Source organism: Lactuca serriola, chromosome 3 (assembly GCF_051521515.1).
Source record: "Lactuca serriola cultivar US96UC23 chromosome 3, Lser_US96UC23_V15, whole genome shotgun sequence".
Classification (NCBI taxonomy): domain Eukaryota; kingdom Viridiplantae; phylum Streptophyta; class Magnoliopsida; order Asterales; family Asteraceae; genus Lactuca; species Lactuca serriola.
This window is the reverse complement of record NC_136410.1, coordinates 37,930,844-38,002,932: the sequence shown is the minus strand read 5'-3', so window position 1 is coordinate 38,002,932 and position 72,089 is coordinate 37,930,844. Positions and strand designations below refer to the sequence as shown.

Sequence of the window (72,089 nt, the reverse complement as noted above, 5' to 3'; positions counted from 1 at the left end):
ATTGTGTTACTATTCTGTATTTAGTTTCTGATTTGGGTGTAAAAACCTTTTACTTTGCGTTTATGATTGAATGAAGCTTTGATTATTAGACTAATTGCTATATTGAATTATTTGTTTATGTTTAATTTATCTTGCCAAGCTTGTTAGAAGATCCTTACGTATTAATGATAATTATTTGCTGTTAATTATTAAGTAAATTGAGTTGTATGAACATCTGCTTGATTACTTGTTGCTTATGATTTTGATGACCATCGAGATTATAAGTCTAAGAATAACGAATGTGAAACTAGGATTAACTTGGGAATAAGTAAGTTAATGTGTGAGCCTTGTTTGATGACCATCAACAAGAGGTTAAATTGAATTAGTAATTTGATTAACTATATTTACAAGTCTTGCTTGATACGAACTGAACACTAGGAAGCATGTTAGTTTAATCAACTGATCACTGTTTGAATTGACTTGTTTGCTAAAGGATTAGTTGTAGTGAACGCGAATCTAATCATTTTAGGAATCGGTGAACATAAATAAATGAATTTATGTATGCAATTATCTAAGTTTTTAAGGTGTAATTTATCTAAATCAAAGTACCTGAAGAGATTTGTTTTCCTGTTAGTTTATCGAAAGTTGTTAATTAATTGTTAGTTTGAGATTTATTAAACTATTTCTTTATTCTTTCATGTGACCTGTAACCTATAATCAAATATTTCAATTTAATTCACCACCGTTCCCTATGATCGACACCCGACTTACCTAAGCTATACTGTAATCTGACTAGGTACATTGCCTATAAGTGCATAGTTAGTCTAAGTTTGTTAGGTCATAAATATTAAAATTAGTGGGTACTTTTGTGCACATCACCCACTTTGGTAAACTTCATGATCTGAGTAATAATTGTGTTATAGAAGAAATTCTCCCTGAATTTCCTACTCATGTTGATAACACAGAGTCTCAGACATCATCCGTAGCCGATGAGGAAATTGTTATTGAAAGTCCTGAAGTCTTTTTAGACTTCCCATCCTTGCAGTTTGACCGCAATGTTTCTAACCGCAGTCATGAACTGCAATCCGTCCCATTGCCCAATATCAAATGTCCCATCGAAGTGTCCACCAAGACTTACTCTGCGGTAGTCCAAAGCACTACACCGCTGACCATAGTCAAAAGTTTTGTGACTATTGAACCAATTAATCATGAATTACCAATTGAAAATTTTTAAATTTGGTCAATGTTCTCAAAGTCCTGACTTCTTAAGTTTGGATGAATCGAGTCACTATTTTTCAAAATCCTCAAAAGATTTAAGGAAACTGCAATTAAATGTCACTGATTGCGGTTCTCCTAAGACCGAAGCAAAAAGAGTTTTTAAAGAAGAATTTCGTTCTCGTGGGAAGCAACGGGAAATTTGTTCAAAACAAAAGAAATTTGTGAAATGTCCAAAGTCAAAAAGTCCTGAAAAACTTGTCTTCTCAAATTATCATTTCAAGAAAACTGTTTCCAAGAAAACAAAAAGGAAGGAGTTCACTGTTTCAGACAATACTCAAAAAACATCCAACTCTAAGGATAAGTCTTTTCGATCAAATGGTTTTCAAATATATTCACTCAATGATCCAAAATGGAAAGGTATCCTACTTACTCCAACCCTTCCAATGTCACTTTCAAAATCTCAAAAATGGAAAGGAATTTTGCCAACTCTTGCACTCAAAAGTTCATCTCAAGTTTTTAAGAAATCACATCACAAAAGATCTGCATGTGTCTACACACCTGCAAGACCTGCACAAAACACTTTTTCAAGACACACAAACAAAAGGGTCAAATCTCACAATCCTCGGACTGGATAAAAGCATACTTTCTATTCAAAACCTCAAACTAAGTCAAATGTCAGGGAAAATGACAAAAAGTTCACATGTCAATATCAATGTCAAAAAATTCTCTCTCATGACACATCTCATCTCTCCCAAAAAACTCGTAACTATCCACAATCTCACAAAACTCCAAAGAACTTCAAACACCCAGGACTAGGCTTGAAAGTTGACTTAAAACCTGTCCCTGCCACCTCACATCATGCATCAATTAACACATCGTATGTGACTCCGGGCTCCAAACTCGCTTGGATGCCCAAATCAACCACTTAATTTCTGTAGGCTTTGTGCAAGGAGGATCAAGAAGAAGAATGGTTGATCGACAGTGCCTGCTCCTTGCACATGACCGGAAGGTTAGAATACCTTCAGGATTTCAGGCCTATATGCAATGGTGGAAATGTCACTTTTGGAAACAATGTGAATGGCATCATACGAGGCTATGGTGTACTCACCACGGGGAATTTCTCAATTCAGAAGGTTGCCTATGTAGAAAGCCTTAAACACAATCTCATCAGTTTTGGTCAACTATGTAAGACAGACCATCGAGTGGAGTTTGATGTTCAATTATGTTACATAATGACAAGTGATAGAAGCACTTGCTTAATCAAGTCATGATCCAAAGGCACCATGTATCCTCTGGATGTCTCTCTCATCATTGGTAAACCACAACTGTGCTTCCTCTCTAAAGCCGTATCCGAAGTTAGTTGGTTATGGCACCACAAGCTCTCTCATCTCAACTTCAAATACATCAATACCTTAGTCACTGAACAATTGGTCAGAGGCCTACCCATTCTCAAGTTCAGCAATGACACTCTATGTCCTGCTTGTGAATGTGGTAAGCAGTCAAAAGCAAGTCACCCTATGGTAATTGACTCCTCCATATCCGAACCACTCGAACTTCTTCACATTGATCTCTGCGGTCCATCAACCGTATCCAGTCTTCATCATAAAAAATATATAGTGGTTGTAGTAGATGAGTTTACTCGCTTCACTTGGGTATTCTTTCTCAGACTCAAATCAGAAACACTGCAGATTCTAATAAACTTCATCAAAGAAATAGAACTTCAGATCAAGCTTCCTGTAAGACGCATCCGCAGTGACAATGGTACTGAATTCACCAATCATCCACTCAACAACTTCTTGGTGTCAACAGGTATTTCACATAACTTTTCAGCTCCGTATACACCTCAACAAAATGGTGTTTTGAGCTAAGAAACCGCACCCTTGTTGAAGCGGCCAGATCCATGCTCAACTTCGCCCATCTTCCTCTTTACTTCTGGGCTGAAGCTGTAGCCACTGCATGCTTTGTTCAAAACCGAAGCATCGTATGAAAACGCCTCAACAAGACACCATATGAGGGCATCAACAATCGAAAGTCAAATGTTCGTTTCTTTCACATCTTTGGGTGTAGATGTTTTGTGATCAACAACCGAGATCAACTTAACAAATTTGCACCGAAGTCTGATGAAGGTATCTTTCTTGGTTACTCCACAAATAAGGTTGCGTATCGGGTTCTCATCAGACGTACATGGTTAATCATTGAAAGTTTTGACGTAAAATTCGATGACTCTTACATCCGCAACACCCCTCCATCTAAGGAAACCACTGCCATTATGGAGAGCGATATTCCTATTTCTTTAGGACCTCTAAACCTGGTTGAAGTAAATTATGATGATCTTTTCGACCCTATTGAAATGATGATCTTTTAGACCCTGTTGAAACAACAAAACTATCTGAAGTTTTGGTATCTCCAACTGCTCAACAACAACACGCTGATGTTTCTGGTCCCTCTCTATCCGAAGTAGCACCTCTCAATACTTTCACCTCTCCTGTTGAGGGGGAAAGCTCTACTCCGGTTCATACTACAACCATCGAGGTTCCAGTACTTGATGATGCTCAAGCTTCCACTCTCAGAAAATCAATTTCATTAAATTTATCTTCGTATTCAGATGAACACCCTTCAGTAATCCAGGAGTAACCTCTCCAAACTAAAGAAAATGCCTCTCTCGCTCCAACAAGTCAAGATGATTCAACAGGCTGTTCACAAATCTAGGGGGAAATTCCTTCCCCATCCGAAGCAACCTCTGATATTGAAAACATTCCTTCAACCGCAGTTGCTGATCATCTGATGCCTCGTCTACATGTATGGACGAAGGATCACCCACCAGGCCAAATTATTGGCAACCCATCCGCAGGTATCCAAACTCGATCCGCCAAAGATTTATTTGATCATTGTCACTATGCAACATTTATGTCCGCAGTCGAGCCTCGATCTATCAATGAAGCATTATTGGAACCAGATTGGATTTCTGCAACGCAAGAAGAACTGGAAGAATTTGAAAGAAACAAAGTATGACAACTTGTTCCCATTCCACAAGGCCATACTATTGTTGGTACAAGATGGGTATTCAAGAACAAGCTAGATGAATCTGATGCGGTTATCAGAAATAAGGCAAGACTAATTGCTAAAGGCTATAGTCAACTGGAAGGTGTTGACTACGATGAAACATACGCTCCAGTGGCTAGAATGGAAGCAATCCGAATCTTCTTAGCATATGCTTCTCACAAAAACATCAAAGTACACCAAATGGACGTTAAGAGTGCTTTTCTCAATGGGGAATTGAAAGAAGAGGTTTATCTTCAACAACCTCCCAGATTTGAAAGTATCGAGTTCCCTCATCACTGCTACAAGCTTCAGAAAGCTGTCTACGGTCTGAAGCAAGCCCCTAGAGCTTGGTATGAGACTCTTTCTGAATTCTTAGTCTCTCCAGACTACAAAAGAGGAGTGATTGATCCCACACTATTTAGAAAAGTGAACGGGTCTCACCTTATGCTTGTACAAATATATGTGGATGATATCATCTTCGGATCGTCTGATCAAGGAATGGTGGATGAATTTGCTAAGCTCATGACAAACAAATTTCAAATGAGCATGAATAGAGAGATTAACTTCTTTCTAGGCCTTCAAGTCAAACAAATTCAGCAAGGGATATTCAGTCATCATGAGAAATACACCAGTGAACTTCTGAAGAAATACTCTATGGACAACTGTTCTTCGGCTAAGGTTCCTATGGCCTTCGGATATAAGATCTCTGCTGATCCCTCTGGCGAATCTGTGGATCACAAGACTTATAGAGGTATCATTGGCTCTTTAATGTATCTTACCGTAAGCCGACCGGACATTGTCTTTGCAACTGGTGTGTGTGCAAGGTATCAGGCTGACCCAAAAGTGTCACACATGACCGCAGCCAAACAAATTCTTCGGTACCTAAAAGGAAGCAAATCTCTTGGTCTATGGTACCCCGCAGGCAATGACTTCAGTCTTCAAGCGTTTACTGATGCGGATCATGTCGGATGCAAACTTGATCGAAAAAGTACATCTGGTGGATGTCAATTTTTAGGAGGTAGACTTGTCAGCTGGTCCTCAAGAAAACAAAGTTGTGTTTCTTTATCTACTGTTGGAATAGTGTCTAAGGCTGTAACTATATTAGACAAGTATTTGATCCGGTTGTGCATGATCATTTTGGGTTGCCTTCACCATAGCAACTTGATAGGATGATTTAATAAGAGAGAGTAAATATTATTAATATATTATGGGAATAATATAATGAATAATATATTGTTATTTGATTAATATAAGTCATAGAATTAATTAGAATTAATTTGGTGACTTAAAGAAGTTAATTAAATAAAGGGGTATAAACTGTCAATTGTTTGATAGTTAAACTTTAGACTGAAAATCCATTGGGATATGCTTTGGACGAATTCTAAGAGATATAGGATAGCTAAAATCGTCCATATGAGTTATCTAGGAATGGATTTGGATAGCCTTAAGAGAAGATTATCCAATTAGGGTTTAGGTTGTAACCCTTAAGGAGTCTACAAGTATAAATAGACCCTATGACTGATGGAATTAAAAACTTCACCTAAAGTAAGGAACCTCTGGTCGAAATTCCTCTCCTCTCTCTTAAATCATCCTTCTTGCTTTGGTGTTTGTAAGCCATTAGAGGAGTGACATTTGTGACTCTAGAAGCTCCAAGACAACAAGGTCAACAAGGAATTCAAAGGTATGATTCTAGATCTGTTTCAATGTTGTTATTTATCCTAAATAGTTATTAGAAGTCTTGGATTTAAAGCATGTTTAATTAGAAAACCTAGATCCGAGCATTAGGGTTTTGCATGCGCACATAGGAAAGTTCTTATGGCTAAAACCCATCAGTGGTATCAGAGCCTAACTTGGTTTTCTTTAAATTGTTGCTTGATTAACTGAAACAAACCTGCAAAATTCGATTTTTGGTTTCTGAGTCATGGACTCGGCGAGTCTCAAAGTGGACTCGACGAGTAGGCCTGACTCGGCGAGTCCCTTTGTGCACTCGGCGAGTCCAGGCGTCAGGAATGACCAGATTCGAGATTTCTTTGTAATTATCTTATGGAAACTTACCTTAATCATAATAGATCAACATAAATCCGATTTTTTGATAAATATAACAATTATCTTGATCTATTTAAAGGTAATTATCAACTAATTAAATATTTAATTTCCTTATATGATAATTAATTAATTATTTTGATTATTTTGGTAATTATCTTAAAAGAAATCTTGAATAAATCAAATATAGATAATTAGGATATTAATTGTTAATTGGAATTATTTGTTTTTTGATCCTCCATGTTTTAAATGTTTAAAACTTGCCCTCAAGTTTTGAAATTTATATTTATGATTAAAAGTTTTAATTTAGACAACTTAAATTTCAAAACCCTAGATTTTAAAAGGTTTAAAATACAACCCTATACTAATATGATATTACTAGTATAATATATATATGTATAACTAAATGCTAGTCTTACCGTTAGTAGGCCTCATTCACGAAGCCGATCTATAAGGTGGGTATAAGGTTGCGGCCTATAAAATGGCGCTTAATGGGTGTACACTCACACCCACCGCTTGCTTGATTGGTGGAGGGTCGTTAGCCAAACGGGTAGGATAGGGCAACCTCATCCTCTCATTAAAAGTATAATAAGAAATATAAAGTAACTACACATATTTTAATATTCCCAATCTTAGTTACTTTAGGAAAAGTGAATTGATGCAATCCCATGAAATTACACTTTGCACCTTGCTAAGAAGTTAGTGGAGCGTGTGTGGTTTACCGGCACACTAATTGGTTCTAAGAGAAGGTGGCAAAGGGTGATTCATTGTTTATCATAGTTCGATGGAGCGTGTGTGGTTTACCGGCACATCGAATAGGTGATCGTTACAATGAAGGCACCATGTGAATTTGCATGGTAATTCACACCCGCTTTGTGATCCTCGGTATCCCAGTCACAAACAAGAGGGGCATATCGAGATTTAAACATGCCATTGAATAGTTTCAATGAATCTCATCTGAACCTAGGAATTCTCAAAAACACTTAGGACTAATAGTTTAGGTTTTTGTGATGGAGAATTAGTGAATCGTCATTCACTTACCTTCAATTTATTTGCATGTTAGATTACGGCATCCCTTTTCTCATATGTAAATGTCATTGTTGGATCCTAGCCCTAATTTTTCTTATTGGGTGATAATTAGGGATTCATATTCTAATCTATCTTTGTCCTTTTCTAATTATAGATGTCGAACGCAAACAACGCTGCTGCTAGTTCTTTCACGTTGATGAGCCTTTGCCAAAAGGTCACTTTCGATGGAACGAACTTTAGCGAATGGATAAGATACATTCGCACCATTGCTCGCTATAAGGACAATGAGAATGTCCTTGATGAGAAGCTCGAGAAAATCAACACCGAAATCGCTACTCCGGCCGAAATCACTGCTTTTGAAACTCATGAGCGAGATGCAACGAAGGTACATTGCATCATGATTGCTACCATGAACTCCGAATTCCAAAAGTCCTACGAGGACATGTACCCGTACGAGATGCACCAAGACTTATTGGAGAGGTACCACCAAAACGCGAGACAAGAGCGGTATGAGATTTTCACTAACATGATTTCCGCGAAGATGGGTCATGGAGAATCTCTTACCGTGCACTTGCAAAAGATGCAAAGGTATGTCGACCGCCTTCGCAAGTTAAATGTTGACTTCGGGGAAGACTTGGAGATCGACATGGTGCTTCACTCTTTGCCTCCGATGTACAACCAGTTCAGGATGACCTACCACATGAACAAAGAGGAGGTCACCCTAAGCAAGCTCCAAGGTCTCTTGAGGGTTGCTGAGAGCAACTTCAAAGACAAGTCTGCTGCACCGACTCCCAATCCACCTGCTGCTCCTGTCTTGGCTATTGGTCAAGGAAAGGGAAAGAAGAGGAAGACTTCATCGAAGAACTATCGCAAGGTCAAAGCCCGAGATGGTGCCTCTTCTAGTGGGACCAAAGTTGATCCCGCTAAGCCCTGTCCTAACCCGAAGGAGGCAGAGTGCCACCACTGCCACAAGATAGGACATTGGAAGAGAAGCTGCCCAGAGTACCTGCAAGCAATCAAAGAAGGAAAGATCAAGCCATCTTTCGCAGGTATATACGCAATTAAATCTAACGATTCTAATCATGCTATTTCTTGGGTCCTTGATACCGGTTGTGGTTATCACATTTGTTCTAATGTGCAGGGACTAAGAAGAAGTAGGGATGTGGAGCAAGGAAGGATCAATCTAATCATGGGGAACAGAAGATCGTCGCCTGTAACTAAGATTGGAGTGTATTCTTTAGTGCTTAGGAATAGTTTGGTTTTAGATTTGAACAATTGTTGCTATTCGCCAGAAATGGCAAGAAACATCATTTCATTTCATGGTTTATATAGACAAGGATTTAAATTTTCTTTTAATAATGAGAATGGTTCTATTTTGGCTTATCTAAATGGTGTCTTTTACTTTGAAGCTATACCATGTAATGGAATATATGAAACTGTTATGATTGTTGATAACTTAGGAAATGATGTTTTGAATATTGATTCTTCCACTAGTATGGATAAAGCATCCTTGTGGCATTGTCGTCTTGGACATGTCAACAAGAAACGCATAGCCCAACTCCAAAAGGATGGAGTGTTGGAGTCATTCGACCTTAGGGAAGATGACACATGCGAATCTTGTTTACTTGGAAAGATGACTAAATCACCCTTCACAAGTACATGTGAAAGAGGTGAAGGTCTATTGGACCTAATACATACCGATGTATGTGGACCATTTAGATCAACCACGAAGGATGGGAACCGCTTCTATGTGACTTTTACAGATGACTATAGTAGATATGGGTATATCTACTTAATCAAGCAAAAGTCAGAAACCTTTGAAAAGTTCAAAGAATTCAAGAATGAAGTGGAGAATCAATTGGGCAGGAAAATCAAGATACTTCGATCCGATCGTGGAGGAGAGTACCTAAGTCTTGAATTCCACGATTATCTCAAGGAGTGTGGAATAGTTTCGCAATTGACGCCTCCTAGGACACCGCAGTTGAATGGTGTGGCAGAAAGGCGTAATCGAACCTTATTGGATATGGTTCGCTCTATGATGAGTCGTGCTTCACTACCTATCTCTTTTTGGGGGTATGCCTTAGAGACTGCCGCCCATATCCTTAACCGAGTCCCTACCAAGAAGGTTGCCAAAACACCTCACGAGATGTGGACAGGGAAAGCTCCCTCGTTGGCACATATCAAGGTTTGAGGTTGCGAGGCTTTCGTAAGACGAGATACTCACGACAAGCTTGAACCTCGAAGTGAGAAATGTATTTTCATCGGCTACCCGCAGACATCCTTTGGATATCTCTTCTATAGACCGAAGGACAATGTTGTCTTCGTTGCGAGGAGAGGAGTTTTCCGAGAGCGAGAACTCATAAGCCAAGGAGACAGTGGGAGGCAAATCGAACTTGAAGAGATTCAAGAATCGATAGATGAAGGAACCTCTACCGCTGGCACTCAACCCGAGGAGGAAACTCCGATTGAACCAATTGACAAATCCTTACCTCTTAGACGTTCCGATAGAGTTAGAGTTCATCCCCAGTTTTATGGCCTTCATATTACTACCGAAGGGGACACGTATATTAGTGATAGTACACTAATAAATCTTGATGAACCTAATAGCTATAAGGAAGCCATGGTAGGCCTGGAGTCTGCGAAATGGAAAGAGGCAATGGATAGTGAGATCCAATCCATGTATGATAACCAAGTTTGGAATTTGGTTGACTATGTGCCCGGACGTAAGACCGTTGGGTGCAAATGGATCTTCAAGAAGAAGACCGACGTGGATGGAAACGTGCACACATATAAAGCGCGATTGGTTGCGAAGGGCTTTACTCAAACTCCTGGAGTTGACTATGATGAGACCTTCTCACCAGTTGCGAAGATTAAATCTATTAGAGTGATGCTAGCTATTGCCGCATTTCATGATTATGAGATTTGGCAAATGGATGTCAAGACCGCTTTCCTTAACGGGAAGTTGGCTGAGGATGTTTACATGGCTCAGCCCGAGGGGTTTGTGGATCCGAAGCATCCGAATAAAGTGTGTAAGCTTGAGAAGTCCATTTATGGACTTAAGCAAGCATCTCGTAGATGGAATCTTTGCTTCGATGAGAAAGTCAAAGAGTTTGGATTTGTACGAAGCGAAGACGAGTCTTGTGTACATGTCAAAGCCAGTGGGAGTATAGTAAGCTTCCTCGTTCTATATGTCGATGACATATTACTCATTGGAAACGACATCCCGACTCTGCAGGAAGTTAAGTCCTGGCTCGGGAAGTGCTTCGCTATGAAGGACCTCGGAGAGGCTTCTTACATTTTGGGAATAAGGATAGTGAGATAAAGAAGTAAGAGACTAATTGGACTTAGTCAGAACAATTACTTGGAGAAGGTACTAAAACGTTTTAGTATGGAAAACTCAAAGAAGGGAGAATTACCAATACAAAGTAATGCCAAGTTGAGTAAGACTCAAAGCCCGAGTACCGAAGCTGAGATAGCAGAAATGAGCCGAGTACCATACGCTTCCGCAGTTGGCTCAATCATGTACGCTATGACTTGTACTCGCCCTGATGTAGCTTTCGCTTTGAGCATGGTTAGCAGATATCAAGGGAATCCTGGCAAAGCACATTGGATTTCGGTGAAGAATATCCTTAAGTACCTTCGGAGGACGAAGGAATGGTTATTAGTCCTCGGAGGGAGTGATGACTTGAAGGTGCGAGGGTATAGTGACGCCGGTTTTCAGACCGACAGGGACAATTACCGTTCGCAGTCGGGTTGGGTCTTTACCCTAAATGGAGGAGCAGTGACATGGAAGAGTTCCAAGCAGGAGACCATAGCTGATTCAACGTGTGAATCAGAGTACATTGCAGCGAGCGAAGCGTCGAAGGAGGCAATATGGATAAAGAACTTCATCGGTGATCTTGGAGTCGTACCTGCCATAGAGGAGCCCATGGAGATTTTCTGTGATAACGAAGGAGCGGTTGCCTTAACCAAGGAACCGAGGGATCATGGTAGATCAAGAAATATCGACAAAAAATATCACTTCATTAGACATCGTGTAGAAGAAGGACAACTCGTAGTGAAGAGGATATCATCAGAAGATAACCCAGCAGATCCGCTTACGAAGGGACTGAGTAGGGTTAAGCACTTACAGCATGCTAGGAGTATTGGGCTGAAGGATGATATTAGCATAGATTAGATAGTATTAGAAATGTGTAATAGATAAATGTAATTAACATTTGATGATTAAATAAAGGAGTTTTATTTATGAGTAATGTTACTGTCTTATGTTAATTGTTTAACTATTGTTTCACTTTGCATGTTTTGACTTCCAGAATAATTGAAATTATTAGGAATAATAGAATTGTTCAAATTGTCCACAATCGTTCATATGTTGGAAGTAGATATGAATGAAGATTGTCATGAATTGGTGTGTAGATTGTCTAAATGGTGTTAGACATAGCAAAGGGTTGCTGCAACGTTCATGAGTGCTTATGAACTAGTTTTGAGCATTGGAACAAACCCGCGCTTGCTGGAATCACCTTATGGAATAAGATATAAAAGGGTGATCGCAAGACGATAATATCATATAGTCTTAAAACCTAGATATATGGTTTGTTATTTGTTAATTGGTTGTACATTGATAATGCGAAAACGCATCAGTAACTCGGTGTTATAAAACACATTGTTGTGTATAGCTGGTTAATGAATAAGTAAATGCATATAAGTCGAAGTTTATCTGTAACTTTTATCTAAGAAGGTAAAAGCGATATCTCGACCGCTCGATGATTTGATTTGACTTATGTGCCGGGCCCGGTCAGAACTGAATTGATGTGTTCGATTAAGTTCTATGTCAAATAAATCAGAGATCGAGAAACCTAAATGCTTGACTAACCATTACATAGGATTGTCAGCATGATATCTAACAGAGGACTGTACGATCCCTTATCTAAAGGACAAGATTGATTAGATCAGAGTTTGACAGCGTCTTTGAGAGCTACGATTGCAAACCGAATTGTACTTGTATAGTTACTAGACTTATCCAAGTGGGAGACTGTTGGAATAGTGTCTAAGGCTGTAACTATATTAGACAAGTATTTGATCCGGTTGTGCATGGTCCTTTTGGGTTGCCTTCACCATAGCAACTTGATAGGATGATTTAATAAGAGAGAGTAAATATTATTAATATATTATGGGAATAATATAATGAATAATATATTGTTATTTGATTAATATAAGTCATAGAATTAATTAGAATTAATTTGGTGACTTAAAGAAGTTAATTAAATAAAGGGGTATAAACTGTCAATTGTTTGATAGTTAAACTTTAGACTGAAAATCCATTGGGATATGCTTTGGACGAATTCTAAGAGATATAGGATAGCTAAAATCGTCCATATGAGTTATCTAGGAATGGATTTGGATAGCCTTAAGAGAAGATTATCCAATTAGGGTTTAGGTTGTAACCCTTAAGGAGTCTACAAGTATAAATAGACCCTATGACTGATGGAATTAAAAACTTCACCTAAAGTAAGGAACCTCTGGTCGAAATTCCTCTCCTCTCTCTTAAATCATCCTTCTTGCTTTGGTGTTTGTAAGCCATTAGAGGAGTGACATTTGTGACTCTAGAAGCTCCAAGACAACAAGGTCAACAAGGAATTCAAAGGTATGATTCTAGATCTGTTTCAATGTTGTTATTTATCCTAAATAGTTATTAGAAGTCTTGGATTTAAAGCATGTTTAATTAGAAAGCCTAGATCCGAGCATTAGGGTTTTGCATGCGCACATAGGAAAGTTCTTATGGCTAAAACCCATCATCTACCGCAGAAGCAGAATACGTGGCCGCAGCCAGTTGCTGTTCCCAAGTCCTTTGGATGAAGACACAACTGTTAGACTACGGATATAGGATGCTGCGGATACCAATTTATTGTGACTCTGAAAGTGCCATAGCGATTTCTCATAATCCTATTCAGCACTCCAAGACTAAACATATTGAACTACGGTATCACTTCATCAAAGACCACATTCTAAAAGGTAATATTGAACTCATCTTTGTTCCTACTCATGAAGAGATTGCTGATGTTTTTACAAAAGCACTTGACTCTACAAAACTCAATGTGTTCCTACAAATGTTGGGAATGATGAATCCGGACCCTAAATTATTCTTGAATTAACAAGCACCGCAGACCTTCCTGGTCTCCATTGCGGCTCTTAGTGAAAGTTATTGATAATAGATGGTTTTGGAACATACCCTGTACTACAGTCAATGTACCGCAACCATATATTATATCTATCTTTCATGGGTCCTTCTTCTTTGTGATTACTAACTTTTGTACAAGTGCTCTTCTCAGTTTCTTTCACTGCAGTCATCCGCAATATCAAAGAAATCATCCGCAATGATATGTTCATCCGCAGTCACATTAATTACCTTCCAGACGGTTCATTCTTTTTGAAAAACAACAAAAAACATAGTGTGCTATTTAATGATCCTTCATTAAATAAAACATTAAATAAAAACATTCCTTTGAGAAACTGTCACATTCTTCTCTCCCAAAACCTTATGTCAGACCTATTTTAGGGATAATGACAAAAGGAACGTGTTTCCATAAACCCATCCTTAATCTGTCTTGTCCTCTCCCCAGAACGTCCCATCCGTTACAACTTCCTCTCCCTTCACCCCCACGATCACCTGACGTATTGAAGTGCGTCTGACTTTTCATTAAATGCAAACCCGTTTTAGTAAATCTCCAAAATCTTTTTTTTTTCTGAGATTTAATCCCAAATTCAAAGATTCCCCAAATCCAAATGACGTTTTACCCTATCCTTACCATTTACCTAGGGTTAAACACTTTTCACCCCCCCCTTTATAAACCCATCTTCTTCCCCAAATTCACTTTACGCTTTCTGAATATCGATCATTCCCTCTCAAAAACCTTCAAGATATCCGTGTTCTACTTCTTCTCTAAATTTCTTCTAACTTCAACAATGGTTAAATCAGGTGCATCAAAGAAGCAATCCAAGGCTTCAGGCTCAGTGAATCCAGCAGGTTCAGATTCTCCAACAATCGCATCAAGCAATTTCAGAGCAGTGTTTGAAGATCATCCTTCATATAATGCTTCCATCAAGCTTGTGATCAAGTTTCTCAAGAACCATCCTCTGTTTGGTCCATTCGATGCATTTACAGATGTTGTTCCAGTCTCTACTCTCTTCAAATGTGCTTTTTCTACTTATCGCCCACTGGAAAACCCCCAAGAAGTTCACCTCAACCTGATTAACGATTCTTTGGTCATCTTGTCCAAAGAAAAGTTCCTTTCAGCCATTAACCTTCTGGTTCATCCCTCCATCAAAATCTTCTCACCATTAATGGCTGACGTCACATCAGCCCTCTACCAGATGGGGTATCAAAAACCAATTCGAGGGATTGGTGAGTTCAAGAAGAACCAACTGCCTGCAGTTTGGCAGTTCGTGTGTCACTTTGTCATCCGCTGCCTATTTGGCAAAACCGGAGGCATTGACAACATGGGACTAAAACTTTTGGAATTAGTAGGGAGCATTTTCACCGGACACGACGTCAACTATGGGCAGATCCTATGGGACGATTTCCTTCAGTACATTCCTAAGGAGCACCTGAAGGAGAACCCAATCGAGCTCACATTTGCAAGATTCTGGTCTCTCTGTATATCAGACCTACATGCGGACGCTGGAATAGACATGGGTAGTGACATCAATTTTTTCGTCACTAAGGATCTTAAAAGGTACCACCCTTCTTCTGATCAAACTATTTTTGGACCGTTCTGCAGACTCCCTTCTCATCTTCTTTCTTCTCTTGGTCTTGAGACTGTTGATGTATCAGACCACATTGAGGCTACGGAGGGTATTGCCCCATACCCTTCTACCCTGCCTCTTCCATCTGCAGCTATTAACCCTGAGGGTACCGCAGTCCCTTCTTCTATTATACTATCCAATCTTTCTCAAAAAAGAAAGAAGTTGGCATCCAAGAAGAAACAAAGAACACCCAAGAAGGATGCTCCCAAACAAACTGCACCCACCAAGAAACGCAAAACAAAACCTCCCTCAACCGTATCTAGCAATGATTCAGATGAGGATAGGAAACCGATTTCTATCCTCAAGAAAAGGAAAACAACCGATACCACTATTCGTATGCGTGACCAGACCGATGCTGAAGCCTCTCAAAAGGCTCCAGTAGTCCTTGGGGTAGGCGCAAACCCATTCATCACCACCATCATTTTCCAGTCAGACTCATAAAGTGAGTCTGATTCATAACTTCGTGGAGACTCCCCCCAATTCACTGCCACGAGGATGATATTGGTGCTCGCCCTAAGGTCTCCAGGGCTTCCCGACTGCATTTCTTTTCTCCTGAGGAGTTGCGCTCAATCCTTTCGAACGTCACCCAAACACTTCAAACACCTTCCCACCAGCAGGGCACTTTTTTCGCCCATGCCAGAACTGAGCCGAGGCCAGACTTGACCATAGGTCAAGGAGACCGAGGAAGCTCAGGAAATCCTACTCTGCTTACATCTGTTACAGGTGGTTTAGGCACGGTGAGCACAAACGTGCAAGGATCCGTGGACCCGAAGGACACTTCGGTGCGCTTTGAAGGATTTGACGGTGATGCATCCAGTGACTCTTGGTTACAGTACAATTTGGTAACTTAGTCAGACAAAAACAAGTATGCTGCTTTCAAAAGAGCATTTCAAGCCTGCAAGGAACAACAGATAAAGCAACAACAACAAAAGGAGCAGGAAATCCAGTCTGTGGCCAAGTATTGGGCAAATGCTATCAGCAATGCCAATACCGTAGCCACCATTCTCAAAGTTCAAAACTGGATGGATGAGATGACTGAAACAGTCTTAAAAGCTCAAGCTTCACATACAACCGCAGGTACCTCCAAAGTCCCTACTACTTCAACTCCCCTTCCAATTCACACTCCTACAGTCAATCCATCACAAGAGGAAGGATCCGCAATCGAACTTAGTTCAGCTCCCACATTCGGTTTTGATGATGAAGACATCCAAGAAGTCAACAAGCCAAACCCTTCAGATGATGACTTAATGATGTTTGATGAAGAAGAGGAGTCCAGCGGTTCTCATCATTCGACTTCCAAGCCTGAAGAGAAAAAGAAAAAGAAGAAGAATGTTGTCACCCGGAAGGAGTTCATGAGCCTTCAAGCCAAAGTTGATCAGATTATGGCTGCGGTCACGCCTACTCAACCGCAACCTGAAGACTCCCCAGGACCACAGTCACTGATTGAAAGAATAGAACATCTAGAAACAAGGGAATGCATGGCTGCAGAGAGAATCTCTCTAAAAGTAGAGATGGGGATCCGGTCCCTTGACAACAACCGCAAGGCTGACCACAAAGAATTCATGGCTGCAGCGGAACGCCTCATCAATGAGGTAACCGCAATCAAAATGGATCTCCAGGCAGCCTTCGCGGATCAAGCTTCTCAGTCTAAGAAATTGATAGAAGAGACTCATACTTCTTATGAGTCCACTATCTCTGTTCTTCAAGCCACAATCAACAGACTGCATAAATCCCTCTCCTCTAAATTCCACGGTCCAGAGATCCTCTAACTCGCGAAGGAAATCCATAAACTACTCTTTAGCTCCTCTACTCCTAACAATTCCCAACTGACAGAAACCCTTAAAGCTCAATTCCAAGAAATCTGTGCCAAGGTTGATGGACTTAAGGAATGGTTTGAGGAAGCACCTGCATTGCATCCCTCAAGAGGGGGAAGTGAAGAAGAAGAAGAAGAAGTCCATCACTCTAATACTTCCATTCATCAGAGTCCCCCCCCATCATCACAGAAAAAATCCCCACTCCTTCACCATCCCATCACACTCCACCACATACGACTCCACCAAGGAAAGTCTCCTAAAAAGCCAGAGACTCCTCCACACTTCAAGAACTAGGCTGAATACATGTCTTCTCCAAGCACCACAAACTCTCCTGCCACCGCCCAAAGAAAGCATGATTGGAAAGCAGCCAAGCTGGCAGAATTAATTTAGAGAGAATGCGGATTCGACACTATGATAGACAAATCCTTGATTAATTCATGGGTCAATCCGCACCGCCACTTGCTAGATGAAGATTACAGACCACACCTTACATACGCTGAACCCCCATCAGACGGGTACTGGGATATACCAATTTTTCCAAATGCCAAGTACTTCACTGTATTTGAGCAGTTTGACCGGAGCCTTCCAGATCACAAACGACTGCCGATGGAATTTGAGAGACTGAATTGTTTTTATGATAAGCATGCCTCCTCCATCGAAGACATATGGTCTAACGACAGACCATTCACAGTCAAGAACTACAAAGTCCGGAAATTTATGAAGGCTGAATACATCCAGTACGCCCTGACAAGAAGGGAACATGACTACGTCCGAAGTCAGGCAGACTTCCCTTGTATGAATCCAGAAGAGATCTTCCTCATTGCCAAGGTGTTCCAAAATAAGTCTGAAAAGCACCCCAAGATGAAGATTACGCTTGAAAAAGCCAATTCTTTTCTAAGGGATACGGTCTGTGACTTTGCCAAGATAGATACGGATATCTACCCCACCATACTCAAGAAGTTTGATCTCCTACCTCTTGAACCTGTGCCAATGCCTACCGAAGGCTTCGAAGAAAGATCTCTAGGCGCAACAAACTTTCCTGATCTTGGAGTCATATTGAAAAGAAAGACTGACAATATCAAATATTTCATTCCTATGACTGCCATGCAGCACCTGACCAAGAAACAACTTGACATCTGTCGGTCCGCAGTTGAAAAATTGAAGCATACTACCACAGAAGTCAAGTTCGAGATCACAAGAAGAATCAAATGGCTGGAAAACGGCAGTAAATTTTGGTGGAATCTGATCAAGTTCCTCAAACTTGATAGCTGAACCAAAGTTAAAGAGGTCACTTAGGGGGAAATTGTTGAATCATGAAAGTGACCCTCTTGAACTTCAACTACCGCAACTGCTATCGCATCCAAACTTGCTACCGCAACCTCGTCAGCACCCGCAGTCAGTCTCTTCATCAGCAACCGCAATCAGAGTCTTTTGCTACCGCAGTCATCATAACTAGATTACTTTACTTGTCTTATTGTAATTCACTCTATTGTCCAGTATTCCTTGCATGGCTACCATAGAGTTGTAATCTAGTGTTCTTCATGAGTCTCTATAAATAAGAGCTCATTCTATTGTATCACACACTGATAACTTACGATCTATATATTCTGAATACATTACTCAAAAGTTATCTTCTTTATCTCTCAACTCTTCACTTCTTACTCTCAATTATTACTGAAACATATCTGATTATAACCTCTCTCCGGAGCATGTCTTTGAGACTTAATCACTAAGTTTGATCTTCCTTATTAACTTGGTTTGAATGCATTCCTTGTTATGAATCAACTTATGTGCATACTTGATATAACAATTGTTGTCATTTACATTTCTTTACTTTCTGCATCTAACTCACTAACCTCTAACTATTAATATTATTGTTGAGCTAACAGATCCTTCGAGATTAACTATTCCGCTATTTACATGTTCTAATCTTTGTTCAAGTGTGTTTCAAAGTTTTTCTCTCAACACTCAAAAGTTCCTACTCAACGAGTCAGGTCATCTAACTCGTCGAGTAGACCTTCCAATATGAAAAATAAAGTTGTAAAATTAATACTTGAGAGTCGAGGCTTTACAATTCTCCCCCACTTGAACTATACTTCGTCCTCAAGTCCGCTGCGGTGAACATCTCCGGATAGTGCTCCCGCATCTCAGCCTCTGACTCCCACGTCCACTCAGACTCTCTACGGTGCTCCCATTGTACCTTTACCAAGGGTATCTACTTGTTCTGCAGAACCTTCACCTTCCTCTCCAGGATGGCCACGGGCCTCTCCACATAATTTAGACGCTCATCGACCTGAATGTCATCCAATGATACTACTGCCTCCTCATCCGGAATTCACTTCCGCAATTGCGAAACATGAAAAGTGTTGTGGATCTGACTGAGCTCCTCAGGAAGATCTAGTCTCTAAGCTACCTTGCCAACCCTAGAAATGACCCTGAACGGCCCGATGTATTTGGGACCCAATTTCCCCCCTCTTTCTGAAGCGGATCACACCCTTCCCGGGCGAGACCTTGAGGAGTACCATGTCACCAACCTGGAACTTTAACTCTGATCGGCGTCGATCGGCGTAGCTCTTCTGTCTACTCTGTACAGTCTGTAACCATTGTCTAATCTGCTGAATCTTCTCAGTAGTTTGTAAAACTATCTCTGTCCACCCCATCACTCTGTGACCAACCTCACCCCAACAGATCGGGGTGCGACATCTCCGCCCGTACAACAACTCAAAAGGTGGGGCACCAATACTGGAATGATAGTTGTTGTTGTAGGCGAACTCTACAAGAGGTAGGTGGGAATCCTAGCTCCTACCAAAATTGATGACACAAACCCTCAACATGTCCTCGAGGGTCTGTATAGTCCGCTCGCTCTGGCCGTCGGTATGCGGATGATATGTTGTGCTAAAATGCAGTCGTGTGCCCAGCTCCTCGTGGAACTTCTGCCAGAAGCGGGAGGTGAATCTAACATCTCGGTTGGAAACAATAGAGACCGGAACTCCGTGGATAACAACGATCTCGCGGACACACACGTCGGCTAGCTTCCTAGCCGACGAACTCTCCCGTATGGCCATGAAATGGGCAATCTTGGTCAATCGATCCATGATGACCCATATAGCATCATATCCCTTTGCCTTCCTCGACAACTTGGTTATGAAGTCCATCGTGATCGGTTCCTATTTCCACAGAGGAATCTCTAGAGGCTACAACTTGCCATGCAGCCTCTGATGCTCGGCCTTGACCATCCTGTAGGTCAAGCACCTCTCGATGTACCAAGTGATTTCTCGCTTCATGCACAACCACCAGTAGCTCAAACTGAAATCCCGGTACATCTTGGTGGATCCCAGGTGAATAGAGAAGTGAGACTTATGAGCCTCCTCCATAATCGTCTGCCTGGCCCCACCGGACATCGGAACCCATACCAGACCACATCGGGTCAACAATCCCCGGCTAACCTGCATAAATCGGGTGTTCTCACCCCTGATCCTCTCCAGTTTCCAGTTCTCTGGTCGCATGCCCTCAGCCGGAGCATCTATAATCAAACTCATGAGTGGAGAATCCACTGATATCCTCATACATGTCGCTAGTATGGAAGGACCAACTGACTTGCAGCTCAGAGCGTCCACCACCACGTTCACTTTACCTAGGTGGTAAAGGATCTCACAGTCGTAGTCCTTGACTACATCTAGCCACTTGCGCTGTCTCATGTTCAGGTTCGTCTGATCCATGATGTGTCTCAGGCTCTTGTGATCCGTATATATAGTACAGCGGACCCTATAGAGGTAATGTCTCCAAATATTGAGAGCGAATACCACCACTCCCAACTCCAAAACATGAGTAGGATCCCATCTCATGCGGCTTCACCTGCCGCGATGCGTAGGCTATCACCCGTCCTCTCTGCATGAGGACCGCCCTAGTCCCGTGATGGATGTATCACAGAACACTACAAAATCCTCGACTCCCTCCGGGAGAGTCAAGACTTGAGCCTCTCATAGTCGCTGTCGAAGGGTGTTAAACGCCTTTTGCTGCTCGAGGCCCCACCGGAAATCTAGGCCCTTCCTCGTCAGACGAGTGGGGGGTACTACAATCTTGGAGAAATCCTGTATGAATCTCCGATAGTACCCTGCCAATCCCAGAAAACTCCTGATATCCGAAGGAGTTTTGGGAACCTCCCACTGCATAACCGCCTTGATTTTGGCCAGATCAACCAAAATCCCCTCCTAGTTAACGAGGTGTCCAAGGAACTGAACCTCTCGTAACCAAAACTCACACTTCGAGAACTTTTCATAAAGCCGTTCCCGCCTCAGAACTCCTAACAACTCCCGTAGATACTCCTCATGCTACTCTCGGGTCTTGGAATACACCAAGATATCGTCTATGAACACGATGACCGAGCGATCGAGCATCGGTCTGCAGAACCGATTCATCAGGTCCATGAATACTACTGGGGCGTTGGTGAGCCCAAGCGGCATCACCATGAACTCATATTGCCCATAACGAGTCTGAAACACAACCTTCTCTACGTCCTCCTCTCTAACCCTGACCTGATGGTAGCCGGATCTCAGGTCTATCTTGGAGAACCAAGATGCTCCATGTAACTGATCAAAGAGATCATCTATCCTCAGGAGTGGATAATGGTTTTTAACCGTCAGCATGTTCAACTCCCGCTAATCAATGCACATCCAGTGTGAACCATCCTTCTTCCTAACGAAAAGGTTCAGTGCTCCCCATGGATAATTGCTTGGATGAATGAACTGCTTGCCAAATAGTTCCTGTAGTTGTGATGACAACTCCTGCATCTCTAGTGGCGCCAATCGGTATGATGCCTTGGCGATAAGGGCCGCACCTGGCACCAGGTCGATCCGAAACTCAACCTGCCTCTCCGGAGGTATCCTTGGTAACTCCTCCGGAAACACGTCCGCAAATTCCCTGGCCAGTGGGACCTTTGAAACTGAAATCTGATCTCTATCTCGTGTATCCACCAGACACGCAAGATAACCCACACACCCGTGCTGAATATATTGTCTAGCCATGGCGGCTGAACAAAACCTTGATCCCACTCTGGTACTCTCGCCATAGACAATCAACTCTCCCCCACTTAGGGTTTGAACCACTACCCGCTGACCCTCGCATTCAATCGTGGCACCGAATCGAATAAGCCAGTCCATCCCCACAATCACACACACACACACATCCCCCATAGGGATCGAAATCAAGTCAGTCGAAAAAGATACCCCGAAGATCTCTAACTACATCCCCGGTACACCGAAGAAGCGGAAACTTCGTGTTCGTTAGCGATAGAGACTCGCAACGGACACTCTAGCTCTCCTACTGGCACATTGAACTCCCTACTAAACGTCTAAGATACAAATGACCGACTCGCCCCCGAGTCGAACAAAACCAATGCAGGCAAGGAGTTCACTAAAAACGTACCAGCAACCACATCTGGTGCCGCCATGGCCTCCTCTGCTGTGAGCCTTCCTGCGATCATCTTATGTACCTGGAACAAAAACTGAAACTTTAAGCCCAAAGCTTAGTGAGTTCCCCCAAAATACCGATACACTACATATAATACATGTACAAATAACATCATGTACTGGGTCCACAAATTTACAGACTGGATTACCCTTTGGCCCACAGTGTGAGTCTGGATTGCCTTTCAGGCCCACAACTCACATCTGGATTGCCACCGAGCCTACAATACGAGTGTGGTACGCCCTACCTGACCCTCAACTCATATCTGGAATGCTCCCAGCCCACAGTACGAGTCTGGCATGCCCTACCCGTCCCTCAGCTCCTATCTGGAATGCTCCCGACTCAAGCTAAAGAAAGGTTCTAAGGGATAAAGAAGGTATTAACTCACTAAAGGCTGAAACTTTATGATCTTACAGACCAAGATAAGCCTAGATCTGAAGTTGCAACTTCAGATCATGCCTAATACCCAAAATAACATACCAACATTGCCAAAGTGGCCCTAATCTCATACATGCATAGATCTAGATAGAAGAAGGTCAAGGTAACAACTTGTTACCTCAAAAACGATGCTAAGATGAATAAAAACTCAGATCTACATCCTTCCTCTTGTTCCAAGCTTGGGTACTTCAAGATCTTCCTTCCATAATCCACCACAAGGCTTAATATCACACAAAAAGAGGGAAAAACGACGATTTAGGGTTTCTGGACTCACAAGGGACTGTAAGGGAGGCTAAGGGAGGCTAATGGCCCTTTAAATAGGGTGAAAAACCCATGCAACTCTAGCCCTAATTTCTGAAATACCTAGCCTATCCTCTAGCATGAAACTCTAATATCTCATAAGTATTTCATAATATAAACAAGTAATGGTATTTTAGGAAATCACTATTCAGGCTCTGGCTAATTGTACACACTACTCCGTCTTGTTTTCTCTTTAAAAATCTTACTCGTTTTAGAAAAATCATTTCTTTTTAGAAAAAATTTCTCAAATCCTCAGTTTGAGTCCAGACATACCTAAGAGTACATCTGAATCCCTCAAACCAAGGCTCTGATACCAACTTGTAACACTCTAAATTTTCAAACAAATTTTTTTCATTTTTAAACCACATAAAACTTAATATCACATTTCTCAAAAACCACAATGTATCAATTGTCAAAACACAAATCAGCAAAATAACTGATAATATCCCAAAATCCTCAAACATAATCTCAAACAGGTGTGTACAATCAAGCCAGCGCCTTCCTACGATCCTGAGAAGTACCTGAAACACATATCACACAACACGGTAAGCACAAAACTTATTGAGTTCCCCAAAATACCATATATACAAATAACAAGCCTCTTATGGCTATAGCTCGACATGGACCCTTTGGTCATGCGTCTCGGTAAGGACCCTCTGGTCTCATGGCTCGGTGTGGACCCTCCGGTCATGTGTCTCAGTGAAGACCCTCCGGTCTCACAGCTTGGGTTGGACCCTCCAGTCCTGTATCTCAGTGAAGACCCTTTGGTCTCACAACTCGGTTTGGACCCTCCGGTCTAACAACTCGGTTTGGACCCTCTAGTCCTAACTCAGTAAGGCACAGAATAATATAGCATATATCACAAAGACAAAATGCATAATATCACATAAATCAGTATAAGCACATAGGACCCTCCGGTCGATAACTCAAATACGACCCTCCGGTCGCAGTATTACCGCTCAGGTAAGTATAGCGAGAAGACTCACCTCATAAGTAAGCAAGTAGATCTAGTACCCCACGAACAGTCTAGACTCTGCCTACATAATATAATAATTTCTAATTAACACTTTATAATCACAACTCTTACAAAGTTAGGCTAACCTCTTACCTCACTCTCGGAAAGGGTGAAAGACTATTTTACCCCTCCATGGTCCCCTTACTCATGTCTTGACAAAACCCTAAAAGTCAACGAAAGTCAACGCCCAAGTCAACAGTCCATGTTGACCCAACTCGTCGAGTGCATCTATGAGACTTGTCGAGTTCCTTCGTTTTCTCTGAAGTATCGGGAAAATCCAACTCAGCTCGTCTAGTTCTCTCATCAACTCGCCGAGTTGTAGCACATCCAGACTATCGGGGAAAACCCTAGCCGACTCATCGACTTGGCTCATGCACTCGTCGAGTCCTTCTAGACCAATTATCATTCCGACTATCCTAAGCAGAACTAAGGTCCCAACCTCTAGATCTAGCATCCCAAGGCTGAAATACCACGTAAAGTTGCAAGCTTTACGTCCATGCATGACATCTAGGGCTCAAAATGCCAAAACAAAGCTCTATAGAAGGTTTAGTGTTTGGAGCTTGGCCAATAGCTTAATAAAGCTTGGATCTTTATGCTCAAGGGACCTCATACTGTCCAGATCTGGAGTTTCAACTCCATGTCATGCTCAAATGACTCAATGGCTAAAATGGAAGATGGAAATGGCCACAAACTCCCTAACGAAGAGATCTATCCAAAAATATGATCAAGGTGATAACTTTTTACCTCCAAAAAGCAGCTTACACTGAAAGAACACCAGATCCAGAGGTTTCTTCTCGTTCCAAGACTTATGCTCTTCTATCTCCTTCCAAGAATGCACCAAATCACACACTTTTAGTCTCTCTTTCTCTCACAGATGATACCACCTCATTTAAGATTTCTCTCAGGGTGTTAAAGTGACAAGGGAGGTGGAAATGAAGACTTAAGGTCCCTTAAATAGGACACAAACCCTAAAAATTAGGGTTTGCACACTCAGCTCCTACTCATCGAGTTTGGGTCTTCCAACTCGTCGAGTAGACTCTAAAAATCACGCGGCCATTAAATCCACAACTCGGAGAGTTGGGGAATCCAACTCGTCGAGTTGCTTTGACATCATGAATGCAAATTAATTAAATATTATACTTGGGCGTCGGGATGTTACAGTTTTAGCCGTATTTATCTAAAAGAAAGTTGTAGCCGACTCGAATACGAATATGTAGATATAAAGATCATCAAAATCCGAGTACATGTGAAAAAGTTATGGTCCTCTGAAGTTGGAAGGTAAAGTACATTGCTCAAATGGGAAAAAATGGGAAATGTAAGATCGGAACGATTCTACGACTCGATGTTACGATTCCACTATGTTGACTTTTTGACTAGTTTGATTTTTGGTCAAACTTGGAGGTTTTGAGCTATAGACTAAGGTTTGACATCTGATTGGTTTGGGGAGTGCACGTAGCTAATCTTGCGTGACTTGGTGTTCTGTCATTTTGACTATAGATTTAGGTGAGTCTTCTCACTATACTATGTAAGACACGAGGTGTCATTGTATTCTTATTGTCTTTGTGAATATTGTTTGTATGATTTTCTGTTGGCCGAGGCTCGTTTTTATATATATATATTGTTGGGTGAGACCCACATAATTGAAATATGTTTGTTGGGTGGGCCTGTATTTATGTATCGTATGTGGTATTTTGGGAAATTCATTAAGTTTTGTGCTTATGGTTTCAAGTTTAAATGTTTCAGGTTGTTCTGGTAGCAAGGGAAAGAGCATAACCTGATTGCATCTTATCTACTAGAAATTCCGCACTATTAACTTTTATGTTATTTACTTTGTATTTGATTTGGAACTCCAAATGCATACTTTGATTACCCCGTTATTTGGAATGATATTTGGATGGTTTTATTATAATTAAAAATAAAAAATTTACTATATATTTTTGGACGTTACATTACTATAACTAGTTTTCTTTAAATCTAAATTTATTTACAAGTTGTAATAATAGTTCTAGAAAGATGCATCATGTTTGTGTTCATGTGTTTCAAGTTCGGGTTCACATATTCTAAAGAACTTGGATTCATCTCATCAAATTGGATGGAACCTTCGATCTAGAAAAAGAACACCTCTATTACCGGTCACTAGAAAATCAAAAACAAAGTGCTTACCACTTTGCAAGGAAAATCAAGAACAAGGTGCTATGTTTCGAGAAAACCCACCAATATATATACAACTACTCCTTTGGATAACCCAAATAATGATTTTGTACTAAATATGATACGGAAGAATTTAACCATTAAAGAGAACATCTCATCCATGTGCAATAAATAAAAGAATAATATGGCATAAAGGGTATTATGGGCCTTTTGCTAAGGCTCATTTTGCAACCTACTAACCTACTTCCCCTAATGAAGTTTTACACATGTTTCTCTCCCATTACAGAACTTTATGGTGCGTTTGGTTGTGGAAATTTTTTCAGTTTTTCAGGAAAACTTTCCAAGAAAAATGGAAATTTTGAAAAACGTATTTGGTTCGTGTAATTTTCCAAAGTTTTCTAAGAAAATGAAAATTTTCATTTTTCCAAATTGTATGCAAACTAGAAGAGTGATTTTTACACTTTTTCAATGTTTTTTAAATTTCTAAGATGGAAAAAAAACTCCATCGGTACCAACCAAACACATTTTCAAAAGTTTTTATTGAAAACTAATAATAAAAATTCAACTATATTGTCTGAAAACATTTTCTTAGAAAATAAAAATAATTTTCCACAACCAAACGCACCTTTAGCTTTTCTCGGATATTCTTTAAGTTTATTTTCATGTCCAAAATTTGTGAAGTTTGGTGCAAAATCAGTAGTGAATTAAGGTAAATTTTGGCTTTAAATTTTGGAGTGTGTACACAAGAGTTGGATGTAAGGGTATTTAAGCTGATTTATTAACTGAGATCAGTTTTATAATAGTTACACAAATTATGCGGTAATATGTATACCTGGAAATGATAAAGTCGTGTAAAGACTAAATAAAGAGTATATTGATCCATTGTGGTGAGGAAATTGTGTGGGTTTTATTATGCCTAGAAACTTGACCTTTAGCAACAGAATCAGCTACGGATTCTATCCGTAGCTAATCAACGACGACTTACCAAGGGATCAACGATGGAATGCACGAAAAATTTGACTAACATACTTTAGAGAGGCATTAACGAGGGATCATCGACTGACTGCTAATAATATCTAGACAAAAGCATTTCATCGTTAATCCGTCTCAGATTAAAACCTTTAGCGAGGGAATAACGATGGATTGCTAAAAACCCTCGCAGAAAATTGACGCCTCGTTTTTTCATTCCCCACTTTTCTTCTTTTCTGCTTCCTTGGTTTATTTTCATTCCCACAGATATCTTTCCCAAAGCCCTAATTGGCCTTATCTCGACTCAAATCCCTCTCACATCCTCTTTGGCTTCCCTATCGATTCGTCTCCATTCCTCATTGACTCATCGTTTCCCTGCCAGCGCCGTTCAATCCTCTATTGTCTCTTCAGATCTCTTAGTATAACTGCTCAACAATCTCCAACCGAAGAGGAAGGAGAGTTGACTCTCAAATCTGTTCGAGTCACGTTTCCGATCATGACAACTAGGAAAAATCTGACCACAACTAATCACCTCCGCCATTTGGAATCAATGGCGACTCGCCTGTTGGGTGCCGGCAAGATACCAAAGCTGAATGTCGTGATACTTGGTGAGTCTCTTGCATCCGAGGAGGGCGATCTCGTATTTCCCGGTCACGATTTCTCCCAACAGGCACACGTACCCTCTCCTCAAAAGGTATCACCCTCAAAATTGATCAATAGCAGATCATCTGCATATATTGTTTCATTTCGTCGGAAAAATAGAGTCGGTGTCGAGTCAATTACATAAGTTCTTGCTAAAGGCGATACTCTAGTTTTGATTATTGAGAAAGTATTGATGGTTACATAAACATATAGATCTGTTATTTCAATGAGGATATATTTTGACCTAACAAGAACAAAGAGGACAAAATTCCTATTTTAATTTGAAGTCTTCTACTTTGGATTTTCAAAATACGAAGTGAACTTTAATCACAAGAAGGAAACATGACCTATTTGCTGTTCTTTTTAATAAACATTTTCATCATATAATCGATGATTTGGGGCACCATTTCAGTACTTGGAGTTGGAGATGTACAACAGATCAATTGAAGATCCTGGTGGCTTTTGGTATGATATTGCGCATCAGAATTCTCTTGGAAAGAGAAATGGGGTCAATAGGTTTACTCAGAGAATCTTGATGTTACAAATGGGAACATCAAAATTGAGGTAAACAATACTTTTATCTTTCTGACATCTACCTCTTTCATCTTGTATCACACACCTAATAAGCCATTGGCCATTCCTATATATCTACTCGGTGGTTCAAGGGTGGCATCACCAACATCTGTTATAATTGCTTGGATAAAAACATAGAGTCTGGGAATTGCGATAAAATTGCAGATGTTTGGGGCTAATTGCAAACATGGCCCTTCTCAGGCAGATGTTTGGGGAATTGAAGAAAACCCTAGTTATGGCCCTTCTCAGGAAGATGTTTGGGGCTAGTGCCGAGAAGGTCTTTCTAAAATTCTGTCTCTTCTCTCTTTTGTTTAATTTTATGTCCCTCTAATTGGATGATGAAACTGTCTGTTCTTCCTGAATTTGGTTAATTTACACGTGAAAATGGAGAAAAAACCCTGGAAAGTTGATTTAAGTATCTCCATTCTGAATTATTTGTTATTCCTGATTATGCAGAGTACCTAACAAGATTGAAACGTGGCTCTTTTGCAGGCTGGAAGTAGAACTGTTGGTTTGGAACTGACGACTCTTTCAAGCACCCACCAGTGGAGCTGAACCCAAGTGATGCTGGGTTCCAGGATCGGTACATTGTTCAAAAAATCATTATAGAAATGGCAAAGAACATACCAATTGGCGTTAAAGGAAAGAAGGGTTTCAAAGGTTTGCAAACAAGTATTCTTATATATATATATATATATATATATATATATATATATATATATATATATATATATATCTGTGTGTGTGACATCCGTCCTACCAATGTGCTCATGGTGTTTTATATATGCTGTATCAGTATTAGTACTCAATGAGGTTGATAAACTTTCAAGAAAAGCACAACACTCTCTAAGAAGAACAATTGAAAACTTAAGAGAAACTCAAACAAGCTAGTGAAACAGATCATCGTGCTGAAGTTAGTGTAAGTAATTGATTCCATCTCAATTCTCATACACAAACACATCAAAAAAGATTTACACTCCTTTCATGGTGATTGATTTTTGTTTTTGTTGGAATGCAGACTAGCAAAAAGATTATAGATGCTAAACTTGCAAAAGATTTTCAAGCAGTTCTAAAAAGAATTTCATAAAGCTCGATGTCTTTCAGCTGAAAGAGAGACAACGTACACTCCTTTTGTTCCTCAAGATGTTCTTTCTTCAAGGTAAATGTCCAATTCACATATGGAACTAAATTGAATTAACTTTGTGAATTAACAGATTGTTATGGTTGTATTTGCAGTTATGCAGCCAGTGAAATCGATATAAGCTCAGACAAAAACTCATAACAACGTGCACTTCTTGTGGAATCTAGAAGGTGAGGTGTTGTTGTTCTTCCGTTTTTACCTTTTTATGGCCATGTCATTATTATTTTTATAAGTTCTTTCTTTGTGTTGTGTAGACAGGAGGTATTGTTATTGGACAATGAGATTGCGTTTAATGAGGCGATTATTGAGGAAAGAGAAATACATAATCAAATTGGGGAAGTAAATGAGATTTTTAAAGATCTTGCTATTTTGGTTCATGAACAAGGAGCCATGATTGGTAAGTAGCTTGAAAGTACAGTGTTGAAATGAAAAAAAACATAAGTGCAATGCTATATTAAGGAAAGTAAATTACATGACGTTTGTTTTTTCAGATGATATCAGGTCAAATATAGAGAATTCTCATGCTGCAACTGCACAAGCAAGAATCCAGCTTTCAGAAAGTATATTTATTGGTTAGTTTATGTTATTTGTTATTGTGTTGATGAGGGTTTCAATTTTAAATATTTGTCGTTTGATCCTATGTTGTGACAGCTCATCAAAGGTTACTGAAGTTGTTCGTTCTCGTTGTCTTAATGTGCAAATAAGTGCACCAAAAGAAGACCAGGTCAGTATTTGCAGTTTCAGTTTTAGTAGGGATGAATAACTGATTGATTATACATAGGAATATTAATAGGGATTTATGCCGAACTTTGTTTTTTTATTCAGATTGTTAGGGTTCTGGAATTTATTGGCAAAAAGGAGTTTAAGGAGGGCTATATTGTCATTTGAGACATGTCGTGTCCAGCAGTTAAGATCAGTCTTGCACTTTTTCCTGTGGTTTCTTGTGTCCGGCAGTTATGATCAGTTAAGACCTTCTTAGTGGTCCATAATGGTCTATACAAATGTTCAAAGTTCAAATCCCAAAAGAGAAATTTCTGAAAACTAATATGCAAACATGGTATTTTCTTTCACCAACATGTTTTTTTATATATTTTTTGGTCGGAATCGGAATTCAATTCCATTCTAGTCTTGTATTTAGTTTAGCTTCAAATGAGTAGACAATAATGTCCTTCATCAACAGAAAATCATGTTTCCAACAAATACCATGTCTTATCCATTGCAGGAAAAAGTAAATAGAACTTGGTTCGCCTAATTCCATGGGGTTTAACGGGAATCGGAATCCAATTCCATTATGGTCCATTCGGATGCAATGCAAGATATGAAGCAATGGGGAATATGTATGTGGAAACTCAAAATATGAGACAAAATTGAGATTATGGTACATTATACTTAGAAATAAAAATCAAAAAATATTAAACTTTGATATTTGATGATGTTGATCATTTTGGTAAACATTGATATTTGATGTTTTTGGATGTTTTGTTAAATTTTGATATTTGATTTTAGTATTTTAATGTTAGTGTTTGGTTTTGGATTGTATAGTTATATGATTCTTTTGGTATTAATTTGTTATTGTTTAATTTAGGATTGTATAATTTTTTGATGTTTTTAGTATTTTTTTTGTTTTAGATTTGTAATAAAAAAAAATTAATACTATATATTTGCGAGGGATCGGCTACGGAAACAAAAAAAAAATCACATCTAAAATTTGCTAGTGATTAGTGACGGACATATGAAAAGACATATATAGAGGTTTGCAAGGGATTAGCGACGAAATATTTTTGTTGCTGATGTCCTGAATAACGGTAGTAAGGGACCAATTTGCGATGGATATTCCGTTGCTAAAGTCGTCGCAAGGAAAAACAAGTCCGTCGCTAAATCTCTAGCTAAGTCATTAGCCACGTTATATTTGGCTATGGAGTAAGTCTGTCACAGATCCGTCGCAAAAGACCTTTAGTGACGGAATAGCGACGAATTTATCTGTCGCAAAAACCCTTGTTTCTAGTAGTGCCACCTGGCTGCTGAAAGTTTGGTAGGGGTTTTGTAAAACTGGTAATTTTCAGACTAGCATAATAACATTTTAAAAATATAAGTACAGATATCATGTGTCTAGCGGAAGCTTCAAACCTTTACGTACTATAAGGTGTAACCACATAACCCAAGAAGACATTTACCACATAATTACATACCAAAAGATAACAAAAATATATACATTGTCTCCTCAAAAGGCAAATCCACTATACGCAAACAAAAGCCCATAAATAGGATTCTATGATGCACCAGTCCATAGGTAAACAAAAACCACATTCAAGCACCCATCATCTTCTACTATGAATCTGAGATACAATGTTAAGATAATACAAGTGTTAGGCTAAATAACCCTTGCTAGTAGAGTAACATGTAATGGATGAATGAAATGCATTAACTTTAAATCAATGCAAGGTCATGGACAGGGAAGGGATGAATATATGATTCTGATTAAAGTAACGTACCTTGGGTAATTTCATTGTAAAAGTGGCGCTTGGAGAGTTTTCAAGCAAGAATTTTCTAGTTTCACTAGACATTGTTACTATGAATGCATCCTTCTTCTTGCAGTAGTCCATAGTCAAACAAATCAAGTTGCTAAAGGGTGCAGGATGTTGAGATAACAAATCTGGAAATAAGGAAATATACTGCACAAAAATGACAAGATATATATACATTAAACATGCATTAATATACATATCAGTAGTGTATGTGTAGCTAGTAATGTGGATAATATGCTGTGGTAAGCATAAGAAGCTAATCCGCACATTTCAGAAACAGAAAAAGACAGACACGAAAAAATGACTTTTCATGTAACTAAAAACATGATACTAGAAATCAATATTTGAAATCTACTGGTGGAAACAATGTTCTGTGATTACAGTCCGGGTGAGAACAACAAGCCATGTATATGAAATGCTAGAACTGCCAATAGATCTTTCTTAAAGGATATTAAAAGAAATAAACCATGTTGTCATATTGCTTTCTTTTTCGGAATGCACCAAGTATTTCCATAGTTCAAACTAAATGGCATAAAGGAGTGATATAATAATAACAAACCTCAACAATGTCGGCATTAAGTGTAAGATATCTGGCACTATGGAGCTGTTGAAGCATGTTAATAATCTTGCGAGCACTTTCCTCCTTACATGGCATGGTTGGATAATAGTCAGATAAACAGATAGTCACTTTGTTTAGTGAATGAAACCGATCATTAGAGAATTGCACAAGACTACAAGGCGACAGCTGAAATGTGTAGCACAAAGACGAAAGTCCTGGTGGAGCATTCAAGTGACTGAAATAGCAATTGCTTATTGTGAGATTCTCAAGTTGAGGTGCAATCACATTGATGGCTTTTGAACAACTGCCATAGACAAGCATGAGATTAGAAAGACTAGGTGTAATGATGTCAATTACTTCCACATCCTCGACGATGAACCGTTCTAAAGTGAGATTCTTTAAGTTTACGCACTTGGAGAAAAGATCACCCGACAATGTGATGTAACTGAGATTCAAAGTTGTTAAAGATGGAAAATCCAAAGGTGCTTCAGTTTTAGTAGTGCAAAGTCGCATATAATTGCAAGTCACTGTGAAATGCTTAAGACACTGAGAGCTAAATAGGCAAGAAGGGTAAACTTGGCGGCTATTTGAGAACGAACTAGAGACAGTTAGTTCTTGAACATTGTGAGAAAATGCATAATTTGCAATCTTTCTCACAAAATCCTTATTAGCTGCTCCATAGAAATGTAACTTTACGGAAGACACTTGTATTTGATGGTTCCGATGAGACAGAACATGATTCACAAATTTGGAAAACTTATCTAATTTACGAAACTGCCGACTTGAGAAGTTGAGACAGGGCAACGATGTCCAGACAAGCTTCCATCTTGATGACAACAAACATGTCTGAACAGCAATTTTTATGTCACAACAAGACAGAATCTTATGAATAAGCTCATCTGGCAAGCTGCTCAGTCTATCTTTTACCATCATATTCCTTCTTTTTTGCCTCCACAAATCACAATCCTGTATCTAATGATAATCTGCACTTCATAACGTAAAAGTTAAATGAATTAATTGGATAGCAGAGAACAATACTTCTTATACATGTTGTGTCCTAATGCAAACAACACCTACTACATAAGGAACACAGGTTAGTTAGTACATAGCATTACTAATGCATCAGGTAGGGCTGCTAATAAGGCTGGTCTTATCATCTCATGGGCTCCCTTGAGGGTCTAATGAACAAAGTTTATTTTCTAACACTGATACATCAAATCACATCTTGTATATTATTGCCATTTCATTAATGTATTAAGGCTATTTGCAAATTTGATAAATCTTTTAGCTAGCTGATAAGTGTATGATTGTTATTCTAAACAAGACTTGCCTTCTTCCTTTTCTGCTAGTGAAGTTAAGATCCACAACAATGATATAATTCTACATCCTACACCTAGACTTCCTTTTCAAACATATTTGGAAACCAATTTTGCATTTATGATACAAGTGTATAAATGCCCAAAATAAGTAGAACTAATACCACAAGAACAAATATAGAAAAGTAATTTCATAAAACACAAACTAAATATATATAGAGTGATATATGAATGATGAAATGGGAGAAACAAGAAAATCCTCAATTCCAATAGGCTAATAATAGTCTGATCACCTGTTAAACTAATGTTTGTAATATAACAATGATCTGAAATACGTTATTTAAGCAACTTTAAGAACTTCATAATAATTATTTTGATTAGAGGTGTTAATGACGATTACATCAAACAAATAAATAGCCATCACCATGAAAAATAACAAATTAAAACTAAAAATCTTAAACATCCGTGTCAATCTTAGAATATGAACAGTAGAGGGTTAGAACTTCTTATAATCAAAATGTTATTGCCTCTTTGACAGAGGTCGTAGTCTTTTGTAATTAATGCAATATTGATCATATAGATATTAACCACTCCACAGTCCACACACATCAGTGAAATAAACATAAACTCGTTAATACGTACATCTGACAAAAAGCTCAACTTTGTACGTTCCTGATAGTATGGTCGCTTGCTTGTTTAAATCTCTTAATCTATGAACCTCCAATCAACTAATGCACGATAAAGATAAAAAAGAAGTTCAAAGTAAAAACATCCCGATGGATGAAACTCGAATTAATGCTCAGGTCTCTGAATTGTAATGCATGGATGACGAGAAACTAGGGTTTGAGAGAGACGCACCTTTTAGTACAAGGCGAATTCCTTGCTAAACCCACATTTGCAAAATTAAATATTTTTACCTTCAAAAATTGTCTAAATTAAATACTCCAAATATTTTTTTAACAAATTTGGGCAAATTATATTTAATGTCCACATGGTTTGTTGGCTTGACAAAAATTAGGCCCATATTAGAGGGTGAGTGATAGAGACGACCGTCTAGGGTTTATTTTTTAAAGGTGTCTAAATTTTTTTATGGAAATTGTTATATTTAGAAGATAGTTCCACTTTTTTTTTTTTTTCAATTATTGAGTTGTTACAAAAAACTTTGACATTTGTGTATTTTAAGGACCTTTTTTTTTCCGTCATAGGCCCAAATTATGTTTGGAACGGCCCTAATGAAAATAATACTTCAAATATTTGTATAACAAAGTTTGTTTATAAAAAAGTATTTTGCTTAACAGTTAGTGTTTTTAATTTAAGGACTCAAAGTTAAATTCGTAAATATGAATGGTTGTTCATTAAATGACCATCTTTTTTTACTCATATTAGATAGATTTCAGATCTAATATAACAGTTTGGGATAGGGGTGAGCGAAACCGAAACTGAAAACCAAAAACCGACAAAACCGAAATTGAAATCTAACCTAAACCATCGGGTTTGAGTTTAAATTTTTAAAAACCCGAAAAATGGGTTTTGGGTTTGGGTTTAGTACTTAAAACCTACCCAACCCGTTGGGTTTGAAACCGATCAAAAACAAACCAGGTCTTCTATATTATATTATTATATATATTTTAATGAATATTATATATTTTATTAAAATGATATATTACATTTAAATTTTAATCATTCCATAAAAAAAAAAAGAAAACAGAAACCCTAATCTGATTTGGTTCTCTCCTAGCCTCAAGCTGACATGCCCTCAACTCTCACGTCATTCTCTCTGGTTTAGCCTCACACTCTCGTAGTGTCGCACATGGATAAAGATTGACGTTTGAAAGAGAAGTTGGAGAAAATAGAACTCGGTAAGTATTTTTGTATAATTTTAAGTTTATAATTCAATACTAATCTTTTTTTATTTGTAGATGAATTGAGAAATGGTGAAGGGATTACATGGATGAAGATTAAAGATTGAACTTGGTTTTGTGAACTATTTTTATGTTACTTTTGGTTGTTTTAATTGTCTTTTGGTTGTAATAGACTTTTGGTTTTAATGAACTTTTGGATGTAATGGATTTTTGTTTTTAATGAACTATTTTTATGATAGTTTTGGATGTTTTAAAAGTTTTTTAAAAAATTGAAAACATTTGATAGTTTATTTGAATTTTCTGAAAAATGGGTTTAAACCCAAAGCCTATGAACCCATGATTTGAACCTAGAAACTGAACCTATTGGGTTCTAAAACTCACAAAATGAAATATCTGGTTAGGTTCGGTTTTACTCCAAAACCGACCCAACCCGTCCCATGCTCACCCCTAGTTTGGGGCTAAAGCTTTTCTCGAATATTCAGTTTATATTCATGCCCAAAATTGGTAAAGTTTGGTTCAAGATCAATACTAAATTAAGGTAGATTGTTAATTTAAATTCTTAAGTGTGTGTACAAGAGTTAGATGTAAGGGTATTTAAGTTGATTTATCAAGTTAGATCACCTTTATAATAGCTATACACATATTATATGTGGTTTAATTTCATCATTGATAGACTAGATACATTAAATCTAATTTGGTGTCCATAAGTGTTTATTACTGCAGTGTAGGATAAATGGAGTGATTATTATTAAATTGCATGTGGTTATATGCATATCTGGAAACGACAAAACCTTGTAAAGTCTAAAGAGTGCTTTGGTCTATTAATGTGGAAATTGTATGAGTTCTATTATGGCTACCTGGCTAAAAGTTTGGTAGGGGTTTTGTAAAGGGAAATTGACTTGTTAAGGTAATAAATGTATTGGAAGTGTTCACATTTAGGTAACTTTTTTGTACACATATAGACAATTAATTTATTGGAAGTGTTCACTTATGACCATTATAACTGACTGTAGCAAGTTACAATTTGCGTGGCGTATACGTGGCAAAAATAATTACCCATGAGGGTAATGAACTATTGGTTTTGTTTATGTCTAGGATTTTTTTGTTCACATTCGACCATCCAACTTGTTAAAGTTGTTCACATAATACCATTGTTTAGATATAAAACCCGTTTTCCAACATAGATCAGTTGAGGGCTTGAGGGGTCACAGGTAAGGTTTTTGCCTTATTGGGGAAGGGTTTCAAGAACATTAGACTTAAAGGAACAAAAAGATGATAACAAGCTAGAATATTAATATACTTGCTCAGTGTTTGGACTTTGGTTCTTCTATGTTGCCTAGAAGAATTTACCATTTATGTTTTAATATTAATCTTGATTCCTAGTTATCGAAGGAAATGAGTTCTTCTCTAGACAAAGGTGTGGTGAGGCTTGAGAAAATTCTTAGAGCATCTACAATCCAAGTAGTATAAGAGTTGAATAGCGTGGGGATTAGGATCGAATAAAAGTTGAATGAAATGTGGGTGATGACATAAAGTAGAGTTGAATGAATGAATTCAATGATCATTGAATGGTTTAATAGAAGGAATAAAATGGTGGTTAGGATTGAATAGGTGTTTAATAGGTTGTAGGTGGTGTTGTATAGATGTTTAATGGATGATGTGACAATCCATTGAACTCTACAGAGTTCAATGGATTGTGGATGCCCTTAGTTTTTTTATTTATTAGTTGTAGTCATATCATTTGGTATATAAATTTGAGTTTTTAAAAAATTTTGTAGGTTTTTTCATTAATGAGCTTTTTCATATGTTTTGACCAATTATATATGACAAGATAGCTATTTTTTAAATAGATTTTGATCTTTAAAATGTTAACTATGATTTCATCATTGAATGACCCATTGACCCTTTTGTGTCATATTGATGATTACCTTACATTTTGACCATTTACATAGGTCTAAATATCAAATTAATGTGGTTTGTTATTGCTTTTAGCATGGACGTGAGGTGTGATGAAATGCTAGAATTGTTTTATTTTAATGTAATGCTTGAAATTGCAGGTGTGAATGTAATGTGTGAAACTGTAAGGAGGGGAGGAGCATGCCAAAAAGAAGAATTATAAACTGGAAATTGTTGCTCAGTCAATGGGTTTCAGGACACATTCCAAATTACAAGGTTAGAACTTAGACATAATACACTATTCTTTACTTTACAATTTACATACATATATTTGTCCCACTATTCTTTCAAAATTAAATATTCATGGTTGATAACAATAAATGGGTACAATATAGTAATTACAACTTGGAAAGAAGTAAATGCTTACTTGTTATATATAAATTATAGTTGCTAAATTTCATATGAAAATAGAAGGGCTTTCTGCAAGCAAGACGTCCCATTTTTCGTTTATTTTAGAAGTGATTTTATACTCAAATTTAATCCTTGTATCTTAATTACTACGAATATTATATGGCAAGTAATTAATCATCAGGTTTTTCAAGTCACCTCCAATATCGTGATGGTTGACATGCATAGAACAAGTTCTATCACAATCTTTTTCTACAAGGATGTGCGCTATTATAGATTAACTTTTGAAAGCAAGTTACTATGTATCGTAATATTTCCTTTAATCAAAGGGCAAAACTTGCCCTTGTGAAGAATTTCTATAGCAAGCACATGCAAAGCACTAGGTAATCAATACTTTGGTGCATAATTAATTTACACTTATGATAAGAAACATAAAGTAATGCTCATCATTTTTTTTTTGACTAATTGTTAATTTGTGTGAAGGTTCTTTGACTAAATCATATATACAATGCTTGATGGTTCCATATTTCCTGTTCAAAATCATATGACAATAACCCGTAAGAGCAGCCACACGGGTATCACAATTGTCTTGCAAATGTATACTTGAAAGTTTATTCCAAGCATCTTTAATTACTAAGAAAATTTGAAATGCACAACTAGAATGATTTATTAACATACTCAATTTTGTACACATTTTCATTTAGTTAAAACAATTATACAAAATAAAATATTCACTTCATGAAAATCCCAAACGGCTATGGGGTTCGCTACATAAAAAAACATATATAGCCATTTTGCTTTGGATCGGAATTCACTACGGGATCGATGATTGTTTTTAGCAAAATTTCAATAGCTTAGTAAATTATTGTGTTTTACCCATTGCAAGTGATTTACAGAATCATAATTGAATTACAACGGAAAGTAATCAAAATCTATTTATAAGATCACGTGATTCACAAACAATTAACCTATAGATAAAACACTTACTCTTACACTTTAACAAAAAGTAGTACTTCAAAAATACTTCTTCAAGTTTCAATTATTTTATTCTTGTAAAAACTTAAACATTAATATATTGATAATAAAACAATTTTTACAAGCCATTTTTCTGGACAGATTGATTATATTACAGTACTTATGTACCATAGCAGTACAGGTTTACATTGGTTTCTCACTTGAAATATTTTCGAAGGCATATAGTAATCAAAAGTTTAACAAAAAAAAATCCACAAAAAAGTAAGATTCAAAAACATATATTAATCAAACCTTTTCATTAGAATTTGTGCATGAATACGATGAGGACTAACATCGTTGGCATAATCTTTAGCAAACCTAAAACAAAAGTTCATGATACGTGTTAAAGGATATATATGCTTAAAAAATGAGAATGGATTCACAGCCACTACTATAAGTCACAAACAACAATAAAAGTATTATGAATTTATCATTAATTATGCTAAAAGTACCTCGGGTAATTTCATGATTAAAGTGGCACTTGGAGAGTTCTTGAGAAAGAAGTTTTTAAATTCAATAGACATTTTTACTTTGTATGCATCCTTCTTCATGCTGGAGTCTATAATAGTCAAGCAATTTAGGTTGCTAAAAGGCGGAGGATTGTGCAACAATAATTCCAGAAATGAGAAAATACACTGCAAAATATAACAAGAAATATATTAATTATACATTAAGGATGCATAAACAATATATAGATTGTACAGCAGCTCTTTTATTAGTAGTGTATGTGTAACTGGTAATGCAGATACTTTGTTGTTGTACACTAAAAGTAATAATATTAATAATAGTAATCATCCCACCATTCAGAAACAAAAAGAGATAGACTTTGAGCAAAATAGTTTTCATGAAACGCTAGAAAATTAAACAGAGGCCACATTCTCATTTTGTTTTTCTTTTCATTCTTATCTTATCCTTTCTGGGATTGCACCAAGTATGTCCATAGTTTCCAAAATATTTACATGTCATAAATGAGTGGTATGATATCAACATACCTCAATAATGTTTGCGTTAAGTGTAAGATAACTGGCAATATAGAGTTATTGAAGCATGTTAATAGTTTTGCATGCATCTTCATATGTCAAACCATGAAGAAGATACAAACAGATGTTCTCTTTGTTTAGAGAATGAAATGGATCTTTAGACAATTGCATGGGAGGACGATAATCCCTGTAGCTCAAAGATGAAATCCCTGCAGGTGGAGCATTCAAGTACTTGATCGAGCAATTAACTATTGTGAGATTCTCAAGTTGAGGTGCAATCAGATTGATGACGTTTAAATGAAAGCTGCTGATAAGCGTGAGATTAGAAAGTTGAGGGGTAATGATGTCAAATACCTCCACCACAACCTTGACAGAGAAACATCTTAAAGTGAGGTTCTTTAAGTTTTACACACTTGGAGAAAAGATCATCACACAATACAATGCCTCTGAGATGCAACGTTGTTAAAGCTGGAAATTAAATTCAAAGGTGTTTTGAATCTAACCCAAGCTGACATGCAATCATTGATAGTCAGTGTGAAATGTTTAAGCGACTTTGAGCTAAATAGGGTGGTAGAAGGGTAATTTGCAAGGTCGTTTTTGGGCCAACTAGTAACAGTTAGTTGTTGGACATTGTGAGAGAAGGCGTAGTATTTCACAAAAACCTGACTAGCTGCTCCATGAAAATCTAGCTCTACGGAAGACACTTCTACTTGATGATTTCGGTGAGACAGAACATTGGTCACAAATTTGGGTAAAGGACCAAAATTTGAGAAGTTGAGATAAGGCATTGATGTCCACAGAAATTCCCATCTTGATGACAGCAAACATGTTTGAACAACAAATTTAATGTCAAAAGAAGCCAGGATCTTATGAATAAGCTCATCTGGCAAGCTGCTCAATCTATCTTCTACCATCATATTCCTTCTTTTTTGCCTCCACAAATCACAATCACATATCTAATGATAATCTACACTTCATAATGTAAAAGTTAAATGAATTACTTGGATAGCAGAGAAGAATACTTTTCATACATGTTGCATCCTTATGCAAACAAACGCCTACTAATTAAATAAGGAACACAGGTTAATACATAGCATCAATAATGCATCAGGTATTGCTGCTTATAAGTCTAGTCTTATCATCTATCTCATGGGCTTCCTTGGGGGACTAATGAACAAAATTTATTTTCTAACACTGATACATCAAATCACATCTTCAATATTTTTGCCACTTCTGTAAATGGATTAAGGTTGTTTGTAAATTTAATAAATCTTTTGGCTAGCTGATAAGTGTATGATTGTTATTCTGAACAAGACTTGCCTTCTTCCTTTTCTGCAAGTGAAGTTAAGATCCAAAAAGGTGATATAATTCTACGTCCTACACCGAGCCTTCCTTGGGAACCCAATTTTACACTTATAAGTTATAATTCAAGTGTATAAATGCCCAAAAGAAGTAGAATTAATACCACAAGAACAAATATTGAATACTAATTTGATTAATTTCATAGAACATAGCTAAATATAAAGTCATATACCAATGATGAAATGGGAGAAACAAAAAATCCCCAATTTCAGTAGGCTAATAATAGCCTGATCACCTGTTCAACTAATGTTTATAGTATAACAATGATCTGAAATACGTTATTTAAGCAGCTTCAAGAACTTCATAATAATTATTTCGATTAGAGATGTTAATGACGATTACCTCAAACAAATAAATAGCCATCAGCCCATCACCATGAGATATGTATTGAACTATATTACTTATTGAAAGAAGTGTTGTGTAATATAATTATATAATAAATCTTAAACATTCGTGTCAATCTCAGAATGAGCACAGTAGAGGGTTAGAACTTCTTATAATCAAAGTGTTATCGCCCCTTGGACAGTATCGATCCACACACTTCATTGAAATAAACATAAACTAGCTAATACATCAAACAAAAAGCTCTACTCTGTTCCTGATAGTACGGTCGTTTGCTTGTTTAAATCTCTTAATCTATGAACCTCCAACCAACTAATGCACGATAATGATAAAAGAGGATTTCCAAGTAAGAACATGCCGACAGGCCGGCTCTATAGGTTTTTTAAGCTAGGGCTTAGGCCCCCAATTCTAAGGGGTCCCATATTTTCCAAAATCCAAAAGTTTAGTCCATTAAAAAATCCAATCCGGTAACCACAAAATAAATGAAGCGGAAGAATAAATCAACGATCGTTGCATTCATAAAACTGAAACGACATTGCATTCTTCTACCGATTCTATTTTCTGCAACATATTCATCTCATTTGTTTCTTATTTCTGAGTACAGTAAAGGCCAAAGAACCCCAAATTTTTGGCTTGGTTAGAGCCCCTAAAATGCTTGAGCCGCCGATGAAACTCGAAAGCTTAGATCTCTGAATTCTAAGGTTAGCAAGCGGAAATTTATAAAGCAATGCAGGAATGACGATAAACTAGGGTTTGAGAGAGACGTACCACTTAATTACAAGGCGAATTCCCTGCTAAACCCTTGCACCAAAACCCACACACAAATTTACGATAGCATTGATTTTTGGGCAAATTATATTCTATGCCCAGTTGTCCACATGGTTTGTTGACTTGACGAATATATGATACTTCGAATAAAAACAAATTTTGTTTAAAAAAAAGTGTTTTGCTTAATGACCAGTCTTTGTAATTGAACCTAAAGATGATCTATCAGAATTTGTGAACTTCAAATTTGCAGTTAAGAACTATACGTCTGCGGTCATATAACTATGGATAACCATGTGTTTGAGTCATATCTGCGTCTGTAGTAATATAACTACGGATAAGAATGTGTTTGAGTCATATTTGCGTCCACAGTCATATAACTGTGGATAAGCATGTGTGTGAGTCATATGTGCATTCACAGTCCATATAACTTTGATTCATAAATAGGCATGCATGCATATATATATGAATCACGGTAAAAAGATCGTCAATTTTTTATTTATTTATTTATTTTTTTTTTATCTTAGATATGGCTTAAACGCTGCATTTCGTTAATATTAACTTGATTTTAAAAAATAATATGTGAATTAAGAGTTCTTAAGTTCGCACAATTTTTTAAGTTTTTAAAAGAACTTGCGTCTAGGTAGATATACATATATCATATTTCGATCTTTCTCTCCTAATAAATAATGTCACATATCCTTTTTCTAACATACTTCTTTGACACGTGACATTTTTTTTAACAATTCAATCCTATAAATTCTGCTAAAAATCTTTGACCATTATCTTGTTATTCATATTACTATTACTATTATTATTTACAATTAAATCTTAAAATTATTTATTAAACCCCAATCATTTTATTTGTTTTGTGTTCATTCAAAATTTACCCAAAATAAATTGATTTATTTAATTAAAAGAAATAAATATTTATAAAAATATTATTTTAGATATATTAACAGTGTATTATATGGATTCTAACGAGTTATATTAATATGTTAAGAAAGGAAAAAAGTGACAAAAATAATAACTATTAAATAACAAATTAATATGTTAAGAAAGGAAAAAAGTGACAAAAGTAATAACTATTAAATAACAAATGAATGAGAAAAAAAACGTTTCTACTATATTATATAAAGTGGTATATATTGGGGTTTCTTAAAAAAAAACTCTCAAGATTCTTAATAAATAAATAAAATAATAAATAAAACTCCTTTCACATCACGTTTTAATCATCTTCTAACTAGGGAAAATGACTTAGGAGGGTAACTACCTCTTATCCGTGTTCACATATTAGCAACTTCTTCTTTTTTGTACATAATAAAACAACCAACTTGTTTTAACTGTTTAAATTACACAAATATTACCGGCTAATACCCGTTTTAACCGGTAACTTAAAGGGAAAAATGACTTAGGAGGGTAACTAACTATTATCCGTGTTCACATATTGGCAACTTATTATTTTTTGTACATAAGAAAACAACTAACTTGTTTTAACTATGTAACATCCCAAAAATCATAACCAAAAATTTCGTTTTTAATTTAATACTAAAACCATAATTGTCAAACCATTAATTTAATACTCCGGCATCGGGCCCCGCCCGACATCAGGCCCCACCTGGCATCGAGCCCCGCTCGGTATACAAATCTGTCTCTCTTAGGCCCCCCATCTAAACACATATAATCATATAACATGCTAACACATAAAGAAACATACTCTATTGTATCCCTGTCCTAAGAAACATACTATGCTAATAATGAGATACGAAACATCGTCCGTACTCAGCTAGTGATGAGATACGGGACCTCGCCCACACTCACCTCTTTACCAGGCATATACAAGTATCACATAGACAACAAGTATAATCTAACATGCAAACATTCCTCGGGCACCCGCCCGACATCAGACCTTGGTCTGGAATAACATACTAGCATACAATGCCTAGGGCTAACCCCCGGGTCTTCCTACTCATAGACTACATGGGTTGGCATTGTGGCCTTAGACCCATTCACACAGTGAGAAGACTCACATTGCACTGCTGAAGCCCTGGCTGGAACTAGCTAAGTACAGACGAAGTTCCGTATCTCATTATTAGCAGAGTATGTTTCTTAGGACAGGGATACAGTTGAGTATGTTTCTTTATGTGTTATCATGTTATATGATTGTATGTGTTTAGCGGGCGGGGCCCGGAGAAAAGCGGGGCCTAAAAGAGACATATATGTATACCGAGCGGGGCTCGATGCCAGGCGGGGCCTGATGCCGGGCGAGGCCCGATGCCGGTGTAACAGCCCGGATTCCCAGGTATTAGCTATTCTTATAATTTTTGGTGATTTGTGAGGGGACTCAGCGAGTTGGAGCTCAGACTCGCCGAGTATGATCGCGATTTGGGCGCGGGTTCGTGTCCGGACTCGGCGAGTCCAAGAGTGGACTCGGCGAGTCCACGCTGTTTAATGAAACCCTAATTTCTCGGGTTTGAGGCATATTTAAAGGGCCTTATGGCCGTCATTTGCACTCATCAGTCCCCAGAGTGAAACCCTAGAGCAAATGAGTGATTCAAGTGAGGGAAGGAGCAATTATTGATCTTGGAGTTGTTGTCTAGCAAGGAAAGAGGAGATCTAGCCAAGAGGAAGCAAGAAAGGGGTGGATTCTTGAAGATTTGAGGTCCAGAACATCACAAATGAGGTACAATCTCGAATCATTCTCTGTTATTGTGATGTTCATGTAGATTTAGGGCTTTTGAACCCATTTGTGGTTAGATCTAGTGTCCTCATGGTCCCTTAGCGAGTTAAGGTCCTGGATCTGGACCCATAGAGGTCCAGAGCACCTCTTTACCAAAGCTTTATATGCATCCATGGAGGTATTGGCTTGGGATCAATGTATTTGAGGCTAAAACACCATTCATGAGCTATTCAATGCTTGATGAGCATCAAGACTTGAACTTTACGTGGTCAATAAGCTTAAGGAGACTGTATCTATAAGTTAGTGAAGCGGATCTGACCTTAGAAGGTCGTTTGGGGTTGTGCATGGAATGCACTCGCCGAGTCCATTCCCAGACTCGGCGAGTTGGTGCGGGTTGTTCAGTGATTACGAACCAGGGGTGGAGTAACCGAGTCGGGTGAGTGACTCGGTGAGTCGGAAGAGATTTACAGGGATCGGGTTCCCGTAGGGACTCGGCGAGTCCACGCCAGACTCGGCGAGTCGGGTCAACCGTTGATCGTTGACCAGAGTTGACCAGTGTCGACTTGATAGGGGTAGTCAACCTTAGTTGAGAAAGTGTTAATTAGAGATCTATGGTGTTATAGGAGGATTATAGCTCGGAGGATCGAGCGCGAGTGATTTCCGGGATTTGCGAGTTATCGAGATACGCGAGGTGAGTCTTCTCACTATACGTTACCTTGAGTGGTAGTTATGTGTGACCGGAAGGTCGTATGTGCTTACATTGAGTATTATGTTATCCTATTGTATGTGACATGCTATGCATTATGTCTTTGTGATTTATGCTATGCGGAGTTTACAGACCGGACCGGAGGGTCCAACGATTCATGAGTCGGAAGGCACAAGTAGACCGGACCGGAGGGTCCAACGAGCTTAGGACCAGAGGGTCCACAGAGTTGAGGGACTGGAGGGTCCCACTGAGACTCATTGACTAGAGGGTCAAACAGAGTTATAGCCTCGAGTGGCTAATGTGTGTTGTATGTGGTATTTTGGGGAACTCACTAAGCTTCGTGCTTATAGTGTTTTGTGTTGTGTGTTTCAGGTTATTACAGTATCACCGGAAGGCACCGGCTCGATTGTACACACCAGAGAAAGAGTCATGTTTTGAGGATCTTGGTTTATCATACAAGTGGAAATGGAGTTATGTTTTGTAATTCGATTATGAATGAGATTTTAAACAAAGTGTTTTTAAGAATTAAACGATTATTTTAAATGAAAAATTGTTTTGAAATTTTCGGCGTTACAAGTTGGTATCAGAGCCTTGGTTTGAGGGATTCGGATGCGCCTTCGGGTAAATCTGGACTCAAACTGAGGAAGTAAGAAAATTTTTCAAAGAAATAATTTTCTAAAGCGAATAAGAGTTCAAAGAGAAAGCGAGAAAGAGCAGTGTGTACAATCAGCCAGAGCCCGAACGGTGATTTCCCAAAATACCCTTACTTTTGTGTCATGAGATATTTATGATGCACTTTATGAGATATTATTGCATGCTAGAGACATGTTAGGTATTTCATATCTTAGGACTAGAGTGGCCTGATTTGTGATGCCTTAGCCTAGGGATTGTTGTTATATGCGATGTGCTTTTGAGTATGCGATGAGTGAGAATATTTAGTTGGAATCCTTTAGGGGATTTAAGTAGAGGAGTAATCTAGGGGAGATACCTAGATAAGTACCGTGGTACTTAGAGAAAGAATAGTTAGAACCCGCGAGGGGAAGAGTTGCAGAGTTTGGTGGTACTTTCGAGGATGAGCAGAGCAAGCGGAGTTATCACCCAGAGTGAGTCATATATATTCTTCGATGCTCGAATGCTACTTGCTTCGTGCTTTGTGGAACTCTCGATGATGGGAGTCAGCTACCAAGTGAATATGACGATATTCAGGAGGTAGATGGCTGGCATCATTAGGAGCTCTTCAGCAGCTGATGGCAGAGAAGTGTGGGAATCTAGGAAGAGCCTAGGGAGTAACCTTAGCCAGATGAGTGCGCTGGCAGAGTAGAGAATTTCGCTGGGGAGCGAGCGCGCGACGGAATTGGTGAACGAGAAGGTCAAGCAGCTACTTAGGAGCTCCGGGATAGTCCGTGTGGAAAGTATGGGTAGATGTGGCAGGTAGTATGGGCCCGTACTACTAAAAGCAGAGGACCCATACTTGATACAGGGAATATTCTGAAGGTTCTAATGAGTGGATGGAGGAGTGATGTTATGGTTCGAGTACCATACATCGAACCGTACTGAGGAGTGATGTTATGGTTCGAGTACCATACATCGAAGCGTACTGAGGAGTGATGTTATGGTTCGAGTACTATACATCGGAGCAGATTGAGGAGTGATGTTATGGTTCGAGTACCATACATCGGAGCGGATTGAGAAGTGATGTTATGGTTCGAGTACCATACATCGGAGCAGATTGGGGAGTGATGTTATGGTTCGAGTACCATACATCGGAGCGGATCGAGGAGTGAAGTTATGGTTCGAGTACCATAAATCGGAGCGGATGAAGGAATGATGTTATGGTTCGAGTACCATACATCGGAGCAGATGGAGGAGTGATGCTATGGTTCGGGTACCATACACCGGAGCATATTGAGAAGATATGTCATGGGATGAGTACCATGGTTTGTAGTGAATGATGCTTGTGGTTCTCCGGTTATCTGGTCACGATTGATGAGGTATAGATTGGACGCTATGGGTTTTAGGCCTGTGGGCCATGATTGAGTTCGAAGAGGCGTCCCTTGAGAGGGAGGTCGAGAGCCTATCAGAGTATTTTTGGTAAGGAGTTAGAGGGAGGGGCGAATTTCGGTCTGAGTTGAGCAATCAGTCGATAGAGGAGATGTCACCCTCTATGACCTGAGTGGTATTGTTTATGTTCGTGTGCGGAACATGAGAGGCCTAATGTTTAAGTTTCGGGTTTGGGGGTAAAACCCTACAGGTTGTCATTGATGATGATTTTCCATCAGAGTATCAGGTAGCATGTGTGCTGCGAGACAGTGATTTACCATGAGCAGATAGTCAGATGGGACTGAGATAGTCGAGGACCACGTTACACCTATTTGAGTATAGTAATGCGTATTGTAGAGGTATCAGTGGGGGAGTCCAGTCGAGTTAATCAGTGCAGTGGTTTTCCTATTTATGTTGGGTATTGAATATGGGAGTGGGTCCCTGTTCTTGGGATGATCCATGTGTTGGAACGTCGGTTGATGAGTCGAGGTGGGGGAATATGATGATTTCGTGGTCCAGTTTATGAGTCAGTGATGTTATTGGACAGTTGAGTTGCTTGGTATTGGATTGGTACGAGACTTGGAACGACTAGAGGCAGTCGTGACGAGAAGTTCTTGAGGATTTCACCTGAGGTTCAGAGTTATGAGATCGATTGATTTCCTTAAAGGGGATTATCGGGCATTGCGTAGCACTTTCCAGGGGCAGGTGCGTTGTTGTTGGTGAAAATAGTTCGTGAGGTTGTTGATGTGTCAGATAGTGATGGTTCGAACCCTAAGTGGGGGAGAACCGGGTGGTTTATTGAGAGACCCGGAGATTTGTGCAAGAACGGTTAGGGGTTGGATGCAGAAACCTGCGGCTTGAATTCATGAGATCAGGGTCATTGGTGATCAAGGAAAGGTGCAGGGCGAGATAATGCATGTGGTATATGTCTGAGAGAAGGATGGGTGTCTCCACGGCGGGTGGTCAATGATCAGGAATCTGGTGGTGGTCAGAGTCGTCTCAAGTGGAAGGCTCATAATGATGGTATGGGTAGTTGAGAACTTCTGGGTTGAAAAATGGGTAGAAGATTGTCGAGTAGCCAACTCCCGGGCTGGGATGTGTATTCTTGCTTGGATTTTGAGCAGTAGTGGAAAGGGTTTCGGAAGATCATCAGTGTGTTCTGAACGGTTAGCGCCTTCCTTGTATTCCAATTGAGTGTTTGGATGCACTGAAGTTGCACATCGAGTGATATAGGAAATTTTTATGGGATTCAGAGGAAATGTATTGTTGTATGTGTATGGTGCTGGGAGTAAGGGAATTAGTGGTAGAGACAGGACATCGTGATGCTCTGTTAGGGTGTTCTGTGGTTTCTGCGTATAGCGTCCCGATTTCAGAGTTATTTAAAGTCTTGGGCTTAAGATGACCAGTGATGTATCATGTATCCACGGTTCCAGTGGGAGCCCTTTGTGTATTATCATCAAGAGGGATTATTTAAGGAAGTGGATCTCCGCAGAGGGAGGTTCTGTGTTACGGCGGTTGCCGCCAGAGTCCATAATGCATATCGGGGCAAGTGTGTGTAGCTATCTATGATAGTCTTCGGTGCATGAGTTAGTGAACATAGTGTGGTGTTGTAATGAGAATGAGAGTATAGGGTGAAGACTACGAGGAGTCGTAGTATTCACCAGTCAGAGGTGTTGTGATGCTACGGGGAGTCATAGTACTCACAAGTCAGAGAAAGAGAGAGATAGAGACTCGTGATGCTACGGGGAGCCGTAGTATTCACCAATCAGAGGGTGTTGTAATGCTACGGGGAGCCGTAGTACTCACAAGTCAGAGGGAGGGAGTCGTGGTACTACGGGGAGCCATAGTACTCACGAGTTAGTTGGCGTGGTGATACTACAGGGAGCCGTAGTACTCACTAGTTAGAGGCTGTTGTAATGTGTGGGAAGCCATAGTACCCACTAGATGGCAAGAGAGTGTGATGATGGAGTGTTCTCCGGTAAGTGCATGATGCAGAAGAGTTTTAGGCTTGAGTAGCCCTAGTGTCGAGTTTTTGGAGCCTGGTGGTTAAAACCGGGGCGAGACTGGGGTCTCCGTCTCTATCGGGAGGGTCAGCGAGGCGCGCGGGAGAATATGCGCAGCAAACGCCAGAGGTTAGAGCTGAGTCGATCTTTGATTGGATTGTATTTCTTCATGAGGAATAGGGAATTTCGTGACTTGCGTGTCACTGGGCCGTGATAGTGGTCACGGGGAAGAAGTTAGTGAGATGTTTTGGATCATGTTATGTGTGACCTTTGGGGATTCAGCTATGGGGCCAAAAGCTGACCTGGTGCTCGGTATCGAAGATGAATATAAGAAACGAGCTAGAGTTTACCATAGTGATGTCTGTGGACACTTCAGAGAGAGCGAGCGACTCAGACGCTCGAGGGTATGTTTCGGGCATGTGTATTAGATTTCGGGGGGAAATTGTGGCCCGTAATTACCCTTGGCAGAGTTTTCCTACAACAACAACCATCATTAGTGCATCAATATGCCGCCCTTTGAGCTGTTGTAGGGAAGGGGGTATTGGACCCCATTTGCTGGGGAGAGGTAGAGCAACGTGTGATGGGAAGTACAGAGATTGTGCTTCAGACGTCAGAGCAGATACAGCAGGTCAGGCAGAGGTTGTTGATCGCTCAGAGTCGCCAGAAGAGTTATGCGGACAGGCGCCGGTCCGAGCTCGAATTTTTGGTCGTGACCTTGTACTCCTGAAGGTCTCTCCCTGGAAAGGAGTGATTCGATTCAGGAAGAGGGGCAAGTTGGGGCCCCGATATATTGGTCCATTCCGAGTGATCGCGAGGATAGGCCGGGTGGCCTATCGTTTGGATTTGCCAGCAGAGTTGGGGCAGATTCACGACACTTTTCATGTGTCGTAACTGAGGAACTGTATAGCCGATGAGTCGGCAAGTGGTTCCATTAGAGGATATTCAGGTGGATGCGATCCTGAATTATGCTGAGAGACCAGTGGCAATCAGAGATCGGAAAATCAAGGTTCTGAGGAAAAAGGAGATACCCTGGGTTTTGGTACAGTAGCGGCATCGTAAGGGGTCCGAGATGACTTGGGAGCCGGAGCGAGAGATGCGCGAGCAGCATCCGGAGTTATTTGCAGAGCGAGACTTCGAGGGCGAAGTCTAGTTCTAGTGGGGGAGAATTGTAATAGCCCGGATTCCCAGGTATTAGCTATTCTTATAATTTTTGGTGATTTGTGAGGGGACTCGGCGAGTTGGAGCTCAGACTCGCCGAGTATGATCGCGATTTGGGCGCGGGTTCGCGTCCGGACTCGGCGAGTCCAAGAGTGGACTCGGCGAGTCCACGCTGTTTAATGAAACCCTAATTTCTCGGGTTTGAGGCATATTTAAAGGGCCTTATGGCCGTCATTTGCACTCATCAGTCCCCATAGTGAAACCCTAGAGCAAATGAGTGATTCAAGTGAGGGAAAGAGCCATTATTGATCTTGGAGTTGTTGTCTAGCAAGGAAAGAGGAGATCTAGCCAAGAGGAAGCAAGAAAGGGGTGGATTCTTGAAGATTTGAGGTCCAGAACATCACAAATGAGGTACAATCTCGAATCATTCTCTGTTATTGTGATGTTCATGTAGATTTAGGGCTTTTGAACCCATTTGTGGCTAGATCTAGTGTCCTCATGGTCCCTTAGCGAGTTAAGGTCCTGGATCTGGACCCATAGAGGTCCAGAGCACCTCTTTACCAAAGCTTTATATGCATCCATGGAGGTATTGGCTTGGGATCAATGTATTTGAGGCTAAAACACCATTCATGAGCTATTCAATGCTTGATGAGCATCAAGACTTGAACTTTACGTGGTCAATAAGCTTAAGGAGACTGGATCTATAAGTTAGTGAAGCGGATCTGACCTCAGAAGGTCGCTTGGGGTTGTGCATGGAATGCACTCGCCGAGTCCATTCCCAGACTCGGCGAGTTGGTGCGGGTTGTTCAGTGATTACGAACCAGGGGTGGAGTAACCGAGTCGGGTGAGTGACTCGGTGAGTCGGAAGAGATTCAGAGGGATCGGGTTCCCGTAGGGACTCGGCGAGTCCACGCCAGACTCGGCGAGTCGGGTCAACCATTGACCGTTGACCAGAGTTGACCAGTGTTGACTTGATAGGGGTAGTCAACCTTAGTTGAGAAAGTGTTAATTAGAGATCTATGGTGTTATAGGAGGATTATAGCTCGTAGGATCGAGCGCGAGTGATTTCTGGGATTTGCGAGTTATCGAGATACGCGAGGTGAGTCTTCTCACTATACGTTACCTTGAGTGGTAGTTATGTGTGACCGGAAGGTCGTATGTGCTTACATTGAGTATTATGTTATCCTATTGTATGTGACATGCTATGCATTATGTCTTTGTGATTTATGCTATGCGGAGTTTACAGACCGGACCGGAGGGTCCAACGATTCATGAGTCGGAAGGCACAAGTAGACCGGACCGGAGGGTCCAACGAGCTTAGGACCAGAGGGTCCACAGAGTTGAGGGACTGGAGGGTCCCACTGAGACTCATTGACCCGAGGGTCAAACAGAGTTATAGCCTCGAGTGGCTAATGTGTGTTGTATGTTGTATTTTGGGGAACTCACTAAGCTTCGTGCTTACAGTGTTTTGTGTTGTGTGTTTCAGGTTATTACAGTATCACGGGAAGGCACCGGCTCGATTGTACACACCAGAGAAAGAGTCATGTTTTGAGGATCCTGGTTTATCATACAAGTGGAAATGGAGTTATGTTTTGTAATTCGATTATGAATGAGATTTTAAACAAAGTGTTTTTAAGAATTAAACGATTATTTTAAATGAAAAATTGTTTTGAAATTTTCGGCGTTACAGCCGGAGTATTAAATTAATGGTTTGGCAATTATGGTTTTAGTATTAAATTAAAAACGAAATTTTTGGTCATGATTTTTGGAATGTTACACAGTTAAAACAAGTTAGTTGCTTTCTTATGTACAAAAAATAAGAAGTTGCCAATATGTGAACACAGATAAGAGGTAGTTACCCTCCTAAGTCATTTTCCCTTTAAGTTACCGGTTAAAACAGGTATTAGCCAGTAATATTGGTGTAATTTAAACAGTTAAAACAAGTTAGTTGTTTTATTATGTACAAAAAATAAGAAGGGGCCAATATGTGAACACGGATAAGAGGTAGTTACCCTCCTAAGTCATTTTCCCCTTCTAACTATTATGATTTTTTTTCTTTTTTAATATTTTCTATAAATATGTTTATAGTTAATATATTTATTTTATTTTTATTAAATTAATTATTTAGATTATTTTTATTTAAATATATATTTTTATTAAAAAAATTACTATTTAGATTATTTTTCCGATTAAATCATTTATTATTTTAATTTTTTCTTTTTATTTATTTTTTGAAATATTTTTACAAATATTTTTGTGATCAGATATTTTTATATTATGATTTTTTATTAAATCAATTATTTTTTTGAGTAAATCACTTATATTTGTGATTTTTTTTTATTTTCAATTATTTTTAGAAGATTTTTCCAATAACTTTTTGGTTAGAATTCAATAGACTAAAAATTGATTTGTATATTTATGTTTATAAATTTATGATAAAAAAGATTATCATATTTTCTACTAAATACGGCTTTTGTTCTCAAATAAATTATTTTTTTGTTGAAGTTTGTTCATTTGTATGTTCATGTTCGTTCGTGGCTTCTATGATTATTTTCTAAACGTATGATCTTATCCGGTTTTAAAGAAATACTTTCCAAATATCCAAACATTTATTAATTAATATATTAATCTTGAATATAAATACATATTAGAATGTTATTTCATAAAAAAAAAATAAGTGTAAAGAAATATGTCAACAGTAAAAAATACTAAAAATGCTTGAAAAAAGTAAGTAAAAATAACTTAGAAAAACTTAAGTAAAAAATTTTACAAAAATTATAAAAGATAAAAAATAAAAGTAACAAAATTTAAAAAAAAAACTTGAATCAGGTAAGTAAAAATGTTTAAATAGTAAGTTCTAAAAAATTAAAGAATTTAAAACGTCAAGAAAAAATTTAAAAATAATTCTATTATTACAATATAAAACAATAAACGAATTTTAAGTTCATATATATGAAAAAACATCATTTTTGGTCTCTATGTTTTTCTCAGATCTGAAGTTTAGTTCCTAAGTTTAACGAATTTCACAGATTTTCTATGTGTTTTCAAAACTTTTGATATTTGGTCCTTAAGCCTCATTCCGTTAAATTTTGTCTGTTAACTGAAAGACATGTTCGTCATTTTATTACCACATGGACCATTTATAAAGTTGTCGTTTATATATATATATATATATATATATATATATATATATATATATATATATATATATATATATATATATACTCTCTCTCTCTCTCTCTCTCTCTCTCTCTCTCTCTCTCTCTCTCTCTTTCCTAAACATATTTATGTTTCCTCGATACTTCATCTTTTCTTTGTTTTCAAAGATAACACAAACCTTTTTTCAAATTCTTTTATGATTTTATCTTGTAATTAGATTTCAAGTCATCAAGGAACAATTGAAATCGATTAAAACGTTTAAAGAATTGTTTCTCAAACTCATGGAAGAAATTGAATGTGAATTTCACAACGATGGATGAATTCCTCCCAACTGATTGTTTGAATGGGTTGAGAAATAACTTAAATTTGAAAAGCTATAGAAGAAATCGAGTATATTTACTAATAGCATGTTGGATGAAATATTCAAACAAATCAGACTAGAGGAATCATCGATTCCGCTGATGTTGATGAACCTGTTATCATGAAGAATTATTTCCCACAATCTTGGTAATTTGAGTATGAACGTCAGTATTGATGGGTTTTGAGCATAACAAACAATTCTATGTGTGCATGTAACCCTAATTTTCTTTGGATGTATGTTTTAATTTAATTGAACATACAAGTACTAAACATCAAATAATAAACCCTAAAAGGCATATACTATTTTTCGAAATTCATGAAATAATATAGTAAACATACCTTTAAGATTGTTATTGTAAACAATCTTGAATCCTTACTTGAAAAATCTTTGGTAGCAAGCGCCACAAGTGTCGCGCCTCTAAAGGTTCACAAACAAACCCTAGCAACCAAGGAAAACTATAGAGAAATAGAGGGAAGGGACCAAAATTTTGTCCAAGAGACTTAGAAAGAATTCATGGCCTAAATTTTACCCTAAAGAGGGTTTATATAGGTGTTAGGAAGATGTTGGATAAGACAGGTATATCCAAGATAACCCTAATCCCTTAATTTCCTCCTAAGGCATCCAAGATGCCCTTAGAGCCGAAGGAAACCCTAGATACACTCTAGATTTCGTTCCCCCCCCCCCCCCCCTCTTTAGGGAGGTTCTAGAATTGTCCAATGCTCAAGTATTGAACATTGTCACCTTTAGTTCTCATGCTTTTAATTAATCCAATTAATCCCAAAATTAATCCAATTAATTTCTGATTAATTATTAATTAAATATTATGATTTGTAATTAATATATTATTTCCATGATACATTAATAAATCATTTATTTTTATTTCTAATTAATTTATTAACCAAGTAATAAATTAACAAATCATTCTTCTCTCTCTAACAGTCATCCTATTCAATTATTAGGTTTGAACACAACCCAAAAGGATTGTGCTACTATAAATTCAAGTTTATATCAATTATAGTTATGAGATTAGATACCTAATCCAAAAGTCCCCCACTTGGATAAGTCTAATAACTATAACTGCCAGTACAACTACCAAATTGTAGCTACCAAAAGTTGTTGTCGAACTCTCACCCAGTCAGTGACATGTCCAAAGATAAGTGAACAAATATTCCTCCGTTCTACAAGGTATCATATGGACATGAGACATGGATTATAATCAATCTCTCTTTCCAATATTTGTTTCCCGATTTTCCCATTTATGACGACTGAAATCAGACTACTAACTGAATAAATCAATTCAGTCCAGGTTTGGGCAAGCGCTTTAGATGTCATCATCAAATCATCGAGGGAACACCATATATTGATTTTCTCGTTAGGGCAAAAGGAACTGATAAACTTCGACTTATATGCTTGCACTATTTACTCATCAAATAACACACAACAATACGTTTTATAACATCAAGTTACTGACGCGTTTACGTATTATCAATGCACAATTGACTCGTAAACAACAACTCATATATCTCTGTTTCAAGAATATAATATATTATCGTCTCAAAATTACTCGTGATAAAATCCATGAAAGTAATCATTTGAGCGTGGGTTTATCCAGTACTCAAAATCTCCGTTTCCAAGTACTCATAAACATTGTAGCAAACCATTGTTATGTCTAATCTCCATAGACAATCTACAATTCAATTCATGACAGTCTTAATTCGCTACTTACTTCCAAAAGTATGAGCGGCTAAGGATGTTTGAATAATCCAATTATTCGGGAAGTAAAACATGCAAAGAGAAACACAATAATAACCTAATTAACTTTGGTCTCAAAACTATTGAATATAAATAAAACACTTATTGTTTAATCAACATATTAACTAGACTTTATTAATTATATAATGTTTTGAGTAATCAACTAAACACTTGAATTAAACATCAATCATGCCATGTTATAACATGCATACTATGTCTCTCAATGGTCCTCCCTTTGTGAGAATATCGACAAGACATTATTCCAATGATGCTTATTTCACAATTCCTGATTCTAATCATTACTAGAATATATTAGAGTTCAATTGTAATGTCGAGGCTTAAAAGCCACAGAGACTTTGCCAACGATATTATAAAACCTTCCATTGGAGATTTGTTACTAAAACAATTCCATGGAAACGAAGTCTCAAATTCAAAGTACACTCCTTGAACATCCTTCTTGCATTAAATTTTCTAACTCACATTTAGATTTCAATAACCAACTCCCACTATGGAGACATTTCCATATTCTTATATGACCATCAATTCCGAACACGAATCTCCTCCATTCAGAATTATGTCAATATGGTCCGTCCAAATTAATACTATACTTCAAATTGTCCACAAGCAACCAATATCCAGTAAACCTTAGATAGTTCTTGACAGTTGTTTAACAACTTTAGCCACATCCTGTCCTAGTCCTTTTCCCTTCTCAATGCCCTAGGCATTTGGAAAAATCAGAACAAGTGAATATTATAGAAAATGTAATCAATCCTATATCCGAAGCATATGGGAATGTCTTACATAAAGACCCGATATCTGATCAGTCTCTTGTTATAATATTTCCATATATCAAATTTCCTATGCTGAATCCTTTCAATATGATATTCATATATGTCCATGACTAAGTTTTATTAAAACTTCAATCTAAACCTTTAGATTTGAAATGAAGTATGAGTGTCCTCTCCCTTAAGTCTCAATTATAGCGAAACAATTCCCAAACTTTGCACCTTGCAAATTGAAAACTTTTTTTCCTATAAATAGTATTGCTGACTTGTAACACTAAGCATAACAATTATGCTCCTACTAGCATAACAATTATGCTCCCACTAGCTTTGACATGTATTGAAAAATCAACTTGACTTCTAGAAATCAATACTATTGATTTTCTTACTAAAGTGTAGATTTCTGATACGTAATACTTCGATAAGTCTTCAGTCAGATTTCTCAAGCTCATACACCTTTCATAATATAGCATATGTGTATGTTTAAACCTTTTCAGAACTTATAGCTATAAGTCCCGAATGTTCAAACTGTTCCTTGCCATTTCTCACAATTCAAACTATGAAAAGGGATGACGTAATCATATTCGAATTCGAGAATGCAATTAACACAAACACTAACCCTAATGATATTTATAAATCTTTAAAATCTACCAGTGAAAGTGTTTCCTTATAATCATTTTCATGAATTAAAGTGAAACCTTTTGCCACCAGATTTTATGGTGTATGCGTTCCTATCCATGTGAATTTGTCATTTCACACCTACAATCATAAGATAAGGTTTATGGCAAATTCAAATTTATCCTTCATGGACTGAACTTGCTTATTCTTAATTTCTTGCCTTTTGGTAGCAAAAGGGCCCACCATCGCTTCCATGTTGTTTAAGAAGCTCACTCATATTGATCAATGTACCATCATTGACCAACGTGCTCTGACTTTTACAATCAAATGAGAAGCAAAGAACTCATAAGCATTTCCAACCCAACAGGAAGGTGCAGAGAAACAATAATGTGTCAACTTAACACGATAAGTTATCAACCTCGGGTCGCGTGCTAGTGATAACTAAAATGTTTATTCTTGATTGACTCTTGAAACTCTTCAAGATCAATAAGACTCCCACTGACTTCTTGACATATAAGTTTTAAAAAAACAAATATTCAAAAGTTAGTGTGGATTCTCGTCAAGAAAAACACTTCATTAAATTGGTCTTAATTCATCCTTTGTTTTAACCAAAAACATCACAACTACCAATTCCAAATGTGACAGAGCAAAAAAAAACATTACTACTCCACATTTCATGAGATGTTATAAACCTACTTAGTATAGAATAAGATTCAAGATTCGATTTGTAGTTACTAGAGTATGACTCTAAAACTTGATTGGAAACGAAGTATGATTCATCTCTTGATTAAACCATTTCACCAATATCTGATTCCTCTTCTTAGTCATACAAATGCACTAAGATGTCCTCATAGGATCAATTGTGACATGGTTCCATAATCATTAAGATGATTATAAAACAAAATATGAAAGTACTCTCCTTTTCTTTCAGATTAGAGAAACTTTTATCCTTTTACCTAATAGATTCTTCATATTTGTTCCACTACTCTTTGAAACTTTTCAAAGTGTCAGAATTTTGCTTAATCTTATAAACACAACCATGTTTACTGAAGGCATTAGTAAATCATGACGAATAAAGTTATCATCCTTTGTGGCGGATCTGAATAGTCAACATCAATGTGTACTAGATCCTTTAGTCCTTCACTTGACTCACATAAACATGTGATCAACGAATTAGTCATAATTTTTCAATGAACAAGATTCTCATACATATTCAAATTGCATGACTCCTAGTTTCTATCTAACTAAAACTTGGTTGATGAGAATTTCTTTTCACTTGGTCAATTATAACATTACCACAAAAGATATTACTAAGAATCGAATCCATTGCTAAGAATAGAAATATAAACACCAATTTTCGTAAATGCCATTGCATGGATATATAAAGTAAATAAACCAAAATTTCACTTTTATTGATAATCAGCAGAAAAAATTTGTCCTTACAATGCAAATATATGAAAACTATGTTTCTAGATATTTACTAAGCAGTCTATCATAACTCCCAGACAATAGCTTTCAAAATCTGATCATCGAACCATGTGACCGAAATCTATCTCTCACGATCAGATTCAACTTACTTTGCTTAAGCTTCCTTTCTCTTAGATCCTACAAAACATCAAAATGTGACTATCATGTCATGTATTAAGAATCTATGAATAGGAAGTTAATATAAAAGAATGGAGTTAAATAGTGGATTTACCTGAAGTAGAGTCACACAAATTGACTTTACTATCTCTAAGATCTTTCAGGTAATTTGGGCAGCTTTGCATCCAATGCCTCTTTAGTTGACAATAAAAACATATGGACTCTTTGGGATTAGCACATGGAACTATCTCGTAATTAGCCTTTCTCTTTACCATATGGTCAAACAATTTGACCTTGGTCGATCCCTTTCCATTGGGAAGAGAAACCTTTTCTAGACTGCCATTGCCAATGTCCATGGAAATTTGGGAGACAGATCCTTCAAACACTTTTGTTTCACATATGCTCTTAATCATTTCTGCTTCAACAACAATCAACATATGTGTCAGATCAATTAGGGTCTTGTCGTGGTCCCTCATATAGTAGTCTTTAATTAACTGACTATATGATTCAGGAAGTGAAACTAGAAACAAGTCAATGGCCAGCTCCCTTGGGAAAACGACACCCAACATCCCCAATCTGTCAATGTACGATTTCATTTTCAAAACATGCGCACACACAGACTTTCCAACTTGATGTTTACATGCCAATAGGGCTTAAGTAGTTTCATACTTTTAAACTTGAAGAAGACATTACTTAGGGAGAGTCACTGGAGGAAGTGGATGAAGAGTTGTAGAAGCATGATTTCCAGTTCTACTATTGCTTGAAGAAGGGAACATTCTTTCACCTTGATCAACATGTGGAAGATCATCTTCAGATAGAGAAGGAAAAACATTTCCAGAAGGACGAGGAAGATAATTGTTGTCTGGACTCGCCATCTATAATGGGAGAAAAGAGAATTCAAGTTAGTCGATTTTAATCCTTAATTATTAACCAAAAAATTCAGATTAAGGCTAGGATCCATATTATCGATTCAAACTTTGAAGAGGGATGTCGTAATCAAATTTGAATCTATTTTAGGTAGGTAAAGCATTTACCAATTTCAATCTTATAAAACTCCTATATCTTTGAGATTCATTGAACTATTCACTGACATGTTTAATCTCGATTATGCTCTCACTTTATGACTGGGATGCCGAGGATCACAAACGAGATGTAAATAACCATGCAAATTAGCTTGGTTCTCTCGATGACATTTATCGTCTAATCAATGTGCCGGTTAGCCACACGCGCTCCATTAATCAATGATAATTTATTAGACAACCATTATGTAACATCCCAAAATCGAGACCCAATTTTTTTTTTAATTATATTACTTCAGAAATATCTCACAGAAAACATAAGTAGAATTGTTCCAACACTAATTCAAAAATTGCAAGTCTCGAACACCATAAAAATTAATTGGTAAAATATCATAGTACAATCCCAGAAAACTCAATGTGGAAATCATGTGTGTGATGCGTTGCTACACCGTCGGCTCCTTCCCCTTGGACGAAGAGGTACCTGAAACCAAAACTGAAACTGTAAGCACAAATCTTAGTGAGTTCCCCCATCATACCACATACCAAACAACATACATATTGTCGGGCAGTTCTGGGGTGCCCGATTTACCCATGTCAAGCCATTCTGTGGTGCTGACCTACCCATGTCAAGCTGTTATGGGTTGCTAACCTACCCATGTCAGGCTATTCTGGGGTGCCGACCTACCCTCCAGTTTATCTTAACCGGAAACAGGGACTATTTCACCCCCTACTACTAGCATATAATATCATGCCATAATCATGCTGGCATATAAACATATCAGATAATAGCAAACCAGACAATTATCACTAAAACAATTGTCTCCACTAAACAACTACTAGTTGGTCGGCCTTGGTACCTTAGATCCACTTCGACTGGAAGGTAACTCACCTCAATGTTGCATAGTGTCTGCACTGTCCTTGATGTGAAAATTGACTCTCCTTGACACCTCAGTCCCTATACGACAACTCTTTTAAGTTATCAGTTCGTACTCACAACCCCTACGAGGGTCAACTAAAGTCCAGGTCAAAGTCAACTTTGGTCAAAGCCAACCTCCGGTTGACTTGACTCGTCGGGTTGGTCCACCAACTCGCCGAGTCCCTATTCTATCAAAATGATACAAGCCCCGACTCTACTCGTCGAGTCTAGCAAGAGCTTGACGAGTTCTCCTTCAACCATAATATCGGGACCATCTTCAACCGACATGCTGAGTTCATCCTTGAACTCGTCGAGTTCATCTTCATCATATGAATGTGTTCAGTCTATGACTCGCCGAGTTATATGAACAACTCGCCGAGTCCGTCTTCATGGGTTGGGAGATTGCCTTGGACTCACCGAGTTTGCTCATACACTCGCTGAGTCCCATGATTCCCAGGTCCATAATCACGCTCGTTATTGTTGAGTCCCCTTCTAGACTCACCCAGATTCCTCAAAAACATAAAAGGTCGGGGAATCAATACACAACTCGCCGAGTCCCAAGAACGAGTCACAGAGTCCCCTAAAGTCCATGTCCATAAACTCGATTTTTGAGGTCATCTCATCCAAAGGGTAGATCTGACCTCATATGGTTGATATAACACGTAAAGTCACGAACTTTATGTCCATGCATGGGTCTTTAAGCTCAAAAGATCCAAAAATGAGGTCTACAAGATGCATGGGGCTCTCATGGCCATAAAGTTGGCACCTTTATGCCATGAGAACCCTCCAAGGTTCAAGATCAGAAGCCATTTCTCTACATTACACCCTACAACCTGAAAATGGCTTAGAAATGCCCCAAAGATGCCAAAATCCAAGCCCTAGAGTAGATCTAACAAGTAAGAAGTCAAGGTAGGAGCTTTTTACCTCAAACAAGCTGGAAATGCAACCAAATCACTGGATCTACAGACTTCCTCATGAATCTCCAAGTCTTTCCTTCCTTCTTCAAACTTCAAATCACAAGAATGGTACAAAATAGTTCAAGAACACTTAAAAGTTGACTAGGGTTTCGTGGACAGGGTTTGGAGATGATGGAGGCTGGGATGGAGTCCTCATAAAGTGTTTAAATAGGGTGCAAACCCTCAAATTTAGGGTTTCACTCAGACAGCTCCTACACGTCGAGTCGGTCTTCCGACTCGTTGATTAGGTCACTTAAACCCCCGATGAGTGACGAGTCTACTCGATGAGTTGGGCCTCCAACTTGTCGAGTCCCAGAGTAAAACATGAAGTTTTCTTGAATAAAATACGTACTAGGAGTTGGTGTTACACATTGCCACCCTTTATTAGTCCATATTAGCGTGCCACTAACGACTTATATAAAGTGCAATGTGCAATTTCATGGATTAGTATCAAATTCGCATTTTTCCTAAAGTAACTAAGAGTGAGATTTTAGAAAATAGTTTAGTCACTTTTTATCTCATTATACTTATTAATGAGATTTAATTTTGTCCTATCGAACTCGTTCGGCTAACGATCATCCACCATACAAGAGAGCGGTTGGTAAGAATGGATACCCAATGATGGTCATTTTATAGGTCGCTTCCTTGAACTGCCCTTATAGTATGGCTTCGTAAATGAGGTGTACTAGCGATTCGACTGACTTTTCTTATACGTATAGTAAATACTAAACATTTAATTTTATATATAATATAAGGTGTATTTTAAACATTTCAAAATACTAGGTTTAATTACTAAATTTCAAAAATTAAAACAATTTCAATTTAAATTTAAAATTAAACCAAATGATTTAATAATTGTTTATTAGTTAAACATTTAATTAATTTATTAAATCAATTTTAGGATTATCCATTAAATTAGTCAACATAATTTAATTTAAATTTAAAATTAAACCAATGATTTAATAATTGTTTATTAATTAAACATTTAATTAATTTATTAAATCAATTTTCGAAAATATGGAAGGGATCAAACAAAATCTTGCAATTATCTAGTTAATCAAATAAAGAGATAATTGCCAGAATTAAGAAATCCATACCATAACCTTAATTTCCAAAATTTGGCAAATCTTAGGGAGGAAGGCAAGGATTAAATCCTTGCCATATTTCAAAAATCCATAGGGTTAGGAAACTCTAATTTTCGAATCTTAAGGGACAAGGGAAAGGGTTAGAACCCTTTCCAAAAAATTCAAAATCTATGATTTTGGAAACCCTAACTACAAAAAATTCCAAACCCAAAGGGTTTAATTTCCATAAACCCTAATTGATCAAATTCAACCAATTGCATCAAATTCAATAGAAAACAAATCTAGTCTCTGATACCACTGATAGGTTTTGAGCATAACAAACAATCCTATGTGTGCATGTAACCCTAATTTGCTTTGGATCTATAATTAAACATACAAGTATTGAACATCAATAGATAAAACCTAAAAGGCATATACTATTTTTCGAAATTCATGAAATAAGATAGTAAACATACCTTTAAGATTATTATTGTAAACAATCTTGAATCCTTACTTGAAAAATCTTTGGTAGCAAGCGTCATAAGTGTCGTGCCTCTAATGGTTCACAAACAAACCCTAAAAACCAAGGAAATCTATAGAGAAAAAGAGGGAAGGGACCAAAATTTCGTCCAAGGCACTTAGAAAGAAGTCATGGCAGAAATTCTACCATAAGTAGGGTTTATATAGGAGTTAGGAAGATGTTGGATAAGGCAGGTATATCCAAGATTACCATAACTGCTTAACTTCCTCCCTAAGACATCCAAGGCACCCTTACAGCCCAAGGAAACCCTAGGTACACTCTCGATTTCATTCCCCCCCCCCTCTTTGGGGAGCTTCTAGAATTGTCAAATGCTCAACTATTGAGCATTTTCACCTTTAGTCACTCTACTTTTAATTAATCCAATTAATCCCAAAATTAATCCAAATAATTTCTGATTAATTATTAATTAAAAAATATGATTTATAAGTAATATATTATCTCCATAATACATTAATAAGTAATTTATTTTGATTTCTAATTAATTTATTAACCAATTAATAAATGAACAAATCATTCTTCTCTCTCTAACAGTCATCATATTCAATTGTCATGTTTTAAGGGAACCCAAAAGGACTGTGATACTATCAATTCAAGTTTATATCAATTATAGTTATGGGCTTAGAAACCTAATCCAACAAGTATATACCCTGAAAGAAGATTGGAAGCCACACACAGATCCTACCAGAAGAGAAATTCCAAGTGATGCCTACCCAGTTTTAGCAATTGAAAGATGATAAAGATGATGAATTTGTAGCCCACCACCCGACAGTTGGTGATTCCAATCCGCTCAAAGTCTCATGGATTGAGGCCGAATGAAGCTAGTATGTAGGGGCATTTTAGTCCTGTGCATCGGGTTCTGATTGTCATCGTCATTGCAATTAATGTTGCCAATTCAAAGAACAAGCATATTATCCAACTCACCATCTATTGAAATTAGGGGTCATATTTCAAATGTTCAATAATTTTATTTCTACTTCATGAATTCTGACTCTACATACATTAATGTGCTCTTATTAATTTCTTCTACATTGAACAAACTTTCCAGGGTGAAATGTTTATTTACCGATTAGAAACTTAAATCAAAAGTATTCATTTATGAAATATGATATTTAACAATTCCAATCTTTTAGATTTCTTTTCCCCAAAATCTCATGGTCCCATGTGTAACGCCCCGTTTATTTAAAGAAATTAATAAATGTAAGTCCCAGACTAATTTGTGAGGAATTATAGAAGTCTGGGGTTAAAAGTGTAAGATACAAATTTAATTGGTAAGTATTATGCAAGGCAGGGACTAACTGGTAATTGTTGGGGCTTAATTTGAAGAGATTTTATGAAGTAAGGGGGCTGTTGGTAAAATTCAAATTTAATTTGTAAAGAGTTTTGTAGGCAGGGGTTAAAATGGTAACTTTTGGATTACATTTGAATAAAAAGGGGCATGGAGGGACTGTTATTGCCATTATGGAAAAGTATTGAGTGGAGTCGGGTATAAAGGTTAAACAAACCCTAACCCTAAGGACCAAATGCAGCCGTCACTTTTCCTTTCATCTACTATCGACGCCGCACCACCCTTTAGATCACCCTCACCACCGGTCGCCGCTACTTCCTAGCCATCACCGAAGTCGCGAGTCACCCGAGTTCTTTTTGTATTCCGTCCTTACGAGTTCCGAGTGATGCCAACATGGTTACAAATGAAGGCTGCCTTGGTCGTTAGGGCAGTGGGCTGCCGAGCTCACTGCAGCCGCTCCTTTGCCGTCCAAACACCACAACAGCGTCGCCATCGGGGATGTCAGGTGCATCGGAGGATCACCTTAGTTAACGAAAACGACGTCAGGGGTAGGTTGATGACTCTCTCGGACGTTCCTCTCCTCCTTCTTCTTCTGGTTCACGTTTGGGTGGCTGTCTCAGCCTACGACCGCCGTTGTGGCGTTGTGGAGCCGCAGCGTTGCCTACAAGCGCCACCATTCCCGTGACTCTTGGTTGTTGATGTTGTCGTTAAAGAAGACTGAGCAGGGGCCATCTTCGGCCGTTGCTGCTGCTGCCGTTCTCCAACCAAGACCGCTAACCCTAGCCGCCACCCTCATTGTCGGAGACTGTTGAAGAAGAGGACCTGCTGCCGCCTTCCTCCTGCCGTGTCATGTCGCCACCAACCGCCGTGGTGGTGGTTGTGAGATTGTGTGAGTGTGTCATTCCAATTTAGTGTGTGTTATCTCGTGTGGTGTGTGTGTTAGTTTATGTATGGGGAGTTTTGTCTAGCCAGAAAGTCGGGATTAGCTACCACCACCACCGTGAGGTGGTGGCTGCCACCATGTGCCACCTCCGACCACCACAAGGTGGTTATGTGTGTGTATGTTTAGCGTAGTTAGTGTGTTTTGCTTTGGTATTTTCATTGTAAATTGTAAAACAAAAATAGAATAATGGAAAGAAATTGAAAACCAGCACCTTGGGGGGTGGCGGCAGGTGGCTGCCGCCCCCTGCCACCACCGGCCGCCGTGTCGGGTGGCGGTGTGCTTACCTCATTGAGTTTGATTCGTTTAGGGTGCTTGAAACCCTAATGGGCCTTGTAATCCATAATGGGCCCAATTAACCCTAATGGGCTTAATGATATTCTAGTGGGTCTAATAGGCCCAATAAAACCCTAATTTTGAGAATTAATCGGAACACACACACGGGAATTATTTAATAGTTCGAAATGATTAATCTAAGCAATATTGGACTTAATGGATTAAGTACTTAGTGGATTAAGTCCTTAATGGGTTAAGTAGGAAACTTAACCCAAATCATCATTTTATGTGAAACCTTAACTTCACTTGGACTTTGAGTTGGGCCTTCCTATTGGGTATTGGTTTGAGATAATAATGGACCATTCAAGAGCAAGCAAATGGACTAGAACATTTAGATGGGCTTTAGGGTAAGGCCCATATGTGAGGGTTGGGCCTAATTTGGAAAATTAGGCTATAGATGGGCCATAGTTTGGACCTAGATGGTTGTATGATATTGGGCCCTTAGAATGAGACATGTTGGACTGAACTGAACAATTGGGCCTTAAGGGAAGTCCATGTAGAGGTTTGGTTCACTTTGGAAAATTGGGCCATATGTTGGGCTTTAAGCCATGGTTGGACTTTTGGGCCTTTGGATTGGGCCTTGGGCTTGAACCAAGCCAAGTTAAGGGTAGAGTAGTCTTTTACCCCAAGTATGGACTTATGGTTATGAGTTGGAACCCAATTATTAATTGGGTGCTATTTGATATTGACAGAACGGGAATCTGTCATCGAGCAGCTATGGTTTTGTCAGCGGGACTTTAGCATGTGAGGTGAGTTTTCCTTCCAGTAGGAAAGGGTCTACGACCATAATTTCGGCCCATTTAGACAACAATAGTTCCGGACTTTGGTCCGATGCAGTAGTTCGGTATGCTTGATGTCTTTGTGATTCAGGCATGTTTATGTGTTAGTTAGTCTGGACTGCGGTCCGAGGCAATATGTAGTATATGTGTTTATGTAATATGCTATGATTATGTTATGCTATGTTCAGTTAGTCTGGATGTAACACCCATAAAATTCGAGCTAAAATAAAACATTTTAATTCATTTAAAAACCATTAAGTTCATACACTTTTTTCAAAATAGTTTAAAAATCAGAATATCTCCCAGAACCATATCATAAAAATCATAAACATGAGGAGCGGTACGATCACGCCTTCGCCTTGCCACGGTCTCCCGAAGTACCTAAAACAATACACTGAAATTGTAAGCCCGAAAGCTTAGTGAGTTACCCCCAAGATACCAACCACAAAACCATACACATATCATATCATAAACAGAACAACCATGCATATCGAGTCTAGAGTGTGATTGGTCCGCCTGCACCAGGCCTTCAGTGCACCCGATCCACTCTCTCTCCGAGTCTATAGTATGACTGGTCCGCCCGCACCGGGCCTTCAGTCTGTCTGTTCCACTCTCCGAGCCTCGGCACGTCTGGTCCACCCTCTTGGGGCCTTCAGCCTATCCGGACCGCTCGCCGGGCCTTCGGCCTAACCGGTCCGCCCTGGGTATATTGGCCTACAACACAAAGCAGGACATGCCTCAACCCAACCCAGTCCAACAACCATGTGCACATAAACATATAATCATATAACATCTCACAACTAATCAAACAGATCCAGCACATCACATAGCATAACAACATCCTAACCATGATACAGACGTAAACAGTCACTAGCATAACATCATCCTATATACCAGGATACCGACCTTAACCAAGTCTGTAACATATACCATCCTAACTACCAGGATGCAGTCATAGCAAAGCAATAACATAACAACTACTACCCAGATTTCCATCCGATAAAGGGCCGGCCTTGGTGCCTTAGACCCTATTGATATAGTGAGGATAACTCACCTGCAACTGCCGACTTGAAGAAATAAGACCACGCTACTCCGACCACCAGCACGAACTCCACCACCGATCATTACCAAATAACCAAAACCAATAAACACCAATAATTACCAAACTACCCTTGGAAGTCAAACTGGTCAAGTCTTGGTCAAAGTCAAAGTCAACCTTCCTGGTTGACCCTACTCACTGAGTCACCCGTTGACTCGTCGAGTCCCTATACTCAGAAACTCCCAATCACGACTCAACTTGCCGAGTCACCCCAAGACTCGTCGAGTCCAACAATCTTCGAGTCGCATCCTGCTCAACACACCGAGTTGTCCCTCAACTCACCGAGACACGGCTCAACCAGAAAAGGTTAGGATTCCACGATCAGTCTCGCCGAGTCCAAGGCAATCTTCAACAGACTCGCCGAGTTGTTCTTCCAACTCGTCGAGTCCCCATGTGACATCTCCATTCAGACGATCACAGGCCATTCCATTGCTTCCAATACATAGATATGGACTCCTAGGGCCAGATCACACATAAAGTTTCCAACTTTACGTGCATGCAAGGCTTAACAAGCTCCAACCAAGCTACAAGAAGGTTTTGGGACAAAGGCACTCTCAAACAAGCCCAAAGACTGATGCTTTCTGCCTTTATGGCTCCAATACAACCTAGATCTGAAGTTGCAACTTCAGATCTAACCTCTAAACCCGAAATAGATCCAATCCAAGCTAAAGAAGCCCCAAAACAACCACCATGGATGACAATAAGGAAAACGACTTAAGGCAGTGGCTTCTTACCCCAAAGATGAGTCTAAACTGATGTAGACTTCAGATCCACAAGCCCTCTTGATGCTATCCTCAATTTCCTCCAAGTTCTCTTCACAAATTTCTCCTTCCAAGCTTCAATCTTCTCAACAATGGAGCCTCTCACGATTTAGGGTTTTCTCTAGAACACTCAGGGAAGATAGAGGCTGAAATGAAGGCATATCATTCTTTAAATAGGGTGCACACCTTGAAAATAGGGTTTCATATTCGAGCACCGACTCGCCGAGTCTAGCCTCGACTCGCCGAGTCGGGTCACTTATTCACGCGATCCACTCGCAACTCGACTCACCGAGTTACCTTTCTAACTCGCCGAGTCTAGACCTCCATTAACACTCAACACCCCCGATCTCTTGCTCTGGAACTTGGGATGTTACAATTCTCCCCCACTTAAATTAGTCTTCGTCCTTGAAGCCTGCTACAGCACACAATTCCAAATACCATTCCCACAACGCATCTCCCGGTATCAACCGACTCAGGTTCCTCCAAACACTGCTACCAATCCCCTATAAAGTCCAACTCTTTCTCACAGAGTCACAACAAACTGCTTCAAGCCGGCCACCGACTTCTTCCTTGATAACAACACTTATCAACCAATGATCACCCGATGATACTACCATCCTTCCCAAATCACACAATCACTTGTATCTTGCAAAACTAGATATCACCATGAACCACCGGGTCCTGGCCCGGTACCAACTGTTATCCCTTTACTCGCTTTTCATTACTTATCGAATTTACTGCTAGGACTTATCCCGCTTCTTTTTCGTATCCAACTCTTTTCCTTCCGTGCTGACAGGATGACACATCCTTCAGCTCCTGAGCAACTCCCATGAGCTCTCCTCTGCAATCACATACACGTGCTGAACCTGCTCTAACATCCTCGGGCTGGGAAAAACCCGACATACTGACGATACCTCCAAACATCCCCAGGATGAATTACCGCTACATACATAACCTCCTGATCACAACCATACCGGAAATCCAAGGCTCCATCCTTGCATCCCTTCCGAACTCCTCTAGTTCTATACCACCGAAAATTCTTCCGCAACCTCAACAGACACCTAATCCGGATGTGCTTCCATACCACTGGCACAATCACAGTGCTCAACAACCATAAGTAAAATACTATCAATCATTCATTCTCACTACTGCTTTCACTTCCGTGAACCAACACTCCCTCCCAGAGTTACATACCTTTCCCTTTCCTTATCCAAGGAAATCTACTCGCCAACCTTGCCACTTCAGACAAGTGTCACGGTGCTCACACCCCACTCTACACTGTCACTTGTAGAGTAACCGCTACTCCATGCATCACATATGCTCTGAATCTGCTCGCAAGGACTCTCGGGTCCATGCACAACCTTCCACTAACATGATTAGTATCCGGGGCCAAAACCGCTGCTTGCTACTGCATAGCAGCATACTCAAATCACTTTCCGCATACAAATCTATCAACACTTACAGAGTCTTCAACAAGACTAGACCGCCTTGCCAAGCCTTCAACTAATCTGGACCACTCTCCGAACCTTCAGCATGTCTGGATCGCCCTCCAGCGCCTTCAGCCTGTCTGAACCGTTCTCTGAGCCTTCGACCTAACTGATACGCCCACCGGCCTCCAGTCTCTCCAGACCTCTCATACTATCATACATCATCCCGAACTATTCCTCCTGGGAATCTCTTCCATACATACTGTTCTAGCCCTTTAGGGGTTCCGAACTCTAACTCCATTCCATATACCCAGATCCATGCCTAATCCTAGGCCTCACAACAACCAATCACCCTAACCGAAATCCTTGGTCTGAACTCCGCCCCATCGGTTTGTCACTTACTCATATCAGCCCACACTCTTGGCTGTCTGAAACACTGCTGGATCCTAAACAGCTAATCAAACTCTAACGCTTATCGATCCTCCTAAGAGTTTTCCAATTCTCCGCACTTAGAGCACTGACTTCCAACCACCGGTGACCTAGCCGGCATTACTTAAATAACCCTACTCACATGTTCCCCTTATCAATGAACTGATTCCCTCTACACGAGCAACCTCCACAAAATCACTTCCCGGCATCGCACATCACGAACTCTAAGGGAGTTCGACTCTCCGTTAAACACTTCTCAAAACGTAATTGCTATACCCGACATCCATACCGAAAAGCCTAGTTCCCCACCAACCATCCTCCTGGATGTTAACCAACTACGACTCCCAATACCAAAACCCTCAATCATACGATAAACCAGGCGAAAACACAAACAAACACAATACTATGAATCATGCGAATAAGACTAGAAGATATACAATACTCCATAATAACCACAAGATAACAAGATAACAAAATGGAAACATACCCGCAACTGCATCTGGCTCTGCCCTGACCTCCTCGGCAGTAAGCTGAAAAGCTCGACCATGAGCCCTCGGAGGCTCCGCTCCGCCCTGGCCCCCGCCAATAGTCCTCAAAGTGGTCGATGGTGGAACCTACGCCGGTCTGGAGACAAGCTGTGGACAGTTGGACCTCAAGTGGCCAACCTGATGGCAATGATAACAAATCCTCAAATTCTGAATCGGGGCTGACTGACGGCAATCCCTCGCATAATGCCCCTCTCTCCCACACTTGCGGCACGCACCACTAGACCTACAAACTCCGATATGACCCTTCCCACACTTCTCACAAGTGTGGCTACCCTGACCTCCCAACCTGGAATCAACGGTCTTGGACCGTTTCGGCGCCGGCTGCGACTGCACTGGGGCCTGCCTCTGTTCTCGCAACTGTAACTCAATCTCCAACTCACTCCGCCGAGCAGCCTCCTGCAACTCCAGCAAAGTCTCGCACCTCTGTGTAGACACAAACTGCCTGATATCCCTCTTGAGCATACTCAGATATCGGGACATCTGAGCCTGCTCCG

General features: G+C 38.8%; 2 protein-coding genes, 1 long non-coding RNA gene and 1 pseudogene across 4 annotated transcripts; 2 read left to right on the top strand and 2 right to left on the bottom strand.

The window, feature by feature from the left end:
• The first annotated feature begins 27,368 nt into the window (after positions 1–27,368).
• LOC145091946 (uncharacterized) lies at positions 27,369–28,968 on the top strand. Its single transcript, XR_013702373.1, has 3 exons — positions 27,369–27,961; positions 28,322–28,473; positions 28,575–28,968. It is a non-coding gene; the product is annotated as an uncharacterized LOC145091946 (long non-coding RNA).
• A 125-nt stretch (positions 28,969–29,093) lies between these two features.
• Positions 29,094–31,164, top strand: LOC145095153 (syntaxin-21-like; annotated as a pseudogene). The gene is made up of 9 exons (XR_013703691.1): positions 29,094–29,142; positions 29,355–29,401; positions 29,501–29,641; positions 29,719–29,793; positions 29,878–30,020; positions 30,115–30,195; positions 30,275–30,347; positions 30,449–30,680; positions 30,846–31,164. The product of XR_013703691.1 is annotated as a syntaxin-21-like (transcript).
• Positions 31,165–31,624: 460 nt separating this feature from the next.
• Positions 31,625–33,684, bottom strand: LOC145095152 (F-box/LRR-repeat protein At3g26922-like). Its single transcript, XM_079033081.1, has 3 exons — positions 32,708–33,684; positions 32,116–32,295; positions 31,625–31,687 (listed from the first exon to the last, which is right to left on the bottom strand). The coding sequence occupies exons 1-3, from the start codon at positions 33,638–33,640 to the stop codon at positions 31,625–31,627; spliced, it is 1,176 nt and encodes a 391-aa protein (XP_078889207.1). The 5' UTR covers positions 33,641–33,684.
• Positions 33,685–40,240: 6,556 nt separating this feature from the next.
• Positions 40,241–41,097, bottom strand: LOC145095150 (putative F-box protein At1g32020). Its single transcript, XM_079033080.1, has 2 exons — positions 40,687–41,097; positions 40,241–40,579 (listed from the first exon to the last, which is right to left on the bottom strand). The coding sequence occupies exons 1-2, from the start codon at positions 41,095–41,097 to the stop codon at positions 40,241–40,243; spliced, it is 750 nt and encodes a 249-aa protein (XP_078889206.1).
• Between the last annotated feature and the right edge of the window lie 30,992 nt (positions 41,098–72,089).

Bases quoted from the DNA above. Each gene is read 5' to 3' on its own strand.
- LOC145095152 (XM_079033081.1), bottom strand. From the start codon at position 33,640: ATGATGGTAAAAGATAGACTGAGCAGCTTGCCAGATGAGCTTATTCAT. The intron at 32,296-32,707 runs GTTTGTTATTAT...ATTTTTGTGCAG, and splicing joins TTAATGCCGACATTGTTGAG to TATATTTCCTTATTTCCAGA. The intron at 31,688-32,115 runs GTACGTTACTTT...TTATTATGCTAG, and splicing joins TTACAATGAAATTACCCAAG to TCTGAAAATTACCAGTTTTA.
- LOC145095150 (XM_079033080.1), bottom strand. From the start codon at position 41,097: ATGGTAGAAGATAGATTGAGCAGCTTGCCAGATGAGCTTATTCATAAG. The intron at 40,580-40,686 runs GTTAGATTCAAA...TAAAACTTAAAG, and splicing joins ATGATTGCATGTCAGCTTGG to AACCTCACTTTAAGATGTTT.